General features: G+C 45.5%; 1 protein-coding gene across 2 annotated transcripts; it reads right to left on the reverse strand.

The window, feature by feature from the left end:
* Window positions 1–5,385: 5,385 nt before the first annotated feature.
* On the reverse strand, window positions 5,386–52,621 carry NKAIN1 (sodium/potassium transporting ATPase interacting 1). Of its 2 annotated transcripts, XM_033158010.1 has the most exons (7): window positions 51,824–52,619; window positions 21,622–21,759; window positions 20,575–20,655; window positions 13,145–13,342; window positions 9,686–9,746; window positions 6,791–6,872; window positions 5,386–5,977 (listed from the first exon to the last, which is right to left on the reverse strand). In XM_033158010.1, the coding sequence occupies exons 1-7, from the start codon at window positions 51,875–51,877 to the stop codon at window positions 5,968–5,970; spliced, it is 624 nt and encodes a 207-aa protein (XP_033013901.1). In that variant the 5' UTR covers window positions 51,878–52,619; the 3' UTR covers window positions 5,386–5,967. The 2 variants fall into 2 exon arrangements, 1 of the variants encoding a protein (XP_033013901.1); XR_004427191.1 differs by lacking the exon at window positions 5,386–5,977 and having other exon boundaries at window positions 6,842–6,872; window positions 13,069–13,342; window positions 51,824–52,621.
* Window positions 52,622–72,089: the final 19,468 nt, after the last annotated feature.

The following is a 72,089-nucleotide window of genomic DNA, read 5'->3' on the forward strand; positions in this document are numbered from 1 at the left end:
TAATGTGAAGTCCAGAGAGAGGATATGATGTGTGTGTGGATTTGCAGGGAAATTTTCCTAACTTGAATTGGCTTGCAACAATTTCTATAAGGACTGCAACATTTGCATTAGATTGGGGATGGGGAAACCCATGTCTATTATTATTATTATTATTATTATTATTATTATTATTATTATTATTTGTTGTTGTTGTTGTTATTATCATCATCATCATCCCACCCTTCACCATAAGGTCTCAGAGCAGGTTATAACATTTAAAACACAATGTTAAAAAAAGGTTTAACACAACTTACTATCACAGAAGAAAGGTGGGTTCTAACAGTATACAACTCAGGTGTCAAAAGCCAGGGTGAAGAGATGTGTCTCCAGTAATCACTGTATAATGAGGAGGCCAGATGCACCTCTGTGGGGATGGAGATCCACAACCGAGGGGCTGCTGCAGACCACAAACACACACACACCCCTGAGCTTCTGAGGTTGGTGGAAGCGACACTAGGGCCCCCTTTGTCAAGCCTAACATCCACGAGGAGGCACTCTTTCAGGTATTTGGAGCCTCAAGTCATTTCAGGCTTTAAACACTAATGTGAGCACCTTGAATTGCCTGGAAATGAACCAGCAACTACTTTGTTGTTGGGTTCCTAGCGTGATCAGCCCCGATCTACCTGGGAAGGGGTGAGGAGCAGCTGTTCCCAAGCCATGGTTTAGATTGATTAAAAACTTTTGGACCAACTAAAAAACAAGTAGCCCCGATTAACCTGGCAGTTTTGTTTAAAAGAAGCGTTTATCATTTTTACCTGTTGGTTTCATGCTTGCTTCGTTTATATTACGCTCCCTTTCCTCCAAGGAGCTCAAGGTGATGTGCTCTATGTAGTCTCCTCCCCCCCCAAAAAAATCCCTCCTATTTTATCCTGGCTGCAATACCATGAGGTAGGTTAGGTTGAGAAATAGAGACCGGCCAAAACAACCATGGCCAAATGGGAATTTGAGCCCTGGGCTCCCCAGTCCTAGGTCAACTGCACATTGACTTTTTAATACAAATAGTTCTTGCTGGTGGAAAGAAGAGGCAGTCCCTGTTCCTTTCACCCAGAAAGGAAAATCTCTTCTAATACAACAGCTGCATGGATAAAACATGTTTTTTTTTTTCCCTGCTCCAGAACGACTGTTTTGCCACATATTCCAATTGAATCAATTTATTACTCAATTGACAAAACCTCCTGTTATTAATCAGTGTAGGATGCAAACCTATGCACACTTATTTGGGAGTAAGGCTGCAATCTGAACGAAATAAATGTGCTGCAAGACAGGTGAGAGCTCTAATTTATGTCCGCCTCCCTCCCTCCCTGCCACATCATTCCCAATTGTGAATCCCTTTTGATGTTAAGAGGTTTCTGGAGCGGTGGGTGGAAGAACAAGGTGCACAAGCACTGAAATTTTCAAACTGAAACTTAACATTATTGCATTACAATTCATCAATATGTGCTTTAAAAAAGTAGCCCTCAAAGCTTTAAAAATAAAATTTACAATAAATCGTTCTAAAGTTGCTTCAAAAAGAAAACTACCGAAACGTTGCTAAAAAAATTTGTTATTTTGTGCAAAATTTATGTTGGCTTCAGTCTGCCAAAGAAGACAGGGGCTCCTGCACCTTTAATAGTTGCTTATAGAGGAAGCAATTTCAGCAGGTGTAGTTTGCACGACAAGAAACAACTGCTAACATTGCACGAGCCCTGTTCTCTGTTTGCACCTGACCATCCTAGCTACATGGTGGGGAAACTGCAATAAATTTATCTCGATTTTAAAATTCCTTCTCTTTGAGCTGAAGGGGGAGGGGACAGTATTTCCTTTTTTTCAGTCCTGAGAATGCTCACCTTGAATCTGGTATTAGGAGAAGCTGCTCTGTAACCAAAATTGCTGACAGCCAATAGGACCAGTTCTATTGCCCCTTCCTTATTTCCACGCTTCACAGCGCAATCTTATGCACATTTACTCAGCAGGAAGTCCCAGTGGACTCAGTGGGGTTTGCTCCCTAGGAACACTTGTGATTGCTGCCTTTTTACAAATCAGATCGGTAGAGAGCGAAGGGACATGAATTGCAAATGAAAGGGAAATGGTTAAGCTTGAGATGGGCTTTGGGGGAAACCACCATCTTTCATTAAAAAAGTAAGTCCTACAGCTGCCCCATCCTGCTCCCATGTCAGAAGATTCCCACATTCTTTTGTCCAGTTCAGCAAGACAAAACTCTGAGCAGAGTTTTCAGCCAGTGGGGAATATATTACTAGAAGTGACGCTGAAAGCCTGTTCCAGTCGCTCAGCTTGCCCCAGACTGGCTAAGGCAGGGTGCACTGCCAAGCATCTTATATCAGGTACATTTGGGTAATGGGGAAAAGAAACTGATGGCACATGAACTTTTCTTCCAGAAATACCCTTTGCAGGCAGGCAAAAGGAGCAGACTTCAGAGAGTGTGTGTGTGTGCACATACTTACACACACTTAGGGTTTATAGGTCCCCATTTATTGTCTCTATGTGCCATGCTCATGATATGGGAGATATTCAGCAATGCAAAGAAAGGCTGGCAGTCAGCCATATTATTAGGCCACAGTTATGTTTGGTGCAGAATTAACCAGATGAACTACACACAACAACTTGGTGGCCTCCAATTCCTTTCAGACCCAGCCAGGACTGTCCACAGTTGGGAATGATGGAAATGGCAGTACGACAACTTCTGGAGGGCACCAAAAATTGGGGAAGGCAGGTCTAGAACAGTATCCAGCCTTGCAGTTTCTAACCCAACTGCTTAGAATCTTTTTCAATCTGAGGGCAGGCAACTTTATTGGTGTGGGTGGGTGGGTGTGTTGGCAGTGGTGGGTGGGGCAAGAGGCCAAAAGTGGGTGAGCAACGGATGGAATGCCTACCTTTGTACAGTATGCTATGTTCCAGCTGCAAAAAAGGGGGGGGGGAGTATAGGTTCCTACATACCCAGCTCTCCGTCCTGCATTAATGCATTATGGCAGTTCAGGGCATTCCTGAGCAAGTACTGACTGCATTTCTTCCACCGTGGAATGAATAACTATTGCTCACACCATCACATGTGAGATATGGTGGGGGGGGGGAGGATACCTTCCAGCAATCTTTCTCGACCTGCTGTCCTCCATATGTTGTTGGACTGCGGCTCCCATCATCCCTGACCATTGGTCATACAGCCTGGGGCTAATGTGAGCTGGAGTTCAACCACACCTGGAGGACACCAGCTTCATGAAGGCTGGCTTCAGGAGACAGAGCTTCCAGGAAAGACTAGTGCCACTAGGCATACTCAAGCCCCAGGCTCATCGCTTTCTGGGTCTTAAGCACCTGCCCTATCATTCACAGTGTTTGTTATTTGGCTCCACTGATTTCACTGAGTGGAAACACTTCTCTGAGAGAGAGCAATGGGTTCTATTTTTATTTAACCACAGGAGGTCACATTTTAGCTGTGTACAAATGAAACCTTACTGGAGTGGCTCAGGATGCACACTTGTGTTGGGGTGAGATGGGACAATTTTCATGTGAGTTCAGGGCAGGAGTGAACAGATCAAGTCTGCAGAAGTTGAATGTGCACAGCATGGATTGGCTAGTACTTAAGGTATCACGAATACATCCTTACTCCAATATCCCCAGAACAGCTTTGATATTTTTGTTTTGTTTTTTAAAAACCCACTATATTAAAAAAGGAGGCAATGAAGGAGCATGTGACTGAATACGCAGAAATGGTGATATAAACCAAAAAAGGTAGACAGTTCATTCAAAGGGAAGGGGAAACTGATGACTAAATTGGCAGGGTGTTTGCATGTCTGTCGGTCTTTTGCATAGTGAAGTGGGAAGGAAGTCAGGTGTACGCAGTGGGTATTGAAATGGTATGGGGTGTATCCAATGCTAGTCCTACTCAGAGAAGACCCACTGAAAGTAATGAGCATGTCTAAGTTAGGTCCATTAATTTCAATGGGACTGCTCTGTGTATGCAGCTTTACAAGAAAAAGTATGTGTGAAACAATAACTGAGGCTTCCAACCTCAGGATGAGAATTTTTGTAAACAGGAATACATGACTAAAAATGCAACTTTAATGTTGAAGAGCTAAAGGAGGAGAACTTTTTCCTTGGAAGCTCACACCTGGGAATATATTGGCATTATGAACATGGCTTGGTAGCGATGACTTTAGTTTGGAGTGACAAGGACTGGCAATAGTGGTCAGCATATGGTAGGAGTGGTGCTCACCTGACCTTCCGACACCAGTGTCCCTTCAGCTTATCGGGAAGAAGGGCAAGGCAGTAGCAATGCCTGTGTGGTGCAAACACACTACAAGAGCCAATCTGTTCTTTACTGGTGCATTTGCACTGCACCACCCTCACCGTAGCCTATGCCTGGTAAGCTACAGTGATGCTGGTGATGGGAGGTGAGGCGAGTGCCACCAGCCACTACTGGGAACTGCCTGGTATCAGAATGAGGCAACGGCAACCAATTCTGAACAAGCTTTTGTGTGTTTGGACAGATACGATAGATAGAGGCTTTGAAAACTTACGGCAGCCTTCCTCACCCTACCATGCTCTCCAGGTGTTGTGAGGCCTCCATTTCTACCCGTGGTCCCAGATGATGGGAGTTGTAGGTTGGCAGCATCTAGAGAGCACCAGGTTAGAGAAGGCTGCAGAAATTCTTGACCCTGCAGTGTCCAGCACTGAGATGTTGAGAAAGTAGGACAACTGGAGGGAAGAGGGTCCTGAAACACCCAATTTACAGAAAGAAAATGAGAAAGAGAAACCAGCTGACGAGATTCTGTCCCTTTGGAAGGCATTTATCGTGTTACTGGAAATGGTTCTCGGCACCCTCTTGGAAACACTATGTCTCCCAGTGGTGGCTGGTACCCACTGGGACTGCTAGGGCAAAGGACAAGGGGACTAATGGTGGGCAGAGCCAGCCACAGCAGGCAGAGCCAGAGCCAAAGACAGCCACAGGCAACTAATTCTAGGTTTGGCTTCTGTCCTCCTCCCTGCTGAGTTCTACAAGAGGCAATACTGAGACTAAGGAGGGGCTGGCTGAGGGCAGGTTGAGGTTGATGGGGCACCTCTCCTTTTGGCCTAATGGAATAGCTTCCACTGGATTCTCACATATAAACTTGGAATCATTGGGATGCAATACCAGCTCAGAAATAAACCCACACATTTGTCACAGTACGCATATATTCAGTTCTGTCTCCATGATCAAAGAACTATTTTGCCTTCTCCGGCGGTTACCAGGGTTGGATTTTTAACTGATGCTCATTTAAATAGTAAACAGGATTGGGAAGCCTTGGGTGTACGGGGGCTGGGAGCGGGAAGAACAGATTTCAGACCTAATGAAGTCTCCCCTTTTCAGATGTCATATATCTATCTATCTCTTTATTGCAATGTATGGATTCTCTTGCAGCCTGTGCCACATTGCAAAGCCATTTGCTCAGAAGCAAATGGGACAACAGGAAGTGATCTGGAACAATTTAAAAAAAAATAGAGCAACACTTCAAAATCCGAAAAAGTTCTTCCTTAAAAATAGGGCTTTTCCTTGCCCTCTCTGAAACATAATATTGCCCTTGCTTGATTTTCCTTTTTAAAAAATTTGCTGGAGTTACCAGCACCACTACAAACACTGGCCAGCAGGTGGAGCGTCGAGCTTCTTTTCGGTTCCTCAGTCTTGAGCAGAGAGACCTTGTGCCAGAATCATCTTCCAGGTGCATGAAAACTCTCTGTGGCCACTCAAATGAAGGAGTTAAAGAGAAAGGAGGGGAGGAAATGAACCCGAGGAAGAGTCACTGTGTTGTCTCTGGGAGGGATTTCAGGCCACACCAGATCTCCAGAGGAGGTGACTGCCATTTGGCTTTGGAATCATTTTATCATATTCGGCACCCTGCTTGCCTCACGTTTTTGCAAACGTCCCCAGGGGCCAGCTCACTGTAGTTAAGGAAACAGTTATCCAGAGCTAAAAGAGCAAAACAGAGCAAAGGTATCAGATTTAGTCCAGGGCTGGCAGCAAAGCTTCAGCAAACACCATTAAGGGCAGTGAGTTAATTTCAGAACAAACGAACAAAAAAAAATGAATGAAACAGGGGCCCTTCAATTCTTTTCATGCATTCATTCTTATTTTTATACAATATTTTTATATGCTACAAAGTTCTAAGCGCTTTACATAAAAACTGTTTAAAAGATACACCCAATGGTATTCAATGCAATTTCCTAAAAACGGTACTAAAAAATTAAGTGACGTATCCAATGCTAGTCTTGCTTAGAGCAGACCCACTGAAATTAAAGGAGAGGACTCCGTTAGGCCCATTAATTTCAATAGGTCGACTCTTGAGTAAAACTTAAGTTGAAAGCATCCCTAAGCGTCAGAGCTCAGGACTGTCTGCGTCAATCTATGAGGCGCTTAAAGGCTAACTTGTTTCCAACATCGGATTTTATCAATAATTTGATATCTTATATACACTGCTTTTGATGATCAAGCAGTATATAAATCCGGTTTAAATAAATAGGGTGGTTGTGTTTTCACCCGGCTTAGATTGCACATGGTTCAATATCCCACATAAATTTCATGAACTGACTGGTGTGCATCCCATCCCCATTGAACATTCCACCCTCATATGGACAGCCCATAGTGCCAGGGGCAGGACAGGTGCAGTGTCTAGCGAAGGGGACACATACCACTTCTCTCAACATGGAGGTAAGAGGATGTAGGTAAGGGTATTTTCTAGCAGCCCACATGCATCCCTGATCCCCACGAACGAGAGATACTCACGTATACAAAGGCTGTAGCTGCAAGTGTGACATCTTTTGGGGTGCCTGGTAGCCATATGAATCAAATCCCCCAATGAAATCAACTGCGGGGTGAAAAACAAGGAGTAAACATTCATATCAAACAGCTCAGGTTCAACAGACCAAACAACAAAAGCAGCGACACACAAAACACAGCAGTAGAGGCTGCAGACATGCCATGCATTTAAAGCACATGACCCCCTCCCAAAGAATCCTGGGAACTGTAGTTGGTAAAGGGTGCTGGAAAGTGTAGCTTGGTGAGTGGGGATAAACTACAGTTCCCAGGATTCTTTGGGGGAAAGCGATGTGCTTTAAATGTATGGCGTGCACACAAGGGAAGTTACAGAAGTGTCTCTAGATTTTTGCTTCTTAACCCAACTCCTTGATCATTATCATCATTTTTAGGCCCCTTTTCCATCTGGTGAGGTGCATTTGTCTCCCTCGTTACTGTATTTCAGGAGGAATTTAAAAACATCTGTTTTCTCAGGCATTTGATGGCTGAAAGACACTATTTCTGGCAGCCTTGACATTACAGTGGTACCTTGGTACTCAAGCACTGAAAACCCGGAAGTAAGTGTTCCAGTTTTCGAACACTTTTCAGAAGCCAAACGTCCGATGCCGCTGTTGGCTATTGTTTCCAGGGCGCCTGCACCAATCAGAAGCTGTGCCTTGGTTTTTGAACATTTCGGAAGTCAAGTGGACTTCTGGAATGGATTAAGTTTGGCGCTTTTGTTTTTGCTATTTATTTTGCATTTTTTGTTTTTGAGACACTTTCAGTTAATTTGTTTTTGTGACTGTGTGGAACCCAGTTCAGCTACTGATTGATTGATTGATTGATTGATTGTGTGACTGCGTAAATGGATAAAAGCCCTCCATTCAAACAATGACTATCATCAGTGCAGGTAAGAAAATAATAATAATTTAAATTTTTATCATCTACAATACTGTCTTATTTATTTTATAGTCCAGTACAATGATTATTGCTTTCATTTTATGGATCAATGGTCTCGTTGGATAGTAAAATTCATGTTAAATTGCTGTTTTAGGGGTTGTTTTTAAAAGTCTGGAACGGATTAATTCATTTTGCATTACTTTCTATGGGAAAGCGCGCCTTGGTTTTGGAACGGACTTCCAGAACAGATTAAGTTTGAGAACCAAGGTACCACTGTACTGTTTTTTAGAATGTTTTGCAATATAGATACATAGATAGAGCAATGATGTCCCCCACACTGGAGAGCCAGTGTGGTGTAGTGGTTAAGAGCGGTAGACTCGTAATCTGGGGAACCGGGTTTGTGTCTCCACTCCTCCACATGCAGCTGCTGGGTGACCTTGGGCTAGTCACACTTCTTTGAAGTCTCTCAGCCCCACTCACCCCACAGAGTGTTTGTTGTGGGGGAGGAAGGGAAAGGAGAATGTTAGCCGCTTTGAGACTCCTTCGGGTAGTGATAAAGTGGGATATCAAATCCAAACTCCTCCTCCTCTTCTTCTTCTTCTTCTTCTTCTTCTTCTTCTTCTTCTTCTTCTTCTTCCCAGCCTGGTCTTCTGACTTTCCATTCCATATTGTGTGAGAGGCATTCAGAGATGCTTCTGTTACACTTCTAATATTAATTTTGCCAGAGCTGAGCTCGAGTCTCTTCTTTTTATAATGGACTGTCTGATTAGATTTGGAATTAAATGAATAATGACTGCCAAAGCCTAGAGGTCTCTCTGAAGTTTGTTAGGAAAGGCAAACATGCAGGGAAGGATCAGCTTCCGCCTGTATTCAAAGCTCTGAGTAGGATGATACATATAATTTGCTGCTCCCTAAATGGGTTTTTTAAAATGTGTAAACTTTATTAATAATTTCATTTGTGTCAGATGCTGCCATTTGGAAACTATCAGGAGCAAATAAGCCTCTGCCAGCTTCAAATATATTCCAAGCAACTTATTACAGCGGCTAGGCAGTGTCCTATTTTACACAAAAGGTTTTAATTTTCCACTACATCTATTTAGAATGTTATCTGAATGTGAGCCACAGTCTGGCAGGGTGATTGGCTTGCAGAAACATTTTAGAATTAACTGTGCTACAGGATGCATTCATTGTTCTTTTGCATACAGGGACTCCAGGCTTCCTCCGCAGGCATCGGAGCAGAATTGGTACCCAAAAAACACAGGGAGTCCATCTAGGGTAGCGGTCAGGGGTCAGCAAACTTTTTCAGCAGGGGGCCGATCCACTGTCCCTCAGAAGAAGAAGAAGAGTTTGGATTTGATATCCCGCTTTTCACTACCCGAAGGAGTCTCAAAGCGGCTAACATTCTCCTTTCCCTTCCTCCCCCACAACAAACACTCTGTGAGGTGAGTGGGGCTGAGAGACTTCAGAGAAGTGTGATTAGCCCAAGGTCACCCAGCAGCTGCATGTGGAGGAGCCGAGACGCGAACCCGGTTCCCCAGATTATGAGTCTACCACTCTTAACCACTACACCACACTGGCTCAGACCTTGTGGGGGGCTGGACTATAATTTGGAAAAGGGGGAAAAATGAATGAATTCCTATGCCCCACAAATAACCCAGAGATGCATTTTAAATAAAAGGACACATTCTTCTCATGTAAAAACACACTGATTCCCGGACCGTTCGCGGGTTGGATTGAGAAGGCGATTGGGCCAGTTCCAGCACCCGGGCCTTACGTTTCCCTACCCATGGGTTAATAAGTGTGCTGGATTTAAATTGGGCAGACCTAGGTTGAAAATCTCTGCTAGGCCACCAAGATGGCATTTGAACCATATTTGATTACTGCGTCATATAAACAGTTTGAGCTACATGCCACACTCCCTCTACCCCTAGCTGGAGTACTCCATAGCCAAGTATCTCCAATTATTAGTAGATGAAAGGTACTTACAGCTGTCTTCTTCCTCCATAAACACTTTGCTGACATAGCAGGCGTAAACAAATCCGAAGAGCTTCAAAATATTAAAAAAAAAATTAAAAAAAAGAAAAGAAAGAAAAAAAGAGGGAGAAAAGCGAATTATTTGAAAGCAAGGAAATGGCAGCGGCAGTTCGGTGAGAATCGGAAATGGTCAAGATGAGGCTGAATAGCTTAATCAAATCACACGTGCAAAATCGCAGGCAGCCACAATGGCCCCCAAGATCAAAACAACAGAAGAGCAATACCATAAAAAGGTACATGGTAAAGGACCCCTCACAGTTCAGTTCAGTCGCAGGTGACTCTGGGGTTGCAGTGCTCATCTCGTTTTACAGGCCAAGGGATTTGTCCGTAGACAGTTTTTCCGGGTCATGTGGCCAGCATGACTAAGCCGTTTCTGGCGAACCAGAGTAGTGCATGGAAATACCGTTTACCTTCCCGCCGGAGCGGTACCTATTTATCTACTTGCACTTTTTAGGAGCGTGCTTTCGAACTGCTAGGTTGGCAGGAGATGGGGCCGAGCAACAGGAGCTCGCCCCGTCGCGGGGATTCGAACTGCCGACCTCCTGATCGGCAAGCCCAAGAGGCTCAGTGGTTTAGACCACAGCGCCACCATGATTGGGCACAACTTCAAAGCGAAAGAGAAGTGAGCCAGCTTTGGAGTTCAATAGCACTCTTCCTCAGCTGGCTATCAGAAACAAAAGCCAGGGATTGGGGCAAGAAAATGCTGGTTGAGGTGTATTGTGCTTACTGGGACCACACATGGAAAATAAATCCCATTGAACTCAAGGGGGTTTGCTTCTGACTAGGCATGCATAGGATTGTGCTATTGATCTAGTCCAGGAGAATCTTTTACTTCCACCCCCGACTCCACCCCCACCCCCATTTTTGTTGCCGTTGTTTATTCGGGCTTTTGTTGTTGTTGAACAACCCACACAATGGATGAAGAGCAGTTTTCTCCCGCTTGGACTACAGCAATGTACTCTACGTGGGGCTACCTTTGAAGGTGACCCAAAAACTACAACTAATCCAGAATGCGGCAGCTAAACTGGTGACTGGGAGTGGCCACCAAGACCATATAACACCTGTCCTGAAAGACCTATGTTGGTTCCCAGTACATTTCCAAGCACAATTCAAAGTTTTGGTGCTGACCTTTAAAGCCCTAAATGGCCTCGGCCCAGTATACCTGAAGGAGTGTCTCCACCCCCATCATTCAGCCCGGGCACTGAGGTCCAGCACCGAGGGCCTTCTGGCGTTTCCCTCACTGCAAGAAGTGAAGCCAGAGGGCCTTCTCAGTAGTGGCACCCTCCCTGTGGAACTCCCTCCCATCAGATGTCCAGGAAATAAACAACTATCTGACTTTTAGAAGACATCTGAAGGCAACCCTGTTTAGGGAAGTTTTTAATGTGTAATGTTTTATCGTGTTTTTAATATTCTGTTGGGAGCTGCCCAGAATGGCTGGGGGAACCCAGCCAGATGGCTGGGGTATAGATATATTATTATTATTATTATTATTATTATTATTATTATTATTATTATATCATCATCATCATCATCATCACCACTGTACTGAATTCCAAAGCTTGCTTGCTTCTCTGTGACCTTCCAATCAGTTTTAAGAAAGGAATCGACCTGCAGATTACTATTTTTTGTGTGTGCATTAAGTGTGCTGCTATCCAGGCCCAGCTAAATCCTGTGCATTCCTCCCCCCCCCCACACACACACACCCCAAATCAGGTCTGCAGGCTGAAGGATGCTCCTTGACCTGTTGCTGCTTTTATAAGCTCAGGGGGCGGCAATGTCTGAGGGTGCCTTTTGCCAGCTATGGCCGGTACACCAGTCCATGCCTCCCAGCTGATCGGGGACTCTGGCCTTGGGCCTCAGACAAATTCTGCACAAGCCTGGCGCCAGCTGAGCACCCCTCTGGGCAAGTTAGACCTCACCAAAATTACCTACGTCTTAAAAAGAGGCCTGGCCTGGTTTACTCTCATGTGCTCTAGAGGTATTGCAATAATCCAGCCTAAGGGTTACTAAAAGAACCTGAAAAAGTCAATGTCGGTCACAAAACACTTAAGTTCTTTCAAACTGTTTTAATATCGTGTAATACAGCATTGTTAAAATTAATGTTGTATTTTAATTGTTGTGACCTGCCCTGAGACCTTAGAGTGACAGGCAGGTAATAAATTGTAACAAGAACAAGAACAACAACCTGACTCAAGTCTTAAAATGCTTGAGAAAGATAAATGGAGAAAATAATGGTTCTCTTTAAGCATCCTAGTCCCAAGCCATTTTCACCAGCACCCTTGAACTGAGCTCCAAGGTGCACCAGAAGCCACTGCACACTGGTTAAAAACAGGAGCTGTGCCCTCATAATTTAGAGGAAAATAGTACGAGAGAGAGAGGATCAATCGCTCCCCCAACCCTCCTTCACTGATCAAACAAGGAGCCTCCATAACCGCATTTAGTAAGGGAAACAATATCAATAAAACATCTTCCAGCATAGCTAGCAGTTTGGCCTTAACCTCAAGGTTGAGTTCTGGGTCTGTTGCTTTACGTTCTTGCTTTCCATCCTCTAGGGCATACGATTTGCTCTCTCAATACCAATTATTTTTGCACTATGTTCATTTTCCTGTGTGTGTTTCCCTGTGTCTTTGCCCTCCTTCATTTGTCAGGAAAAAAACCTCCTTCCCTTTGTGCCAATTCTTTTTAAGGATCTCCTTGCTTGTATTTTAAGGGATCTCAGCTCAGAAGGATGTCCCATGGAATACAGCAGTCTTACTCCTAGGTAAGTGTGCAGGGAGAAATGCAACCCAATTGTTTATCCCACAGTCCATTTCTCAACCTTCTGCATCTTTAATTCTAGACAGGATCACGGTTTCCTTATTTTCTCATGCCAGGAATTTAGGAACTGAACTCAATATGGCTAATTTGTCTAGAAATGCACTGTCAAGTGTCTGGTAAAGAAAGTAATTTTTATATTCATGACTTTTTTCAACTGGGGGATGGGTGGATAGGGCTTGAAGCCCCTCAAATTTACCTATACCTCCAAACTCACCTCCCCAGAGGCAGGTTGATGCTGCATTTCCATTTCATACGAACTTGCAGAGAGCAAATTGGAGTATGCTAGTAACACAAAGTGCCAGAGATCTGAAAAGGAATGCTTGGTTTCTTGGCAGGTTTTTTTTAAAAGCCGAAAGTAAGTAAGTAAATACATAAATAAATACATTTTAATATGCTCTTCCTATCCAGAAGACATCTCTGGCTCCCCGGACATAAAAAAAGGAATCAGAAGTAAACCCGTTCTATAAATCTAGTGTTTATGGGTGTGAAATTTGTTACACACGAGTGGGCAGAATCACCTTCAGTGTCTCAGTTGTTTTTTAGGGATCAGTGTGGTGGAAGAGTCAGCTGGAGACGGATGCTGGTACCACCTACCGCAAGGAATATCTGCATTGCACTGCTCACCACCTCAATATACTGATAATCAAGCAAGCACCCAGTGACTGTGATGACGTGATGGTCTTCGAGGGCCAGATTGGAGTTCATCACCGGGGTCACCAGGCAACCAGGCCCGTTCTCCATCCACCACGAGCGATGTAGCGATGTGTTAAAGGTCATGATGAAGTCTCGGTCCTAAGGAAGCAGAACACAGGAAAGCAAGCTAATAATAGTAGTAGTAGTAATAATAATAATAGCGATAGAAGATTAAAAACTTCCCTAAACAGGACTGCCTTCACATGCCTTCTAAAAGTCAGATAGCTGTTTATTTCCTTGATATCTGGTGGGAGTGTGTTCCACAGAGAGGGTGCCACTACTGAGAAGGCCCTCTGCCTGGTTCCCTGTAACCTCATTTCTCGCAGTGAGGGAACTGCCAGAAGGCCCTCAGAACTGGACCTCAGTATCTGGGCGGAACGATGGGAGTAAAGACTCTCCTTCAGATACACTGGGCCGAGGCCGTTTGGGGCTTTAAAGGTCAGCACCAACACTTTGAATTGTGCTTGGAAATGTACTGGGAGCCAATGTAGGTCTTTCAGGAACCGTGTTATGTGGTCTTGCTGGCCACTCCCAGCCACCAGTCTAGCTGCCGCATTCTAGATTAGTTGTAATTTTCAAGTCACCTTCAAAGGTAGCCCCACGTAGAGTGCATTGCTGTAGTCCAAGCGGGGGTTAACTAGAGCATGCAGCACTCTGGTGAGACAGTCTGCGAACAGGTAGGGTCTCATCCTGCATACCAGATGGAGCTGGTAGACAGCTGCCCTGGATACAGAATGGACCTGCGCCTCCATGGACAGCTGAGAGTCCAAAATGACTCCCAGGCTGCACACCTGCTCCTTCAGGTACCTCTCAGTACTCAGTCTTCAAAGCAAGGATCTATGCCACTGCCACCTAGAAACCTGAAATTCTATGTATGTGTAGGAAATGTTCTCCCGAGTTGGCGAGGCTCATTCGACAATATAAATAGAATCATAGAATAGAATCATAGAATCATAGAGTTGGAAGAGACCACAAGGGCCATCCAGTCCAACCCCCTGCCAAGCAGGAAACACTATCAAAGCATTCCTGACAGATGGCTGTCAAGCCTCTGCATAAAGACCTCCAAAGAAGGAGACTCCACCACACTCCTTGGCAGCAAATTCCACTGTTGAACAGCTCTTACTGTCAGGAAGTTCTTCCTAATGTTTAGGTGGAATCTTCTTTCTTGTAGTTTGAATCCATTGCCCCGTGTCCGCTTCTCTGGAGCAGCAGAAAACAACCTTTCTCCCTCCTCTATATGACATCCTTTTATATATTTGAACATGGCTATCATATCACCCCTTAACCTTCTCTTCTCCAGGCTAAACATACCCAGCTCCCTAAGCCGTTCCTCATAAGGCATCGTTTCCAGGCCTTTGACCATTTTGGTTGCCCTCCTCTGGACACGTTCCAGCTTGTCTGTATCCTTCTTGAACTGTGGTGCCCAGAACTGGACACAGTATTCCAGGTGAGGTCTGACCAGAGCGGAATACAGTGGTACTATTACTTCCCTTGATCTAAATGCTATACTCCTATTGATGCAGCCCAGAATTGCATTGGCTTTTTTAGCTGCTGCATCACACTGTTGACTCATGTCAAGTTTATGGTCTACCAAGACTCCTAGATCCTTTTCACATGTACTGCTCTCCAGCCAGGTGTCACCCACCCTGTATTTGTGCCTTTCATTTTTTTTTTTTTTGCCCAAGTGTAGTTCTTTACTTTTATCCCTGTTAAAATTCAACTTTGTTTGTTTGGCCCAGTTCTCTAATCTGTTAAGGTCATTTTGAAGTGTGATCCTGTCCTCTGGGGTATTAGCCACCCCTCCCAATTTGGTGTCATCTGCAAACTTGATCAGGATGCCCTCAAGCCCATCATCCAAGTCATTGATAAAGATGTTGAATAAGACTGAGCCCAAGACAGAACCCTGTGGCACCCCACTAGTTACTTCTCTCCAGGATGAAGAGGAGCCGTTAATGATTACCCTTTGGGTTCAGTCAGACAGCCAGTTACAAATCCACTGAATGGTAGCATTGTGGAATAATAGTAATAGTAATAATAATAATAATAATAATAAACCCTTGTCAGAGCTTCTGTCCCACCATCCCCAGCAGAACACAATATTGACTGCAGGGCTCTAGTGGCAGAAGGGGGTTCTGCCTTGCTTTGTTTAGCTGCCAGGACCTTCAATAACCAAGTTACAGGTGGGTAGCCGTGTTGGTCTGCCATAGTCAAAACAAAATCGAAAATTCTTTCTAGTAGCACCTTAGAGACCAACTGAGTTTGTTCCTGGTATGAGCTTTCGTGTGCATGCACACTTCTTCAGATACACTGAAACAGAAGTCACCAGATCCTTAAAATAGTGGGGGAGTGGGGAGGGGTATTACTCAGAAGGGTGGTGGGAATGGGTGATAGGCTGATAAGTGTGGAAAACCTGTTGACGACTCTAAACGGCTGCAATTAGTCTTGCAGGGGAAGGCAAGGGGTGAGATGGCTAAAGATGGCTTTGTTATGTATAATGAGATAAGAATCCAATGTCTTTGTTCAAACCAGGTTTCTCCATGGTTTTAAGTTTGGTGATTAGTTGCAAGTTTGGTGATTAGTTGCAACTAATCACCAAACTTAAAACCATGGAGAAACCTGGTTTGAACAAAGACATTGGATTCTTATCTCATTATACATAACAAAGCCATCTTTAGCCATCTCACCCCTTGCCTTCCCCTGCAAGACTAATTGCAGCCGTTTAGAGTCGTCAACAGGTTTTCCACACTTATCAGCCTATCACCCATTCCCACCACCCTTCTGAGTAATACCCCTCCCCACTCCCCCACTATTTTAAGGATCTGGTGACTTCTGTTTCAGTGTATCTGAAGAAGTGTGCATGCACACGAAAGCTCATACCAGGAACAAACTCAGTTGGTCTCTAAGGTGCTACTAGAAAGAATTTTCGATTTTGTTTCTTCAATAACCAAGTCAGCCCAGCTTCACAACCAGCCAGCAGAACATATTACGAGACAGCTGCCCCTGTATGGCTGCCTCCTGGCGCTGGCCTTTTGGAGGGAGCGTTCAGGGCGAGATGCATTCCATCCATCTGCCGCGATTTTCCCAGAGCATTTAACAAAGGCAAGAGAGGTTCGCATGACAAGCTGTGATTCCCAACTACAGGCTCCAGAAACTCAGATCAAATTGGCATGGCTGAGATCATTCTGACTCTCTGGAGCCACAAGGGAAGGTAGCTGGTGGCGGAAGTCATGGAGCGCTGGCAGAAGCATATGGAACAGTTTCCAAGTGCCCACGTACAACACCCAATGCATCACTGCATTCAGCAGTGTTATTTTCTATGGATGCTTTGAGCCTGCCAGAAAAAGAAAAAAAGCTGAATGTTGCATCAAAATTCTAGATGCATGAATGGATGTGCAAGAGAGTATGAATGAAGAGACTATTATTCTCCTTGGGCATATTCTTCTTCTACTACTACTATTAGTATTACTACTGTAATTAGGAATAGGAATAGGAATAATTTATTATTGGCCAAGTACATTTTCCAACATACTTGGAATTTGTTTCGGCTACATTGCAATGCAAACATACAGACACTGTTCCTCTCACAATACCATTACCATTACCATTACTATTACTATTAGTACCCCACCCAGTCAGATGGGGCAGGGAACCCACTGAGTTCTTCTTGAGTTGCAAATATATCCAGTGAATGCTATAATGAACTACTGGCATTTTGAAAGTGGGAACTGCCACAAAACACTGTCGTGTGGAGTGCTCCTACTTAGGGTTCCAACCACCCCTGCCCTGTTTCAAAACACTCCATTCCATCCTCACCACCTGCAACATTCAGTCTGTATATTGTGGGCACTGGCTGGCTTGTGGGACGGTCTTTTCCCATTAGGATTCCCCCCCCCAGCTCTTTTTGTACTTCTGCAAGCCCTGACGACCCCCCAAGCCTGTTGATGAATCACTCCTGGCTGTGAATGGTGCTCTTTTTGGGATACGTATATATGGCAGTGGTTTCCAACCAGTGCGCCGTGGTACCCTGGGGTGCCTTGAATGGTGGTCAGGGGTGCTGCAGGCAACAATGGCCTTTGTCCCTCTTTCTTTCCCTCTCTCCTCTGATGTCCCCTTGTCCTCTCTGCCTCTTTGTTGCAGCAGCCCTAGCTACAAGCTCCCCAGGCGAATGGTGCCTCTGGGGCTGGCCAGGGGGTGCTTCCCAGGCCCATGTAGGGCAGTGTGAGGAGGCATCTCTCTTTGGGGCAAGGGGGGCAGCTCAGACACCAGGGGCGGCAACTGCGGCTGCCCAGAGGACTCCCAAGGGGAGGGGAGGGGAGGCGAGGCTGAGGGAACACTCCACAAGGGAGGGTGTTCAAGAAAGGGTGAGAGGCTGCCAGCTTTGCAGGCAAGGGGCTCCTGAGCCCCACATCGGTGCCGCAGAAAGCATGTAGTTGGACTCAAAAAGTTTGAAAACCTCTGATATATGGGATCTGCTTAACATGCCCACTTCCTTGCATTTCCAGTTAGGACTGGAAGTATCCTCCATGGAAAACCCTGAAGAGCTGGTTCAGTCCTGAGCTAGATGGATGAACAGGCCACAGCTTTCTATTCTCCTTTTAATGCTTCCTTTAGAATGAGATGGGCCACAGATTGGATAAGCAAACACACACACACAAAAAAACCTCTTTATTGCCTCCAGCAAAGCCTGGGGCAACTGTGGCTCCCCTGATGGAACCAGGACACAGCCTAAATATTACACACACACACAGCATGTGGGAAAGGCTCGTTCTGAAATATGATAGAGACAGTAGTGGCAGTTTTGGGCTTCCTTCCAGGAATGGCTGGCTCTAATCAATATGTCTGGCCTATTTGGCAAAACAGAACAGAAAAAAGAAGAAGATTCGACAAAGGGCTTTCATTTCACTTTCAAGAGCTGCTTTCACCACAGATACAGCTCCAGCACAAGCTCCATGCTTGAAATCTCTTCACAAAGGTGATTGTCCAAAAAGATACAGTGCTTCTAAAGAGCATATGACACAAGCCACCAGTGCCCTCCCAATCCAGAGGTGCATTCATGATTATTTGTGCTCATCAGGCTAGCCACTAGTTTCTACGTGGTCCTGCTTTCCAAATTGTTGGTGCCTGCAAAGGTTTGGAGGCAGACACCCTGCTTGAATTGAAATCAGTGCATGTAGCTTCCTGCTGAAGCCCTGCAACATTTTATTTCACATTTGTTTCAATGGCGGTGGTGAGTTGCCCCACTTTTCTTGCACTATAGCGCAAAAAGTGCCCCCTGCAGATGGCAGCAATGCAGTAACACTAGGGAAGCACCAAAGCACAACCCTTTCTGGATGGTCCAGTATAAATCCATCGCTAATGCACTATTATTATGTCAATGGCGTGTTGCAGAATACACTGGTCTGGAGGGGTCCAGGGACTCTCACGAGTAAGATGCTCCTGGATACATGATAATCAAAAGTGTTCCAGTGTAGCCTCCCAAGTGCATCAGGTCACTGCTGCCTCCAGCTCTTGAGGCAGAGCTCAGCCAACATGGCTAGCAGCCATCAATAGCCCTCTCCTCCATGAATCTGTCCTATCTTCTTATAAAGCCATTCAATTTGGTGGCCATCACTACCTCCTGTGGCAGGGAGTTCCATAGTTTAACTATGCGTTGCATGAATAAGTATTTTCTTTTATCTGTTCTGAAACTTCTCACATTCAGCTTCATTGGATGTCCACAAGTTCTGGTCTTCTGAAAGAGGGATAAGTTTTTTCTCCCTGTGCCATGCCAAATTTTATTAGCTTCCATCATGTCACCTTTTCTCTAAACCAGGCATGTCCAAAGTCCGTTTTGGGGTTTTTACTCAGTTTTACATTGAAATGAATAAACATGACTATGTTAGGAACATTAACTTCATAATTTACTTGCGTCTACTCTGAAGAAAGGATGCGGGTGGCACTGTGGGTTAAACCACAGAGCCTAGGGCTTGCCGATCAGAAGGTTGGCGGTTCAAATCCCCACGATGGGGTGAGCTCACGTTGCTCAGTCCCTGCTCCTTCCAACCTAGCAGTTCGAAAGCATGCAGTGCAAATAGATAAATAGGTACCGCTCCAGTGGGAAGAAGAAGAAGAAGAGTTTGGATTTGATATCCCGCTTTTCACTACCCCAAAGGAGTCTCAAAGCGGCTAACATTGGCATTTACGTGTGCTGCTCTGGTTCGCCAGAAGCGGCTAAGTCATGCTGACCACATGACCCGGAAGCTGTACGCCGGCTCCCTCAGCCAATAAAACGAGATGAGTGCTGCAACCCCAGAGTCATCCATGACTGGACCTAATGGTCAGGGGTCCCTTAACCTTTACCTTTCCTCTGAAGAAAACTTAGTTGAATAGATAGGTATTGATCCAGCACTAAGGTCCAGCCACATTTTTTTCTCCCTTCCACCCACTAGCTTTCTCATTCCCTTGCAAACTTTCTCAGCTTTCCCCTAGACATGGAGTAATTTGCTAAACAAAAGTGGAAAGTCAGCCATTCAGTCACTTTCTGCCTTCCTAGTAGAACAGCATGAGTAGACAAGCACAATAGAGATTTAAAAAAAAGACTGGGAACTATTTATGTTGTATTTACGGAACCAATGTAAAGAAATGGACTCACTAGCAGGGTTTGAGTAAACACTTACAACTAACAAAATAAATAAATATAGAAGCTATAAAGATGAGGTTAAAATGAGAAGAATATAACAATATTTAATTTAAAGAAGATAATATTGAAGCACAGTATTGCAAGCAGGACAAGTTTATATGGGGGTGAAAAAAACAGAAGGGGAAGTTGAGGGAAGTCATTGGGGGAGGGGGAAAGTGGGGAATTTAATTTGTTATTACTTGTTATGATACGATTGTTATAAAAATGTAAAAACAAATAAAAAGTATATTTTTAAAAAAGAGCAGCATGAGTATTTTAGACTGGGGATTTCACCATTCATTCCTTGCAGCATGTTCACATCCCACTAAAAATAAAGTCTTGCTCCTTGGAGAGGAAGGTGCACACGTTCCAAAAATATAAGAAAGAAACTGCCAAACCCCTCAATTTATACTGCATGGCATCGGTTCGGATTTTCCCCGTCGGCCTGACGAGTCGATTCTGCTCGGCAACATCAACACCAGCGAGAGGAGGAAGGAGTTTCCCCCAAATGGCCGTGGCGCCTTCCCGACATGCAAGCCACCTCCTGAACTCCCATCTCTATTTGACTGAGCAATCGCAGCGCAAAAATGATGGATGGAAAAGCCTTGGGTTGTCAGGCGGATCAGTGGTTCGAGAAGGGCGTGCACTCGGTATGATTACAGAGGGTAATTACCTGTGAAAGGTGTCCTACTTCCAGGTAAAAGCAGATGATGAATGCATTCCATCCAACCCAAAGCACGAGCCACACTGCATACTGGAGAGAAGGAGAGAAAGGGGCAGAGTGACAGTTAACAAAATACTGTGGAGTGAGCTGCTCTAAAGACATGCTCTGGCTCTCTGTCAGTCTGGTGTTTTTTGTGTGTTTTTTTCAGGGGGAGCCACCGTGGTGTAGTGGTTAGAGCAGGGGTCAGCAAACTTTTTCAGCAGGGGGCCGGTCCACTGTCCCTCAGACCTTGTGGGGAGCCGGGCCGGATTTAGAAGGCGATTGGGCTGGATCTGGCCCCCGGGCCTTAGTTTGCCTACCCATGGATTAGAGTGTTGAACTGAGTCCTGGGAGACTGGGGTTCTAATCCCCACTCAGCTATGAAGCTCAGTGGGTGATCCTCGAACATTCACTTCCTCTCACCCTAGCCTACCTCACAGGGTTGTAGCAACCCAAGATTGTGAACCTGGATAAACTCGAGAGAGCCAGACTTCATCCATTAATGAACATCTGCTCTTGTGTCGTAAGATCCAATGACCTTTCCCCCCTTCAAATCCCCACACAGATTATGTTTCTCATGAAGCGGCTATGGGCAAGTTTAAATACCGGTATTTACCCTATTCCTTCCCTCAGGATACATTGGTATTTGGAACCAGAACTCAGTGAGACTTTCTCTGGAGAGGAGAAACACATTTGGCTGGCTGTCCTCATCACAGAGATTATGGGGAGACAGCACCCCCTAAGAACAAATCTGCAAGGATTTACTTCATCTTGAATAGTCAAAACTGCAACTCCAACTTTTGATTCCTCAACTTTCTGGTCTGGTGGGAGCTGGTGTCCAAACCACTCTGAGGTTGTTGCTTTTTTTCTTTACATTCAGGAGATTATATATTTATTTCATAAAATGTATGCAACACCTGGAGGGCCACGTATTCCCCATCTGCTGGGGCTGTTGGAAGTCCCAACAACATGGGGGGGGCACCACAATGGCTATTCCTGGCTATCCACTTCACTTACCAGTATGAGGTATCTGGATCTGTACTGAATGGTGCCAAAGACTCCCAGGATGACAGCCATGATGTGTAAAAAATTAGCCAGGATGGGCACCCACTGGTAACCCAGAAAGTCGAATATTTGCCTCTCCAGGGCTGCGATCTGTAAGAGAGGGAGAGGGGAAGGGTGAGGACAGAGCAGAGACTTACTCATTCTGCGGCATCTCTCAGAACATGCCCCTACCACATACACACACCAAAAAAAGTAGCAAAGTTACAGGCACATAATTAATGAGAAATCCCACAGACTATTAGTTACAGACAGAGATGTTGGAGTGATTCATTGGCCAGTGTCGAGCAAATACATCACAGTGCAAGAGGATTCATTAGGAATAATCACGGTCTGAAGGGAGGTGTGAGCACAGGAAAGATATAAAAGGGTAAGCAAGATCAAAAGATGAGGGAAGCACTCCAATTACATGGGGAGGAAGGGAAGGAAACAGGAGGCTGATGCTTTGTATCTCTTGTGAAACCCCCCCCACCCCCTTAGCAAATGGTTTCAGAAATCAACAGGGGATGTGGCCAAATGAATTTCAGTCATGACAAATGTAAGGTTCTGCACTTTGGCAGGAAGAAGCAGCTGCAAAAATATAAGATGAGGGACACCTGTCTTGCCAGTAGTACCGGTACATGTGAAAAGAATCCCGGGGTCTTAGTAGACCACAGGCTTAACATGAGTCAACAGTGTGATATAGCAATGATGCGTACTGAAGGGGTGTGGTCAGGACCAAATGTAACACAACAAAATACTCACTTCTTCCAAAGACGGTATGGCAAGTTAGCTCAAAGCAGATGATAGCACAGTTTCAATATTTATCTAGTTAACTTGCTCCACTGAACATTTTCACAAATTATCTGTCTTACTGAATAAGATAGAACAGGTTGCATCTGCACTGGATTTGAAATTATTTTTTTACTTCTGGAAGTGTTTTCACTTATGGAATTGTTTTCACTTATGAAATTGCTTTTAGTTGTATATGATATCGTCTTTATACATGAAATTATGCTATTGTTTTTATTGCTTATCCTTTTATTGTGATATCATCGCCTCTACAACCTACCCTGCTTCTCAGTTGCATGGATTTCCGAGCCAGCTAACAATATGATAAAACCATCAATATAAAACGAGCAAGCAAATCAAGAACAAAAACTCAATTCTAGTTCAGTAAAGGTAAAGGTAAAGGGACCCCGACCATTAGGTCCAGTCGTGGACGACTCTGGGGTTGCAGCGCTCATCTTGCTTTATTGGCCGAGGGAGCCAGCGTACAGCTTCCAGGTCATGTGGCCAGCATGACTAAGCTGCTTCTGGCGAACCACAGCAGCACATGGAAACGCTGTTTACCACTGGAGCGGTACCTATTTATCTACTTGCACTTTTATGTGCTTTTGAACTGCTAGGTTGGCAGGAGCAGAGATGGAGCAATGGGAGCTCACCCCATCGTGGGGATTCGAACCGCCGACCTTCCGATCGGCAAGCCTTAGGCTCAGTGGTTTAGACCACAGCACCACCGGCCAAACCCCATTTAAAAGCCAGAATCCCTAATTCAGCCAGGTAGCTCCCTGGATGGCCTGGGACCAGTCAATGTCCCTCAGCCTAACCCACCTCACAGGGTTCTTGTGAGGATAAAAGGTGGAGGGGGAGAAATACGTAAGGCCACCTTGAGCTACAAGGAGGGAAGATGGGACACAGCAACAGAGAAGAAACCTGACAGGTGGACAAAAGGGAGGGTTTTCAAATACAAGATGCCAGGACTGAAAAGTTGCCACCTGCTTCAGTTGAGAAGGTGGGGCGACCACAAGCAAGGCCTCCAACACAAGCAAGATGTTTTTGAGGTCCCCCTGGGAAGAGATGCTTCAGGCAAAATAAGTCACCAGAGCCACCCGAGGTCTCGGGTTTGGGTCCTGAAATCTCAGGGTCTCGGATGCTCCTGACCCAGCAACCCTAGGTACAGTAATATATTTTAATTTAATAAAAACAACTGTGATCTAGTCAATGCACCAACTCTATACTATTTTATGATGGCAGAGGCAAAACTGTCTATTTCCTAAGCTGGGAACCGTTGCAGGTCTGTAGGTTATATCTGCTCCCATCATACAGGGAAAAGCAAGTTGAAAATTACATTAAAGAGTTTTATTCCTAAAGCTCCGAATGGCGTGGAGGTCTGTGTTCAATAGGGCCATTAAGAACCTAATTAGCCTAATCTGGAAGGTGAGGCCGCCTGCTCCAGTGATTTATGGCCACTTGTCAAGCTGCTCTCCAGAGGATGGTTGGGTTAGAGGGGAGGGAGGGAGGGTACATGGAAGATTCTTGTTGTCAAAGTGGCTTATTGCAGCGGGCTGTGATGAACAGATGACAGGGACCCAAGGATCCCCTTTCTATTTATGAGCAATAATAATAAGATTCAGAAGAACTAGTAATATACAGAAAATTAAGAGTTGCATCTACTGCAGTGCCAACTGGGTTATGCTGGCACAACGGGACTTCCATTTCCTCTCCCCCTTTGCAACCCCCAAAACTGCTCCAGAGGGCCCCAAACCCTCCAGACATGTTTTTGATGGTGTAATGGGGGGGGCGGGTCTGGAGGAGATAGGATAGGAAGCTCAATTGAGCCCACAGAAGTCCCTTGCACCATTGCTGGATATGGCCAAGCGCTACGTTTGTCTGATAATAGCAGCCAGGTCACTTATCCTTCCTAAAGTCTAGGCTGCCACTAGAGAGCAGTGTATCTGCTGTCTGCCTTCCAGATTTAACATTGCCTGCCTGTGTCAGGGCTGAGCCCAGAGTCAGGAATGAAGAGCTAAGTCAGCACCAAAGGGGAAAATGGCAAGGTAAGGTCAAGGAGCAAGCTGGACAAGGCCAGCACTAGACTTCAGGAGGCCCTCGCCATGGTGTTTGCTCTGCCCGCTTCCCAACCAGGTCAGGTATAGTCCTACCTGGACAATGGAACTATAAAATCAATACATTTCAAAGTTCTTTGGGCCAGGGCATTAGACTTTGAATAACTTAAGATGGTGGCCAGTCACCAAGGATGGGAGCTGAACTTGGCTCCCCTTAAAAAATGGCACTGTTGCCCACTGCTGAAAAGCATCCATGACCCTGGCCGAGAGGGCAGTAGATTGGGCTTGGTGTGGAGCCATTAAGTCAGAACCAAGGACACTGGAACACACCAGAAAGCAGGAAGGCCTTGTTGCTCAGGTGAGGCTAAATTAAAACAGGAAGCCCTCTTAATGCTCCTTCCTGTCCAGAAGGACCCAGGAGGTCTGGTAGGTCCATGACCTGACGCCACTTCACTGAGAAGCTGTCTCCTGCAGTTCAAAGGTTCGTCAAACAGTTCAACTGTCCACAGATTCTAGCAGCTCCTGACTGCAGACTTCCTTTGATATACAGCTTTTCGCTTGTATTAGGACTCACTGCTGATAATCCAAGGTGTTGCCTTGTGTCACCATCATCCTGTTACAAACTTTTGTTTACCGATGGTCTGATAACTAGATACAAATAAACAAATCTGGCCTACTCGGTTACATTGTTTGTTTTTAGAAGAATCATTGCTCAGTTAAGCCACAATCACACCATGCATTTTAAAGCACTCTGATACCACTTTGAACAGTTGCAGCTTCCCCCAAAGAATCATGGGAACTGTAGTTCGTTAAGGGTGCTAAAACCTGTTAGGAGACCCATATTCCCTTCACAGAGCTACAATTCCCAGAGTTCCCTGGGAACAGGGATTGATTGCTAAACCACCCTGGGAATTGTAACTCTGGAACTTGTTCAGCGCTCTGAACAAACTACAGCTTCCAGAATTCTTTTGGGGAAGTAATGATTTTTTAAAAAGTGGTATCATAGTGCTTTAAATGTATGATGTGACTGTGACCTTAGTCTATCAATGATTACATTTATATCTTGCCTTTTTCCCATAGTAGATGTCTGTGGAGTTCCCATTGAGGTGTTGATCAAACCTACTTAGCTTCAGCAAGATGGCTGCATCATTGTCCTTTAGACCACACACTGGGACAAGCTTAATGCACCCTTTAGGACAGGAAAGAGTAGAAAGTGGATGAGAATGTCCTGGTACAGCTCTGTGAAGTTTGAAGTAAATAGTCAAGAGCTTCTGACCCTCAGTTGTTTAACAGCAGCAATGATAAAAAGCTTCCACCCTCTTTCCTAAATTTAGCCAGCTTGAAAAAACATGGAGGGGGGAAACAGGAGTGGATTTCTGTAAAAGAGAACTATAAGCTTGGTTATGGGACTGAAAACTAACTCCTGTGTTGAACATGAGCTCTCATAGACGCCATTCTGTAATTCTCTTATCCTCCTCTCTTTCTCTCTCATCCCTCAAGCAACTATTGTGCAGCTGGCTTTGGTTGACAGAACTTGAAATTATAGGGTGGGGGGGGGGAGCAAAACCTGCAAGGCCTGAAGTCTGCCTCTCATTGTTTAAGGATGTTGAAATAGACCTGGAGCTTACAACTTTGTAATTCACAATTTCATAAACTAGCAGTTAGCTTGTTTCTGTGCTTTGAAGGCATTTCAGGTCCCTGCAAGTTGACAGCTGATTGCTAAATGTTCCAGAGAGCAGCAACTTAGCAATTCTGCTTGGTATAAATAAAACATCGGTACCAGTATGAAGACGGGAAGGTCAAGACAGATCTGAGTGAGTGCACAATACAGTGGCTTCTATACCTGTCTAATGGGTTGCCCAGGCAGGCAGAAACTCAGCTCAAACCACAGATTGAAAGAATGCAATAAGCTCTGAAGTTAAGGGGTGTGTGTGTGTGTGTGTGTGTGTGTGTGTACATTAAGTGTTCTGCTAGATCAAAGCCATCACTGCAACAAACCAGCTTCAGTTTCTGCTTACGACAGTACAAAATGGCCATATAAACAATAATTAGCAGAGTCCTGAGATAACATAGTATTGGCAGTGGGAACGGGGGAGAGTTGTAAACTACAGAAACAGAAACCAAGGGGATTTTAAAACAGTTGTTCATTGCTTGGATGCTTCGCCAATGCATTTCCATAATTTGATTGCCCATCACACCAGTTCTCAATGTTTGAAGACTGGAAGCAAAATACATGAATGAAGCCCACTGAAAAAAAAATGTTAAAGGCAACACTAGAAAGTATGGTGATCCAGTGACTTTCTACATTATGGGCTGGACACAAAGATTCCCTTCTCCTAACTGAAAAAGGCTTTCTGTCAGATGAAGGGAACCTTCGGGTCCAACCTCAAATTGCAGGACTCTGTTCTCGTATATATGAGAGTACTCCAAGAACAATGCTACTACAGATGAGCAGTGGAGAAAGAAGATGTGGACATCTCTACTGTAGGTTTAAGGAACCTGGTGTTGCCCTCCGGATGTTGCTGGACTTCAACTCCCATCAGCCCAGCCAGCATGGCCAATGATTAGGAATTATGGGAGCTGGAGTCCAACAGCATGTTGACTCCCCGGTGCTGCTCCACAGTTTACCTAACCTGTGTGATTCTCAAGTCATATGCCTACCTTTGCATAACAGGCATACGTAGGCCTTTGATGGAAGAGCAGCAGCTCATTGGTACAGTGCATGTTTTGCATACTAAACTGTACAAGGCCCAGTCCCTGGCACGCCCAGGGGCAGCTGAAAAAGACCCCTATCTGAAACCCTAAGCTTCTGCCAGTCAATGCCCTTGATGCTGCAAAACAGTCAACCAGCCACTTTGTCTAAAACTGCAAGTCCATTTGTTATTCCATGTCCATGCTATTGCTACTGCTCAGCACCAGAGCAACCTTGAGATTAATTGCACCCCAATGGACTATTATCCTTGAGCTGTGCTATTTCATTTGCCATATGCCTTGGGCTCGGTGGGGGATTTCATTTAATTAAACTGCACTGGATCTGACATTTCCAAAGCAACAAACCTTCTGGAGCCACCAAAGAGATGCCATGTGCAGTCTCAGCCTCTAAAAACTCTGCTCAACAGGGGTGGCATTAACCCTCAAACTGCCTCGCTGGAGCCCCAGCAATCTTAACAGGAAGGAAGTTCACTAATAAGAGCTGGAACATGATGATATGCAAGCCCATCATAGTACAGGCCATCTGGAGGTCTACAGGTTGGTAAGATGATGAAAGCTGAACCCGAAACAAAGATCAGATCTTATGACAGGAGGCTGGGACTGATATTCATTAATTGACTCGGTTTGGCTTCTTTGAGTTTATCCAACTTCACGATCTGGGGTTGCTACTAGGGATGAGCAAATCAGTTTTATAATTCTACTTTCACACTGACGTGAATTCTCTCAGCTTTACCACATTTCATTAATGTTTTGTGAACACATTTATTACATCTGCATATGATCACTTCATTCAGTACGCTGGATGCCACTGTTGAGCAGTCTGTGAAACTCTGAATGTACATCACAATATTCAGGTGCCCCTTAGCTTATTTTTAATACATTGTGACCCACGCTGAGAACTGTTTTAACTGAGCACTTGGAAATAAACAAAAAGTAACAGTTTGATGTTCTAATCTGGCTGATATAGGCTTCCCTTTGTCAGCCTTTATAGAGGAGGTGATGTTCAGGAACCTCCAGCAAGAATTGAGGGGGTGAAACTGACCAGAATTCTGTTTTTGGCCAAACCTCTCTGTGACACCCCCAAGAAAATTGGGCAAAACATGCTTACCCTTCACCACTCTTTGGAGTCCCTGTTAGTCAATGCCCCAGCTAAATATATTATGCTGATGCAAAAATACTTTGGATATTGCTATTATTATGACACAAGTAAAAGGCTGGGGACTTCATTGTCACCCAAGCAAAGGGAGAGTCCACACTTGTACACATGCTGCAAACCAGTTTTCTCAAAGCAGGAAATTAGGTTTGTCTGGCATGATTTGTTCTTAATAAATCTATGCTGGCTATGGATAATAATCCCTGTTTCCGCATGATGCAGTCAAGAGCCAGGGGAGGAGCAAAGCTCTCGTGCTTGCTTAAAGCATAGTTTATATTAAAAGATCATTTAACACAATGTACGAACCAGCTGTATGACACCCTGTTGCAAAAATGATAGTGCAAATAATAAAACAATTAACTGGCAACCACCCTGCGGTGGAGTAGGAGGGAATTCCTGCTTGGGAAGTTGTCCAGTGTCACCACCCCTTCACTGTGCCTGACGATACTGACCTGTGGTACCAGCAAGCATGTGTACACACATATGCACTTGACATCGATGTGCAGACAAAAGCCCTTTGTGTGCTCGAAGAAGTGGGCCTGCAGCCTACACACTCCAAGCATAATGATCAAACGGCTCCCGGCTCCCCATGCCCCAGCCCCGTCTGCAGAGGATTCGTGCCCTCTTTGCTGCCTTTTGTTCGCCTCTTTGAATTAAATATAATTAGCTGCTGCAGCCTGCAGAAAGATATTCGGTTTGTATTTGCACAGGGAGATTCTTACTGATCCAGCCCTCCCTCCCTCCCTCCCTCCCTCCCTGCCTCCAAAGTGAGATGGTGTTATTAAAAACAAACAAACAAGGAAAACGATACTAGCCACCCCCCTTCTATTCAACTGAGTATTCAGCCTGCTTTTCTTCCGCAAAACTTCGGTGAGGTCCGTCCATATCTGTCCTTAAGAATATAGGAAGATGCCTGGCATTGAGTCAGACCATTCGTGCATGCAGCTTAGTGTTGTCTATGCCAGTGGTTTCCAACTGGTCCATTCTCAAGATGCACCTCTGACTCATAATCTACAAAGTAGGACTCCCCTATCACATTGTTCATTTCAGTTTATACTTAATAATGCTCATAAGGTAAAGGTAAAGGTACCCCTGACCATTAGGTTCAGTCGTGGACGACTCCGGGGTTGCGGTGCTCATCTCACTTTAATGGCCAAGGGAGCCGGCGTACAGCTTCCGGGTCATGTGGCCAACATGACTAAGCCAGTTCTGGTGAACCAGAGCAGTGCACGGAAACGCTGTTTACCTTCCCACCAGAGCAGTACCTATTTATCTACTTGCACTTTGACGTGCTTTTGAACTGCTAGCAGGGACCGAGCAACGGGAGCTCACCCCGTCACGGGGATTTGAACTGCCGACCTTCTGATCAGCAAGCCCAAGAGGCTCAGTGGTTTAGACCACAGCGCCACCCGCATCCATAATAAGGCACATTGTTAATCCTAAAAATGGCAATTCACACGAGCAGTGTACATTAGCGTTACTACTAAACCAAAAGGAGCGGTTTTACACTTAGCAGACAGGGTGAAAAGCTACTGGAAACCAGTGATTTTGCATTCTGGGAGAAGTCTTTAAAGCCATAGAAATAGACTAGAAAGTGAACAGAGCTATGCCTTTAGTGAGGCATCGATACAGGAATGTGGGGCATGTGGTTGGCCAGATATATTGCAGCACTCAAGGAAAACGATAAAATTAGTGTTTCACCAGAACACATCCTAACCCAGACATCACATGTAGTTATTCTCCTTTGGTCTAATCAGCCTTAGCTGGAATCCAAGATGGCGGTAAAAACTGTGCTGCAACCCACCTGTAGCTTTGCTACCCATTTGTGGGTCCCAAGCAACTGGTTGAAGTCTTATGGTCTATACCAATTGGCAGTGGCTCTACAGCATTTCAGACAATATTTTCTCCCAGCTCCACCTGGAGATGCCTGGTATTGAACTTGGGAACTTCAGCACGCAAAGCAGGTGCTCTGCCACAGAGCTGCAGATGTTCTTTAGGGAGCATTTGTTCTAATTTCCCATTAGTTATCCCACCTGTTTCAAAGCATTTCCCGGTCACTTACCTAACTGCAGAAAGTCTGTCTGCTTTTAAAGTGGACTTTTTTTAAAAAGCACTTTGATCCACCTTAACTGCACAAATCCAAATTGCCTGGTATGCACTTGAATCCCTCCCACAAAATACTGACACATCTAGAGACACCCGATACCATTAGGACCCATCGGAGCATCTCTGAGTAAGCAGAGCCCCGTGACATGCCTTCCCACCTCACAAGCCTTAGGAAGATGAAAAGCTTTGCTGTTTGGCCCGTCACACTGAAGATCAGCTTTTGCACGGCTCACTGGACAATGCTGGAGGCAATTGCTGGCTAAAGGGATGTGTTTATCTCAGCTCACAACTATCTAAAGCTTGTTTTAGAAGCTGGTTGTGGGGGGAGAGAGAGAGAAAAGAGAAAGCTGTTACTTCCAAGTTAAATGTGGACAATATTTGCCCTTCTCTGGATAGACATACACACACTGGTAAGCTTCTGATGTGTTTGTTGCTGTTCAGGTGAGGTTATCAAGATGAGTGTTGGGGGTAGGGAGAGAAATCTGCAGAAGAAATTTCACTCTCAATGCTTCTTTTCTTCCCCCTGAGCTCCATGCAGTGGATTCCCACAGAAAATCCACCTGTCTATTTGGGCCTCCTCTGGTTTTCGTTTGCCCTTCAATTTTGGCAATTGCTCACAAGACCCTGAATGCCTCCGTGCGCTGCTTTTCTTTTCTCAGGCACAGAGTTCTTGCTGTCCAGGAAGGACGCAATCATTGGCATAAATGGGTTGCATGGCTATATCCCTCCCTCCCAAGTGAATAATGACACAGGACACATTGAACCGAATTAAATGGGCGAAAAGGCCACAACTTTATTGGTTACGGATGTTGAGCGGTATTGGCTTAGGCATTGGATCCTAACCACTATATCTGACCTCCAACCCGAGTGTTGGAGGTCCGTGCAGGGTTAACCACCAAGGACAGCACCCCTGATGTTGATCAAGGGGAACTGCCCCCGTGATCACTGTTGGGGCGTGGCTTAGGCCCTGACCTCCCTAGGCTTCGGACGGGACCACGCCCCCGGAAACCTTTAAAGGAATACCCTTCCAATGAGGGGCAGGTGATGGCGCTACCTCCCCTTTTAACCTCTATTGATGTTATCCAATGCCTAACTGCCAAAACCAAAGTTGTGACGAATTGCTACAAGGTAGGTGAAAAAAACCCGATTTGGCTAGCCCAATGGGAAAAAGTCCTACCCGGCCCCCCAGCCAAGCGAGGCGACCAACCGAAATCCATAGCAAAGTCAATACCTAACCTAAAGGGTGGGTGGGCGGGAGAACCGATGCGGCTGGGGGCAGCGAAAAGAGAGGGGGGAAAGATTCCCACCGTCTCTAGTTAAAGGTCTGCTGGCCCCTCCCCTCGGCCGACCGGAATGGTCGGCTGCTGGGGAGAAGCCCCCGGGAATCCTCCAATTGTGCAGGGGCTGTGTATCAGCCCCTGCACGCGTGCTCGGGTCATGATGCCTGCAATGCCACCTCCTGCCGATAGGCGGAAGTGGCTTTCTCATAGCATTGGTAGTTATTTGTCAGCAGTAGCAGTACCTCTTACTTGCCCTTCAGCCCAAGATCCAAGAGTGAATAACATCATATAAAGGACACAACTAAAATAGTAAAAATTCCCACCCCACCCATAATGCCAAAATCAACAATCCATACAACACAATACAGGGAGGAAACCAGGATCAATTTTCAAAGGCCAACGTAAACAAGTGTGTCCTCAGCAACTGACAGCAATTAATCGAAATTTGATTCCATTAATTATTATTATTATTACAGTGACACCTTGGGAGCCGAATGCCTTGGCTCCCGAACAAATCGACTCCCGAACGATCGAAACCCGGAAGTGAGTGCTCTGGTTTTCAAACGATTTTCAGAAGCTGAACACCGGAAGCCGTGCTTTGGTTTTTAAATGGTTCCAGGAGTCGGATGGACTCCCGGAACGCATTCTGTTCGAGATCCAAGGTACGACTGTACTAATTTATGAATTGGTTCCTACGAATTGGTTCCTCAGATTTCACAATACAGCAAAACATATATGAAACAATGTCCTATATAAAAGCGCCATCAAATCTTAGTACAGGAAGGGTGGGTAAACTCCAGCTCTCAGGCGACATTTGGTCCTCACCCTTTGGCCCGAGAGGTTGTTTCAGGCAAATCACGCCCACCTGCCTTACACCTGACATCAGGACTTTCAGAAGGACTTTTACTGAGTGGCAAGCCACTGCTCTGCATGCAGAGGATCCTATGTTCAGTCCTCAGCATATCCATGTAGGCCTGAGAGAAACCACTGCCTAAAACCACTGCTTTTTTGAAACAAAGAGGCAGGGCCGGCCCAAGACATTTGGACCCAAGGTAGATCTGAAAATGGCATCCCGCTCACAGGGAAGAAGAGGTGAGGGAAGATCTACACCAGGAATCAGGGGGCAAGGGGAGAAACATTGACATTGGGGTCTGCTGCCCCGGTGGATCCTGCCGCCTGAGGCAGTTGCCTCAACTTGCCTCAATGGTGGGTGGGCCAGCCATGCAAAGAGGAACATCAAATGCCATTTCTTCACCCATTATGGGTATTTGCTGCTAAATGACATTAAGTTTTAAATCCTACTGGGCATGTCCAAATCCTTTTAGGGGAGCCCAGAAGTAGCTCTTTGGATCCTGGCTCACAAAACACTCCAGATGCTGTTCCGGAGTGGAGGTTTGCTGAAATTATAAGTGAGAGTGGATGAGAGTGGCTCTTTCCTTGATGTCAATTTAATCCAGGATGTTCATATTTCAGTGATGCAGATACTTACTAAATGCCTGTCAGAGGTTAATGGGGAGGGAGGGAGGGAGGGAGGGAGGGAGGGAGGGAGGGAGAGAGAGAGAGAGAGAGAGATTTGCTCAATTGACCAGTCAAATGTTTTTTTTTGTTTGTTTATTGCATTTATTTATTTCCTCCCAAGGAGCTCAAGGAGGTATACATGCATCACCCAAGTTTATCCACACAACAACCATACAGCAACAGTGTTTGGTGTTGTGTAGGCTCCTATGATGTAAGTAAATGGGCCCTGCCTGCTAGCCTGCTCCCTAAAATATCACTGGTTCGCAAATTTCTATATATAGGGTGCCTACAATTCTGCATGTGCAAATGGCTTTAGATACCTATTAGGTCCATAAATTACCATATAACATATATTCAACACAAAAAACAGTGACAATTTGTTGTTGACAAAGGACAGCTGGACATATAAAGGGCCCCATTACCTTCAGTAGCTTAGGGCCTCATCAAACCTAAATCCAGCCCTGAGTGGTATAGAAATGGAATGTACAACAACAACAAATCCAATGTTGGGGGGAGGCACAGCTCCTAGATATTCCATTGTGGCAACTGCAGCCTAGGTTTGGTGTTTAGAATATATATCTGAGTTTCTAGCACTTACTAGGTTCTACGCATACTCAAACAGTCCTCTCCAATCCTCCGTTCAGACAAGCAAGAAGCATGGTTGGAGTTCAAGGACACATTCCAGCCAGGCAAAAATATTTGGGGGTATGAAGCAGATCCAGTAAGGGGCATGGCTTGTGTATAGAGTTCTGAGCTCTGCAAGGCCACATTTGGCTCCTAGACCTGAGGTTCCCCACACCAGAAGTAGGCGGTCCAATGACCAGTCTGCTGAGATTGCATGACTAGTCCAAGAATTGGCATGCCAACCCTATGTGAGGGATCAGATACAAGATTGCTTTGACTACAGATGGGGTGGGGGAGATAGTGAGAGCAAGGAAGACTGGAATAAATTATCATTGTTTGAAGGAAAAAGGGATCATTAATTTAAATTGCTCTGAGAAATAGTATAGACAGTTGCAGCTGGTAAGGTAGAAATGAGATGATCTTAATGTGCATGCAATAGAGCAGAACTTTGCAAAACAGCTATTCTTGGAAATAAGGCAGATAAATTACGGGGATGTCAAAGAGAAAGGGGGGGGGAGAAATTAAATGCTATACCTAAAGTGAAAAGACTGGGATGATAATTATCTGTACAAAATGATGCACTTTATAATACAAATTTTACACGTAACCTTGTGCATCAGAAAAATCCATCTCCAGAAAATATTGCTGGTTTGTTATTTATTTATTAAAAAAGAAAAAAAAGCTCTCTGATGTGATAAGAGTTGTTAATACAACCAAGCTGAAGATAATTCAGCTATCTTATTACTTTTGCATGCCCGAAAGGCCTTTAATCTGGTGGAACAGAACTTTTAACAGAGTTGTCATTGATACATTTGCACAGCAACGGTTCCCATTGATTTATTGCTCCCCTAAGGTGCGAGTTATCATCAACAATAACTCCTGCTATTAGCAAAGTGAGGTGCTGATATTAGCTATGCAGCCAGAATGGAGCCGCTCAGAAATGAGGGCATACTTAGAGGTTCCTCTTCTGCCCCCCCAAAAAAGAGAGCAGCTGAATGAATATTGAGCATGCTGAATGACCACAAAATGCTGAGTTTCCTTTGGTGTGTGGGCTGGGCGGGGGGGGGGGTTGTACCTGGATGGGGGTATGGCATCAGCTATCACAGAAGTAGTATTGTGTTACTGGAACTACTGGTGGGTGAATCTGTCAATATAGGATTCCTCTCCCCCTTCTTGCTGTTATACACACACACACACACACACACACACAGTTGTACCTTGGAAGCAGAACAGAATCCTTTCCTGTTTGACTTCGAAAACGTTCAGAAACCAAGGTGTGGCTTCCGATTGGCTGCAGGAAACTCCTGCAGCCAATCAGAAATTGCGGAAGCCGTGCCAGACATTCGGGTTCCAAAGAACATTCGCAAACCGGAACACTCACTTCCAGATTCGCGGTGTTTCAGGAGCCAAACACTCGATTCATAAGTCGTTCGTCAACCAAGGTACAACAACTCTGTGTGTGTGGGGTGTGGGGTGTGTCACTTACTAGATCTAAGCAGTCTGGCCGGAAACATTTGCACATCACTTTTAAAAATGAAGTCCTCATGAAATATAATTAATGTTTTAGTCTGAACTTCTCCCAGTAAGCACGTATGTATTCCTTTGTATGAACACTTTACCCTACTATATACATTTTGGAACACATTACTTGGCTGGAGAACTGCACTGTAAACTTCAGAGAAGTGTGACTTTTAAAGAACAGCTAATGGATAGTCCTTAAAGTCCTCATGAAAATTCTTCAGCATTTTAGTTCAAATTTCTTCTAATATACACATTTTTGCATACAATTTTGCAAAAGATGCTCACTTTTGCAAAGCAAGTTCTCCAAAGATAACACATTTCTGCATGTTACCTTCACTAATATATGCATTTATATGCAAGCTTTATAACTTAGCATATCCTTCTTCTTTTTTTACACATTATTCGGCCGGAGAACAGTGTCACAAAATTCAAGTAAGCGCAAATGTTCGGTTCATTTCCTAGGTTGCCTCTAATTAAGAACTGAAGCAAATTTCTGTCCCATCCCTAGGTGTGGGGCCTATGTTTTTTAATAGAGAAATGTTATCAAGTGAATTAAGATTCACTTGTTTCCTGCTTGGCAGGGGGTTGGACTGGATGGCCCTTCTATGATTCTAAGATATTGGAAAATGAATCTACACTATAAAATGAACGCTCAATTGAGTTGAGCAGATTTTGGGTTATCAGAAAGATGCAATCTAACCAGAATTTCTACATGGCTCCAGTAACACTTTCTTATAGAGAAACACGAGATAAAAATAAGCAGAAAGTTTTTGGGTTCTAGAAATCAAGCATTTTTATTGCAACTGGGAATGCTTTCGGATATTACAAGGGATGTTACTAAATTTGAAAGATCAAAGGTTCGATCTTCTCTTAGTGAAAGGAAGCCTATTGGTGGTGATGTTAAAGTAACAGCAATATTAAGGGGTGTGGCTTGCTAGCTAACCACGCAGGATAATCTGGAAGAATTACTGGGGTTGCTGCAGGACAGCAATCACAGGAAGACACCAAATATTTTTATGTACTCATTTAATTTATATTCCCCCACCTTCCTCCACAGGGCACTCCCATTAATCAAGTTTATCCCAACAAGGTAATTTGATCTGTACTGAGTGAGGTTGCACTGTTTGTAGTTTGGAAGTGCCATTTTAATTAATAATAATAATAATAATAATAATAATAATAATAATAATAATAGTAGTAGTAGTAGTAGTAGTTACAGGTAGGTAGCCATGTTGGTCTGCCGTAGTTGAAACAAAAATAAAATAAAATAAAATAAATCCTTCCAGTAGCACCTTAGAGACCAACTAAGTTTGTTATTGGTATGAGCTTTTGAAGTGTGCATGCACACGAAAGTTCACACCAATAACAAACTTAGTTGCTCTCTAAGGTGCTACTGGAAGGAATTTTTAAAGTTTTTTATTTTGTTTCAACTATGGCAGACCAACACGGCTACCTACCTGTAACTATTTTTAAACAAACAAACAAACATTTATACCCTAACAGAAAATTAAAAGCACAATAAAACATCAAACATTAAAAACTTCCCTAAGCAGGGCTACCTTCAGATATATTCTAAAAGTCAGATATTTATTTCCTTGACATCTGATGGGAGGGCGTTCCACAGGGCGAGCGCCACTACTGAGAAGGCCCTCTGCCACTTGCGGCTTCCCCAAAAAATTCCTGGGGAGTGTAGTTTGCCAAGGGTGTTGAAAGGTGTTTGGAGACTCCCAAAGTGGTTTAACAATAAATCCCACTTCTCAGGGAACTCTGGGAACTAACAATCCTGCAGAAGTCAAAGATCTAAGCTCCCCGCTGCAGATCTTCTTTGATTCCCCCCTCTCCCCAACAACACACTTGCAAATCAGCTGTTGTGCAAACCCATGTCCCAATCAGCAGAGAATGCAATGGGGAAATCACACATGCAGCACGCTGTGCAAAAATAATGTCAACGTCACGATTCCCAGCAAGGGATCCTTGTGGATTTTCATGGCATACCCTTCCCAAAGACTCCATCGAAACACAGGCTACTACATCCTTCTCCGTGGGCGTTTCACAAAAATGGCGCCCTCCCTGCGGAACACCCTTCCTTCAGATGTCAAGGAGATAAAGAGCTATACAACTGTTAGAATACATCTGAAGGCAGCCCTGTTTCAGGAAGTTTTCAATGTTTGATGTTTTATTATGTTTTTATATGTGCTGTAAGCCACCCAGGGTGGCTGGGGAAACCCAGCCAGATGGGAGGGGTATAAATAATTAAAAAATCATCCTCCTTTCTCGCACAATGAATGCTTCCTGAGATAGCCACCAGAAAAAATGTCTAAACAAAATTTTGAACCCAATCAGTTTGACTGGTATTGCACAATGTTATGAAAACAAGGCATTTTTATAAATGATCTCTGTGAAAAAAAAATATAGTTGTGGGAAATTCCCCAATCATCAGCAGAAAGCAAGTGCAACAGGAAGACTCTCCTCGAAAGCTGCAAAACGAAATCCTGAAGACTATTCAGAACAAGAGAAATAGCATCCGGTCACCAGCCGGCCTCATTTCTGTGAGGCCCACAGGGAGCCATTTTTCTTCTTCATTTGAGCATCTCGAGACAACACAGTAAATCTTTGGGTTGACATCTCTGGCAAACTCTCAGCCCATATTCAGTGAAAGGAACGGAGAGACAATGAAGCAAGATAGCCGGTTGCTCAGAACAGGGCTCTGACTAAATCAACCAGCATGGCCACAGGAACAGGCATTATTAGCAACAGATTGCAAAGGAAGGACTGCAGGGGTGCCAAACACTGATCCAAATCAGCCAACTCACTTCTCATACCAAGATGCGGAGAGATCCACCAAGCATACACCACCAGAAGCTAAAAGCACTTTGGTTCACTCAGGCATCTACTGAAACTTAATTTCTTTTTAAGTTAGGCTCAGAGGTTCCCATGTATGCTGCTTTATTGCGTTTTAAAATGAATTTTAAAACAGCTGATCTTATGTAGTACACTGCCTTAATTCATGTGTGCAGTGCAAGGGATATATACTTTAAAAAAATAAAACAAAGACAAAGGCACCTTAATTTTATTGTTTCTTTTTTATTTATTTATCAAATTTGTATTCTGCCCATCATCCAAACATCACAGGGCAGTTCACAACATATAAATACAAAATGAGAACAAACAAACAAAACAGTCTTCTGTTGGACAGCCTAGATAAAGTTTTAACAGCTTATCTGGTGTTTCGTTCCCAAGGACATGCACCAAAGACAAGATCCCAGATGCAGATTCCGCTTTGATGATCTGGAAAGTGGGTTTTAAAAAATTATTATTATTTTAATTGAATTCATATACCACCCTATAACCGGAGGTCTCAGGGCAGTTCACAGGGTTAATTTGGTGCAGGACACCCACTTTGAGTCAGGTCCAAAGTGATTAAGAACTTCACTTAGGAAAATCCAAGGCCCACATATGGTAGTAGAGCAATTGCTTTGCAGGCAAAAGGGGAGATCTGTGATAGCTCACTCAGTAGAGCACGAGACTCTTAATCCCAGAGTCATGGGTTTGAGTCCCACATTGGGCAAAATGTTCCTGCATTGCAACGGATTGGACTAGATGACCCTTGGGGTCCCATCCAATTCTATGACCTCAGGTTGGGAGAGAACAGAGTCTGCAATTCTGGACAGGCACTGCCAGTTAAGCTTAGACCAGGGGTAGGCAACCTAAGGCCCGAGGGCCGGATGCGGCCTAATCCCCTTCTCAATCCGGCCCACAGATGGTCCGGGAATCAGCATGTTTTTAAATGAATAGAATGTGTCCATTTATTTAAAATGCATCTCTGAGTTATTTGTGGGGCATAGGAATTTGTTCACCCCCCCTAAAATATAGTCCAACTCCACCACATGGTCTGAGGGATGGTGGACCAGCCCACGGCTGAAAAAGGTTCCTGACCCCTGGTTTAGAAAATACTGAACTAGGTATATCAATGGTCAGTATAAGAAAGCTTCCTAAGTTGAGGCTGTTGATTTGCACAAGGAAATGAGAAACTGGCTACATCTTATTAATTAATTAATTGATGATGATAATAATAATTCCTTAACAGAATTAGATTCAATTTCCCCACAATTTATGTCACCTTCCGAGGGGATAGAAACCCACCAAATCTCAGAAAAAGGATAGCAACTTTCCTTGCATTTTCCTGTACAAGGAAAGTCTTTACGCAGAAAGAGTTGCTCCCCCTCCTAGTGTTTTGGAAGAATATGCATGAAAATGGCATACATCATACAGACATCCCCAGGTAAACAACTTGCAACATTTTGGATACACAGGTGCAGAACTTAGGGAATCGTGATGTACAAAAAACAGCCTGCATATTTGTTTTGGTTTGCTGCTCAGTTGACAGCAACGGATACGTTCCTCCAGCATCCCTCCAAACACAGAGCACTGTGATCAGAAGTGAAAAGAAAACACTGTCAAAGTTATTCCCTGGTTGGAAGCTAGAGCTATCAGTCAAAACCAACACTTCCCTGTTCTCCCTTATGTGGGATAACAGACATTTCCCCAGGAGAGCCTGGAGGAAAAGGCATCAATTTTTGCAGGCACACTACTGACTGTCACTCAGAATTGGGGCGCTTCCTCAGCCACTATTTTTGGGCAGGATTCAGGCACATACAAGCATATTCAGGTTGCACAATTACAGTTGACTGGGAAGTCTCACGCAACAAACCTCCTTCTCCAAAAGACTGGTTGCAGGTAGGGTCTCCTGGAGAGCAGGGGACTTAAGACGGCTATAGCGAGGTGAGGACTTTCAGTCTCGGCAAATGATTCACGGGGTAAGACCTAACACGGGTGAGCTGCTGCGCTCATTCCACCTCACACACTGCCAAGTCTGTGTAGATCGTGTCTTTGCTAACAAAGAGTTAACTCCAACTTTGAACGGTGTGATTTACTGCTGACAGAAAGTGATGAGAGAATGCAGTGGAACGGATAAGACAGCACTTGCAACGATGCAACATTGTTTAACTTATCTGAAAACGAATAGAAATGGCTGGTGGTCATTGACAGGGGTTAGACGGCAGAAGAACCAACCCCCATGGCAGGTTGCCAGGAACGGATAAGACAAGGAAAATTCCTTACCATCTGCTTTTTATTCACTATTTACAGAGAGAGGATTGGGAATGCAGCCTCTTAGAATAATGGCATTGTCCTGAGTGAGTCTCCACCCTCTCCGTCTCTCCCACTTCCTCATGCTTCATTGCTACGGGTGCTGAAAAGTCCCCTCTGCCTTTGAGCTCTTTGCTCTCCTACTTTCAAGGCTCACCGGGTTCTGGGAGAGGACGGAGGTCTGGAATGCTTTCTAAAGACACTGTGTCCATCAGCTGTCACCCCCTGGTGCTTCCTCTTCTTTCTCCTCCTCTCCCATAATTTCCCAGCTTTTCTCCTCATCTGCCTCTGAGCTGTGATCTCCCTCAACTCCCTGTTGTAATTCTAAACCATCTTCTTCTTCTCTGGAAGGGTCAGGCTGGGGAGGCGGCCTCCACCATTCCTCCTCTGCCCAATCCCTGACAACAGGTTGCATGGAAGCACCTTTGTCCACAAAGCTTGGGAAAGAACCCCAGGTTGGCAACTTTGGAGGATGTCCGTGTTGCTTCAGAGTATTCCAAAGCAACACACTTCAAGTCTGGGGTTCATCCAAACACTTTCCCATCTCTCTGTGGATTTCATTGTCATTTACAGCTAACATCTTTAGACATTTGTACCCCACATGGGAAATACAGGTGTTCCTGATGAATCCTCTTATAGCAGGGGTGGCCAACTTCCAAGAGACTGCGATCTACTCACAGAGTTAAAAACTGGCAGTGGTCTACCCCCTTTTGGGGGGTTCAGGTTGAGGTTGTTGAGCTTTTTTTAGGAAGGAAAGCCATCCATGTTTTGGGGGGTTCGGGTCAAAGTTGAGCTTTGTTTAGGAAGGAAAGCCCTGTTTTGGGGGCTTCGGGGCAAAGATGTAGAGCTTTTTTTAGGGGAGCCAAAGTTGCTGAGTTTCTTTGGGGGGAGCCAGTGATCTACCAGTGATCTACCACAGACATCCAGTGATCTACCAGTAGATCACGAACTACCTGTTGGACATGCCTGTCTTATAGGATCTAAAACACCCACCCTGAACAGTAGCTTCCTAAATGTCTACTAGCCCTGATGGTTTTGCTTTTTTTATAAGTGGAGATGCCAGGCACCGACACCTGGGATTTTCTGCATGCAAGGAATGCTTCAAACACAACGCAAAGTTAAACCACGGAACTCGCTCCCACAAGAGGCAGCGATGGACACCAACTTGGACGGCTTACAAAGAGGACGAATTCGCGGAGGATATAAATGGATACTAACCTCGACGATCAAAGGCAGTGCACTTACAAAGACCCCGTGCTATGGAATCACAAGTGGGGAGAGGGCTGTGGTGCTCAGGTCTTGGTTTGCAAGCTTGCCACACAGACAGCTACCGGAAGAACAGGATGCTTGACTTCGTGAGCCACTGGCCCAATTCAGGGAGGCTCCTCTGACGTTCTTACGACACCGCAGTTGCCACAGAAGACCCCTCAGCCAACCTTCTCCCTCCAGCAGCTGCAGCTTCCCCCCTACCCAAAGAAATATCATGGCCTTCCATCCCGAGTGCGGTTTGTCAGCTCCAAACATGATTTCCATGGCAACCATGCAAATGTGGAAGCATTCCATAATCATTAGGGAGAGGGGCTGAGCAGTATAAACAGTGACTGCAGTAGATTACATGCCTATTATGAACAGTCGCGGCTCCTGAGCACTGGTAATTATACCTAATTGTGCATTTAATTGTGTAATTGAAAACTCACATATAGAAGAATCTAGGCTCCTTTCTCTCTCTCTCTCTCCCCCCCCCCCCGTCCCAATCCCCAATCTATGGAGAAAGGCAACTTGATCCAATCTCTTGGCCTACCGCCCTGTTGTCCTGTGGCGGCTGCCACAAATTGATACAGATATTGCAAGAGGTTGTCTTCTGCCTGCCTAGCTATTCAGCAATTGCTATAAATAAGGATAGAGTTTCCAGGTCAGGAGCACTGAGATCACTGAGGTCCTTGACCAGGTCACTGGGATCAATGGACAGACTCTATTCAGAGTATGACAAAGTTTCCTAGAGGGAACTAGCCACCTTGGCTGTGCTTTGCCTCCACAGCTGGAGGCGATGATGCTTCTGAATTCCAGTTGCTGGAAGCCGCAGGAGGAGAGAGGGATCTTGTGTTTGGGTCCTCCCTGCAGGTTTCCCACAGGCATTGTGAGAACAGGATGCCATTGGCCTGATCCTGCAGGCTCTTCTTAAATTCTTAGAAAAAAAAATGTTATTGGAAAGAAGAAGCCATATCAGAATGAAAATTTTCTTCTTGAATAGTACAAGCGATATATTTTGAAAAGGTCACCTCAAATGTGCCAAGTAACAAACTGCAACATTATTATTATTGCCATTGTCACTAAAATCTCTGGGTACCACGTCTACCCATACATCAGCACTGAGGAACCTCTGGTCTCCAGGCCTAAGCCGAGACCACCCCCATCGCTCTGCCCGGACACTGAGGTCCAGCTCCGAGGGCCTTCTGGTGGCTCCCTCCCTGCGAGAAGTAAAAGTTACATAGAACCAAGCAGAGGGCCTTATCGGTAGTGGCGCCCACCCTGTGGTACGCCCTCCCATCAGATGTCAAAGAAATAAACAACTATCTGGCAGCCCTGTTTAGGGAGGGTTTTTAATGTTTGATGTTTTATTGTCTGTTTAATATTCTGTTGGGAGCTGCCCAGAGTGGCTGGGGAAGCCCAACCAGATGAGCGGGGTAGAAATAAATTTTATTATTATTATTATTATTATTATTATTATTATTATTATTATTATTATTATTTTGAGGTCAAATCATGCCTACCTGCCCTACACCTGACTAGTAAAGGCGTAGCTTCCCCTGCCAAAAGTTGGATTTGCATGCACCATCTTTGCAAGTGCCAAGAGCCGGCAACCCAGGTGGCTGGCACTGCTTGCAAAGCCCTATACCTGTGCCTGCATGGTTTGAAATCAAATCCCGGGGCAAAGAAAAACAATGCTTCACCCAAAATCATGGAGACTGACAGATGGATGGGTTCAGCTGATTGACAAAATGGGCTGCAGGGATTGGGGGACCAGAAACATCTAGCCCATTGGCTAGAAATATAAAATGTGAATAATAATAAAGTGGGGTATTTCTTGTTGAGTTGTCATGTCTTAAAATATTTACCAGTATCTTTAAAAAGCCATTTCCAAGCACAGCATTGGTTTGGTATATAACTGAAACCACACTCAGTGGAGTAGCATCAGAGAACAGGTCTATCATTTCTGGAAGATGGGGTGAGATGTAGGTAGACTGCACTTGTGTTCCAGGTTTCCCACTATCCATTCTTTCTCAGTGAAAAGACCTGCTGTAAGTTTGGTGAGATGGTGCTCGGGGAATGTTTACAATTTTATTCAGATTTTGGACACACTGCAAATGATTAACACACCAGATTTAGCATGCCTGATGAGCTGTGCACATAAAAAACATTTGCTTCCCAGGGTATAGCCAACTGCAGAAAGTTAATTACAACTTTGACTTTAGATTTGACTGGCATTACATCCAATTTCAATTGCTCAATTTCATTTGTACAGCATCGATCCATTATGCTAGCAGTTTAATTTTATGAGACAATGCATTTCTAAAAATGGCAGATTTGCTGCGAAAAAATATAGAGCAGGGAGGATGTGTCTATGCCACATTATGGTTCAGAAGCCTGCACAATAGACTGTAATTTCAAGGCGCAACTGACAACAGATTTAAAAGGAACACAGAAGCTGTAGTGAAAATTTATCCCACTTTTCCTCCAAGGAGTTAAGGGCACCATCAAGTGTGCATTGTTCCCCACCAACCACCATCATGCTCTCAGTGACACTGTGCATGGCTGAGATTCACGCAGAAAGCTTCATGGACACATGGGAATTGAACCCATGTCTCCCCAGTCCAACTTACTAACCATGACCATAGTGGCACTCCTTAAAGGCAGGATTTAACATCCTGCACTTCATCTGACACGTAGGGAGTTCAATCCTGCTTTGTGCATTATTTCCCCCCATACTGGTGGGCCAACTTTGATGGGCGGGTGGAACCAACCACCTGCCAATCACCCGGTGCCAATATGACATCAGATTGAGGACAGGTGGGTGAACCCCAGAGCCAGAAGAACATCAGTGTTCAAAATTAGCATTTTGCACTTGGCTGTTGACCACTTGCAACCAAGTGAAGATGCCTGGGCGCCAGGGATGGCGCCTGACATCACCATCTTGGGATCACAGGATCTTGACTGCTTCCACACACACTAATACCACACCCTGTAGAATTCTATCAGTTATATTTTATCTGTGCAATTGGAATGAATTTCTGGAACCAAATGGCTTTTTCTGTGTGCAGCCTGAGCAGGAGCTGTCACCATTAAGGCAAAAAGGTCGGAATAGGCCACTATATATGTGGACTGCCCCTTGATCCAAGTGGCTTTTCTTCTTTAAGTTCTCAAAGCTCTTAACCTAGCTCAAGGTTGTCATCTAGCCAAATGTTTAACTGAGAATCAATCACAGACAGTTCATCGTTTGAAAAATAAGACTTACCCCAAAATGGCAACTAGACATTCCGTTTTGGTGACTGCAACCTTGGTTTAAGGGGCCATTTGGTGCCTGCCTTATATATCTGAGTTTCTAACACAACTTCCCATGTGACTAGGATAATATTCCAAGGGTCCCAAAATGGAGCATTTATTCAGCAAAGAGCATCCAAATCATTCCGCACCACCTATTTGAGGTGCATTAACGTTTAAATCACACAATCTACTCTCACCCCCTGCAAACAAACAAACAAACACCAGAACACCAGGTCCCGAGAGGTAAAACACAGTGGTGTCAAGTGGTGTGGTGTGGTATAGAAGAATAAGGAATGAGGATGGAGTGAATCAGCTGATGAGTCACAGAGCACATTTAAGACACGACATAAGATGCGGATCCAATTATCAAGCACAGCCAACATCAAGGCAAAGAGGCTGCTGAACTGACAACAGCCAGCCACAAAGGAAGCTTCTGAAAGATTTTAAGAGCCTGAATCACATGGTGTTTGGGAGATAAGGGTCTTCGGCATACGAAGGGCAGATGTAAAAAAAAAATGATCACGCCAAGTGCATTTGCCACAGCAGTCCATCACTAGAGCACCTAGGCACAACCACTGTGTGCACCCTCTAGGTTCAGGAGTGTGACTCTGAATACCAGGAGCAGAGTAGGGGGTTGGGTGATGAGCAACCTCCTTTATGCCCTGCTGGCGGGCTTTGCCAAAAGCATCTGGTGGGCCACTGGGAGAAACAGAGAGCTAGACTAGGGGGACCTTTGGTTGGATCCAGCAGAACTACTCTTACAGGACATGAAAGTCAAGGGAAAGGTTCCAGTATTGAGGTGTGTGCCAAGACTCTCTCCTCCTGCTCTGGGATGCTTTTTAGAGTTAGATCTCTATCAATTCACATGTGAACCGACCTCCTGAATGAAAATGCGGATCAGAATGTAATTTATTATCCTTCTGAATCTGACCTTCTCCAATTTTTGCAATATGGACCACAGATTTTTTTTAAAAAAAACATAGTAAATGTGTGGGGGAAAGCAACCCGAGTATTTTAGGACAAAATATGTTTAGAAATGCACCCACTGAGACAAAACAGCATTGTCTAAATACATATTTTGTGATGAAATGCTGATTTAAATATGAACATTCAGTCAGCACCTGGGATAATTCAGTTGGCAGAACATGAGACTCTTGATCTCAGAGTCATGGGTTTGAGCCCCATATTGGGCAAAGGATTCCTGCACTGCAGGGGGTTGGACTAGACTATCCTTGGGTCCCTTCCAACTATGATTTGTTTAGCTTGGACAGAATGGGCACATAGGTAAATTGCCTCAAACTGGAAATAGAGGGATCCCTTTACCCCTACTCCAACCAAACCTTCCTTTCGCCAATGCTCCAGTGGTAACTTCAAGACCTGTAAAATGGTGACCTGCCTTCTGAGGCAATGACAACAACTTAAAAACAGTAATTGAAAACTTCACTCAGTGCAGAAAAACAGCAAGACCCCAATATTTAAAAACAGGGCCAGGATACTGTGGTATCATGTATCTCGGGGACCGAGGTAGGCTTGACCAGAGGTGGAAAAGTCGGAGAAGGAAAAACAGCTTACACCCGGTGCCCACTCCCCACATCCCCTTGGGTGTTAATCTGCTGTCCCCAATAACATGGTGGTGCTTTGGTTTTGTTTTATTAACATACAACATACAAACAAAACCGGGGGGGGGGGGGCGGACCCAAAACAACATGGGGCCTTAAGTACCACCTGATTCCTTATGTTCCATCATGATTACCCAGGATCCTCTGGTGATTTCTCAGCACTAGAGACTGAGCCTTGAGTGTGGCAGCGCCTCCCCCATGGAACTCCCTACCAGCAGAGGCTCAGCAGGAACCATTCCTCCCTCCCTCCTTTTGAAACCTTTGCAATGTGAATTTTGTCACAGTTCAAGGACAGCATTCCAGCCAGGCAAACACACTTGAGGACAGCCCAGTGTAGTGCTGGTGAGGGAGGGATGTAGCCTGGGGAGAGGGGTGCAAATGGGGGAGAGTCCTGAGGGCCTGACAGAGAGGCTTGGAAGGACCATGTTTGGCCCCAGGGCTCAAAGTTCCCCTTTTCTGACCAACACTATGAGAGCGGAACTTGGAGTCGCTCCAAATATTGCTGGACTCCAAGTTCCATCCTCCTAGACCAATGACAATGCTGGCAGGGGCTGATGGGAGTTGGAGTCCAGCAAGATCTGGACAGTCACAAGTTCCCCACTCTTACCGTGAAGCCACAACCCTTCTCCAGTTTTAAATAGGAAAAGCTACCCCATTTTCATCTCTGTGCATTAAGCTGTTCATGTGGATGCATTTGAATGCTCTCTGTATACACGAGCAGGGAAGGTAGAATCTGTGCAACAAGTGGGCAGGGCTCTGTGTGCTCACTCCCCCCTCCATGCATTCGGCTAGAATCGAGAGAGATGTTTCATTTGATCAAGTCCAAGCAAGGGGAAAATCAATGATGTACCCAGCAGCAGTAATTTTCTCTGTACCCAGAGCAAGTTGTGCAACTCAACTCTGACCATATTTACTAATGCACCAGCTTAAAGTGGAATTGCTTCCAAGCAAATTTACTTAGGGCTGCAGTTTTAATCTTCCTGCAAAGTGTTGAAACATACTCTACAAGCAAATTGCAGCACAAAGAGCCGTTGACAATTTCTCCTTCATACGCTTACTAATGATGGGGGAAGGTGCTGACAGTCTCCTACCTGCCTGCCTCAGTCCTGCCATACAGTTGCATTAATGGGCTGCACAAGCTTAAACATGCCTCACAGTATCATAGAAATGTAAAGTTGGAAGGGACCACAAGGGCCATCTAGTCCAACCCCCTGCAATGCAGGAAACTTTTGCCCAGTGCGGGACTCAAACCCACGACCCTGAGATTAAGAGTCTCACATTCTACTGACTGAGCTATCCTGTTATGCTATGGAACATAAGGAATCTGTTCACTAATGCAGATTTCACTCTGTAATAAAGTTCCCCTGGGTGCATACATTGAAAGGCAGCAGATAAAGATCCACTCCAGCCCCAAACAGCTATAAAACCTTTCACGGGCTCTCTTTTTCAGAAGCCAGGATGGTGCAATGGCTACAGAACTGCACTGCAACCAGGGGAAACTGGCTGTAAGACTCCACTTGGCCATGAAGAGCTGTAGGTAACCTTTAGCCTATCATTCACATGTGAACACTATATGAGGGGTGGGAAACTTCAGGCCTGGGGGGGGGGTCAAATGTGGCCTTCCAAGCCTCTTGGGACTCTGATAGGCCACACTCTGTTCCACAGACCACACCCTTGAGTGCTTCTGGTCTAGCCAGAATGTGTCATTGAACTGTGATAATGCCTCTTGCCTGCAAGCAGGACGGGGTAGGGGTGGGGGGTCCTGGGAATCTCTGACTTAGAAACACAGAATTGTAGAGTTGGAAGGGACCCGACTTCTGCATGCTTGGAATGTAACCTGTTGCGCAAAGCTAAAACTTGCATCCGTTGTCCTGTTTACGTTTGCACCTGGCCCCATTGTGTGGCCCTCAGGAGGTTTCCCACAAGGGAATGTGGCCCTCGAAAAGGGTGTAACCATGAGCTTAGCATGGAGAGGAGGGGGAACCTGTGGCTCAAGAACTGCATGCGGCCTGCAACATATGGGGGGGAGGGGCCCAAAGGGAGAGAAAGGGGGCAGGTGTCGCAGGAAGAGGAAGCAGACAGAAAATCCAAAATGGGTGGAACAATGGAAGCAGAAGAGCCCTCTGCAAGCCATTACAGTGGTACCTTGGGTTAAGAACTTAATTCGTTCCGGAGGTCCGTTCTTAACCTGGAACTGTTCTTAACCTAAAGCACCACTTTAGCTAATGGGGCATCCCGCTGCCACTGTGCAGCCAGAGCACAATTTCTGTTCTTATCCTGAAGCAAAGTTCTTAGCCTGAAGCGTTATTTCTGGGTTAGCGGAGTATGTAACCTGAAGCGTATGTAACCTGAGGTACCACTGTAGTTCAGACCTCTGGCAAGAGTGATCTTTCCTTCCCCTGTAGTCAGCTGAGCAGGGAGGAAGATCAAGAGTAGCAGGAGAGAGAAGGTGAGAGAAGGAGAGAGAAAAAGAAAGAGTGAGAGATGTAAGTTGCTCCATCCACATTGGGTTTTGGCCTCACCCATCACCATCTTGTGGCCCATGAAATAATAATAATAATAATAATAATAATAATAATAATAATAATAATGGGTTCTACACTCCTGAATTAGCAACATGTGCAGACAAGCCTTGGACTCATCTGTTTCTCTCTCTTCTTCGGGCACAGCCACAAGGAGATCATTGGCTTTCACTTTTGTTTTTGGCTAACTGTGGAGACTCATGCTCACACCCAGATAAACTGTGGCCACAGTGCGCACTATGACCCAAGACAACTTCAAACCACAGTGAACGATTCCTGACACGTTTCACTAAACCACAGTTAACACCAAGCACAGATCAGACATGAACAGTAACCACGGCTAGCTGGAAACAGGAGCAAATGCTTGCATTCTGTGTCTTGTGGCTGTGCTGGAAGAGAAGAGGGAGCACTCTCTCATGTCCGTCAACGCAGACTAAGCTGTAGCATTACGTACAAACCAGGTGACTCTCTCTCAGCCTAACCAATCTTGCAGGGCCATTATGAAGATAAAATCATAGAGGAGATAACATATATGCTGCCCTGAGCTGGAAAAGTCTGATAAATACAATTGGCAACTGGCAATACAGATATGTGCCAAGTGTTATGTATTCCCTTACAATTTTTTGAAGCAAACTGCCTCATGTAAGCCTAAGCACTGATCAAGACAGGCCAGGAAGCTAATGTATTTTGCATGAGAAAGAACTAAAGAACTTTCATGCAAAACTGAACTACAAATAGCAATACACCTTTTGTTGGATCTCTTGTTGCTGCTTTGCTTTTTAAGTTTACATCTGGCTTCCAGGCAATATCAACCTTACACAATATCGACATTACCAAAGTCTCACTGATATTCCCCATAATAGAAGCATGAAATCACAGCATTCCACTTTTGCAGAGGCATTAACCCCTGTAATTCCTGTATAAATAGGAAGATCAGCCTTTCTAGAGTCATAATCAACCCAAGCATTCCTTTTGTTCGTTTGCTTGTAGGCTGTGTGGCTGTTTTAACATTGCCCTGGGAATGTTTTTAATAAAATAATTTAAAGGGGCTTGTATTTTAAAGGCCATCTATTTGCATTGCTTGGCAATTATCGTTGGGATATTTCCTGGTTTCTTGCACTAACCAAGACTCTCTTAAGTCTGAATTTCATGGGGAACCTTTTCTCCCTCTGTTAACTTTATTATCCATTACTTAGATTGCACACCTATCTGCCTGTACTTTGTAAAATTCTGTGCTATCTAAAATTAAAACACAGGCAAGACAACAGGGGAAGGGGAAGGGGATGCAGGTGTGGGTAAATGTATGAATACAAGTTTGTGTCCACAACACATAACCGTGCTTATTTGTTTATTTTTCTCAGAAACCCATCTCCATTTCTGTTATGCATCCTGATTCCTGAAGCATCAATTATTTCCAGTCCCACTTCTTTCCTCTGGTCCCAAGATCCAGGATGGAAATTTGGCCAACCACAACATGAGGGGGGGGGAGCAGGGTGGTCATATGCAAAGGAGGACAGGGCTTAATAATTACAGAAAAGAGGGAATGGCAACAACTAAAGTTGCAGGAGTCCTGTCATCTGCATCTGGCAAGGGGCTTCTCATAAGCATCCAGCAGAACAGGTCTGGAGATAGTGCTGAACTAGATAGATTTAGCAAAACAACATAAAGGTGGAAGGGGGAAAGAGAGGAGTTATGTCATTCTACTGAGCAGAGTTTTCTCTATCCAAGATCCAAAACTTTAGCTGTTCTTTTCCTGCCCACCATCACTGTGAAGACCTGCCACCAGCAATCCTAAAACACACTTAGTAGGGGAAAGGTCACAGCTTACTAGTAGAGCATCTGCTTTGCATACAGAAGGTCCCAGGTTGGATCTCCAGGAAGGATTGAGAAAGGCTGCTGCCAGAAATCTTGGGGCAGCCGCTGCCAATGGGGGCAGACAATAGTGAGCTAGATGGACTAATGTGCCTTAGTGCAAGACATCTTCCCCTGTAAGGAGCAAAGCCCCATGAAGCACACCGCCGGAATCGACTTTTTAAATGACTGCTTCTGTGTGTGATGCTTGCAGTTCCTCATCCACTCCAAAGCTAGTTAAAGTTTGAGCTTTCTCTTTTGCTTTTTGCCTCCACTTTTTTTCTTTTTTCGTTCGTAAACCCGATGGCAAAGCCTCCCTCTTTTGGATTGATGCGAGCAGCTTTGGAGGACAAGAGTTGTCTGAGAAGGCGGACAAAATTGCAGGAAACCCACAAGTTCACTGAAACAAGGAACCCCAACGCCCCACCCACATCACCATCCTTGGCAAGCAGACGACCCCTTCGCCCCACTCTTGAACCACCAGCAGCGCCCTCTCCAGCCCACACCTCTCCAAAACAGGGCATAGGGGTTGGGCTGGAGGGAAGGCTTTCCGCCCTGGCCAGCCCCCCGTCAACCCCCCCCCCACCGCCGGCCCGGGAGGGGGGGCTTGGCAGCAAGGTCACCCACCCAAAGAGGAAGCAGCGATCACACACAAACACCGAGAAGGTATCACAATAGAGGAGCGAGAGTGGGGAGGTTCAAAGGAAAAGGGGCCGCCCTCGCTCCGCCTTACCAGTTGCAGGCAGCAGAAGCCCACCAACGTACAGCGCCCGTTGCATTTGCCCATGGCCGCGCTGGCGCGGAAGCCGCCCTCCTCCGGTTGCAGCAGAAGCGGCGGCAGCAGCAGCAACAGCCCTCGGCCTCCCGTTGCCAGTGACAACCTCACTCAGAGGGCGCCCGAAAGCAGCAGCCGGCAGCCATCCTCGGCCATTGCGCTTCAAAACCAAAACGGCCGAGCCTTGTCCTTCCCTGCGCCTTGGCGAGCCTCCCCGACGCCGACGCCTTTTGTCTGGGGCCTGCCTTCGAGTTTCCAAAACAGCAGCCCCCCAAAAAAGATAAGGCGATCCAAAGGGGCGTTTTACCTTCGCCCAGAGCAGCACTTCCGAGGCTGCTGGAAGCTGGAAGCCCCTCGCTCCATTGTAATGCACGCGGCTAGGCGTGCGCGCCTTTGCTCCCTCTTGGATCAGAGCTCGCCCTCCATCTCCCGAGAGGGGAGGGGGTGGGGAGGAGGGGGCGGCTCGGGGTGGGCAACACGAGCCGTCCGGACTTTGCCCAATTTTGTATGGGGAGGGGGTGGGAGTGCAGAAGCGAGGAGATCCTCTCCCGGCGCGCTCTCAACGAGCCCTCCTCGCCATTGTTTGCCCTCCTCGCCTCAAGACACACCCACGATCCGCGCCCCCTTGCAAAACAGTAACACTGAAAAGCGGCGTTTTAAAAAAAGAGGAAACAGGAAAAAGAAGGGAGAATCCGCGCCGTCGGGAAAAGACAATCGAAAGCGGCAGGAATAATACAAGCCGCCGCCACCACCCCCGCACCCCCACAACCACGTGGCTCTCTGGCTGAGCTGTGGGCGTGGAGAGCCGAGAGATTCTAGCCCCACCACCTGAAGGGCCGCCCCACCTCCTCCCTCCCGCCGTCCAATAAAGAATAGGGATGTCCTTTATTACCCAATCAAGCCCCCGCCTCCTCTTACAAGCTTTGTAGCTGCGGCTCTAAGAGGAAACACTGGGTGGTGGGAAGCGTGTGCGTAAAGTTGTGGTGTTTATGTGTGATCCATCTCTCCATTTCTCTTTCCAAGGAATAGCCCTCAAATAGTAACTAACTGGGGTCTAACTTATACATTTATTTATTTATTTATCTGTCTGCCCATGTACAATAACTAGCAAGTGCAGAGTTAATATTGTCTGTCTGTTTATAATAATAATAATAATAATTTATTATTTATACCCTGCCCATCTGGCTGGGTTTCCCCAGCTACTCTGGGCGGCTTCCAACAGAATGTTAAAATACAATAACAAGTAACCTTCCTTGATTGTAAATAAGAATGGAGAGTCTTGGGAAATGGGAGGATATAAATGTAACCAATGAATGCAATTCAAAAAGTCACCTTTGGACAATACAATGTAGTTGACCAACCAAACTGTCAGAACATCAGGTGCAACATTTTGAGTTCTCCAGAACACGTCAAGATAAGTAGGGAGGGAAAGCAATGCAAGGGAGCAAAGTGATGATGATATAAAAGTTGTTTAGCATTTTCTAACAGGCGCCCTGTGAGATAAACTGAAATGAATAGATAAAACAGCTTCTGGTGACATGGGTCAACAACAGTTCATGTCATAGATTTGTTGGTTTTTAAAGTATCGCAAGCCTCTGCTTGCAGGCTTCCCATGGATTAGATAGAGACCTTTGGCATGATAACATTATTGTGCTCTTGCTTTCACTGCTACAGACCAGCACAGCTACCCCTTCCAAATCTATCTTCAGGAATGAAGAACAAGCGGCCCATCAGATGATGTTGTCCTACAACTCCCATCACTGCTGAGCACTGGCCATGCTGGGCCAACAGAAGCCATCAAGGCTAGAACTAGGGAAATGGATCTCTGGGCAGAGCTGTCCCATGTTGCAAGTCAGACCACTGTCCCATCTAGCTTTGGATGGTATGGTGCAGATGTTGACAGCACTGGAGAAAAAAACATTTTTCTTATAGCTGTTACAGCCATAACAAGAGGCTATTGGACACGCTGTTCACCTGGGTCTGGGTTGGCTGGAGTCTTCTGCCTCTTCCATCCTTACGGTCTTCAACACGAAACACAGGAAGGGTTGTAAGGTCATCAAGAGAATTCTGGAAACTAAGAGCATCCATGAGTCTCTGAGGAGGGATCATTCTGACATCTTTGCCAGGCCCTCCCTGCGTAGGTCATGTGAGACCAGTCATTCTCCTGCCTGACAGCATGATGGGAAGAGCATGGAAAGAACCCTGGAATTGGTCCACTGGCCCTGCTATGGTTGTGGGGACAATGATTTACTTGAGAGATCACACAATTGATAAAGAGGAATAAAATAATAATAATAATAATAATAATAATAATAATAATAATAATAATAATAATTTATACCCCGACCATCTGGCTGGGTTTCCCCAGCCACTCTGGGCAGCTTCCAACAGAATGTTAAAATACAATAATCTATTAAACATTAAAAGCATCGCTAAACAGGGCTGCCTTCAGATGTCTTCTAAAAGTCTGGTAGTTGTCTTTGACATCTGGTGGGAGGACGTTCCACAGGGCAGGTGCCATTACCAAGAAGGCTCTCTGCCTGATTCCCTGTAACTTGGCTTCTCGCAGCGAGGGAACCACCGGAAGGCCCTCGGCACTGGACCTTAGTATCCAGGCAGAACGATGGAGGTGGAGACGCTCCTTCAGGTATACTGGACTTTAGGGCTTTAAAGGTCAGCACCAACACTTTGAATTGTGCTCGGAAACTTGAAGAGCATTAAGGAAAATGGTTGAAGCATGACTAGGCATCTGTCTGTTAAAAAGGTATACCCCATTTCTCTGTCCCACAAACAGGACCCACCTTGGCATCTGGGAGACAAGAATTTTTAAAAAGGAGCAAAAGTGAGATGTTCAGAACATTGTGTTTCTTTAAAAATAGAACAGCAGAGCTTCTCATCACCATATCATATAGCCAAGGAATAGGAATTCAGCCATCAGACATGCTAAAACGATATGGCTTTTTACCTGGCCTCTGAAGGAGAGAGGCCAACTAAGGCTGCCATAAAAAATGCAAGAAGAGCCTGCTGATCTATCTAGTCCGGCAGCCTGTTCTCACAGTGCTCAGTCAGAGAACTGTGGGAAGCCCACAGGCAGGACCTGAGCGCAACAACACTTGCCTCTCCTGAAGTTTTCAGCAACTGGTATTCAGAAGCATACTGCCTTCTGCTGCTGAGGTTAGAACACAGCCATCGGGGTTAGTAGCCAGAGAGTCCTGAGGCATATGGTTCCGTAGTCCGGTGATCCAAAAGGGACCATTTAATCTCACTGTCACAAGACATCTCTGCCAGAGGTGGAAGAAAGTATCATCTCCATCAAAGGTCTGAATAGCAACCTCCCCCTGCTCCCAACACTTGCATTTTTTAAATTTTGGTGTATTGTTGCTGTTGGGGTTTTAAAATATCCATTCTCTGTTGCTATTTCAGGAAGGAGTTTTTCCTGATATTGGAATGCTCTCTCTTGTGTGCTGTTATGGGGATTCTCCTGTTCCTCCAGAGTGGATTGGAGGGAGGCACTGAGAGTGGGTAGGGAAGGAGGAAAGCCCTATTGTGCGAGCGGGAGTCCTTGTGATGGGTTCTGCTAGCACACCAGGTTATTTCAGTTTGGGCCACTTCTATTGTTTTATTTATTAATTTGCATTTATTATTGCTATTAGCTACTGCGGGCATGATTCATGGGGAGATGGGGTATAAATCTTTCTGCTACATAAAGTATTTGCACTTTGACTCAAGTCTAGCAAACCAGTCAGGACTTGGGAGAGAATAAGGCAATATGTTTGTGGCCAATGTGTGGAAACTGATCTACCGTGCAACTGGAGGAAAGAGAAGAGAAGGAATTTTATTATCTTCCAATGCATGCAAAAACAATTATACCGCTTAGCGGTAATGATGGCTGTGGAAGTGAATAATGACAGGCTGAAATGAAAGTAAGTGTGTGAGAGACACAGAACACAAATGTGCCCGCAGCTGCCTTTTCAGTGCCATCGCCATCTCATCAGCACAGGCAAGTGTGTGTGTGTGTGTGTGTGTGTGTGGTGTTGATGCTGCCTCTCCCAACCTGCTTCAGATTTCGCACATGCAAAGTCAGTCCTGGCACTGACAGCCATTTGGTGGGGAGGGGAGGATCAGTTCTTGGATCCCTTCTAGGCACTGATCCTGTATCCAGTAAGGATTAGAATCCATTTGCATGCCAGATGGATGCCTTTGTTCAGATAATAGCTTCCACTGGGCAGTTAAGTGCTCTCATCAGCACCTCAAAGAGGTGTAGCAATTGCTACAACTATCTGACATTGCCCCCCCCTTGTCTAGCTGGTTGGCAGAAAAAAAAATGGAGATGGATCCAAGCTCTGTGCTGGACCCAGATCCATGACTAATGGAGAAGCACGATCTTTTGGGATGTAAATTGTCCTGAGCCCCTGGCCTACCTGGCAGCAAGTCAGTATGTCAAGTCCAAAGTTCAAAGTCTGGGGGGTCAATCCACACAAGCAAAGTCAAAAGGTCAGGAAACACAGTCCAGGTAAGCCAAGTCTGAAGCCCAGCAGTCAGGATACAGTCCGGAGTCAAACCCATAGAAGTCCAGGAGCAGCCAAGGTCCATCAACATGGGCAGTTGAGCAGACACAGCATCTTAGCTCTGGTTCCCTTTAAAACTTTGCATGCTGATTGCAGCATCTGGGCTTGATGAGGTAGGTGACCCTCACCTGTTCTGAGCAGTCCCAAACAGAGGGGGGGGGGGTGTCATATGGGCCACTTGGCCTGGGCCTCCAATTCCAAAGGGGGCCTCGGTCAGCATATTCACAATTGCTCACCATTATTTAAATGTAAATACTTAAAATAATCATTTTCCCTATGTATTTTTAAAAAGCACTATTGTATATCTATATTTTCCATTTTGTCTTTATATGCAGATACGGTTGAAATCCCCAGGGTAAAAAAGGGGGGGGCCACATTATTTACCTGGCCCGGGCCTCTGCCTGGCTCTGCAAGGGCCTGGTTCTGAGCTAGCTCCATCTGAGGAATCACACCCCTCCTCCCAGAGCTAACAAGCCCCACTTGGCCAACTAGGGAGCTGGGTTGTGGGCCCTTGGCTGCCTCAGCCTCCTAGAGCGCCCCTTGGGTGTTTGTGGAGATAGAGGCCCCTCTGTTTCTGGTGATGGGTCCTAGTTCTCTGGTTCCTGTGCACTGACTTCCATCCCCCTATCTTCCGTCACCCTGTGAGTACTTCCTTCCCCATCCCTTGCTTGCCCCAGTGTCTCGGTCCTGGCTACACACCTTGCTGGGATTCTCTTCCTCCTCTTTCTCCTCCCTGTCATCCTGCTAGTACATGACATTAATGCTGTGTGCCTCTCCATCATATGCTTAGGTTGTTTATGTGGGTAAATAAAACCATATATCCTGATGACACCACAGTCTCTGGTGACCTTGATTCCCAGAAAACCAAGCCCTGGGTAAGTGCTTAGTCTCTCGCCACTTGGAGACTGAGGTAGCACATAAGAAGAAAAATAAAATGCCACTTACAGAGCTTGCTTACACTGTATAAGAAGACTTAGACCCACCAGACCTGAGATACTGCAATATTGAAAACTGATCTCCCAGTCAGCTGCCATTTTGAACCAAGGGACCCTTTGTTTATGCTACGTTTTGTGTCTGTGTCGCAAAGTGGTGTAGGGAAGCTGCCTTCAAATATCCAAAGAGCTGTCATGCAGAAGATGGAGGAGACTTGTTGCTACAGAGAGCAGGATTAGACTCAGTGGGGTGAAAATGGCAAAAGAGCAGAAACTTCCAAATGGCAAGATCAGTTTTGCAGTGTGTGTGTGGGGGGGGGAAGCTTCAGGAGCATAACATTGCAACGGAACATGGCAAGATGCCATAGAATGAGCCAGATCATTTGCCCATCTAGCTCAGTCTCATCTGCAGGGGGCATTCTCAGCCCCACCTGGAGATGCTAGGGATTGAACCTAGGGCCTTCGTGTGCAGAGCTGATGCTTAACCATTGAGATATATGCCTTCCCTTGGAGGTTGTAGGGAATCCTTGGCTGGAGGCTAAATGGTCATCTGCTAGAGATGCTGTAGCTGCATCCTGCATTGTATCCTTTGCCATTGAGCAAGGGCTTGGGAGATATTCCTTCCACAATCCCTTTTGTTAAAATTCTATGCCGAAATCGGCCTCTTAGTGTAACTTGGCCATTGCTCTGTAATGGTAACCCTAGTCTTCAGGCATTCTTTTCTGTTCCACTCTTATTGTTTCTGTTCTGCTCTTATTGTTTATTCTTTACTTCCTTATAGTTTTTGGACTGCCCCATTAGTTTTGCTCTCCCAGGTTACAAAGCAGAAAGACCTCGCCCCTGTTGCTTTCTTCCCAAGGCTGTTCTTTACAAAACCTGCCAGTCACTGCCCTAGTTTCCATCTTGAAAGCAAAGGCATCTCTTGGGGACGGCTTCTGCTGGATAAACCACAGGTGGAACCTGAACCCCCATAGCAGACAAAGAGAAATGAATAAACCTGTAGGTGGAGGCAAGGAGGAGGTGAATCTGAAGAACAGCATCTGTATATCACATCTTCTAATAAAACAGCTAACCCTTTCTTCAAGCTGAGGGTTACGTTGTCCCATGGGCGAATCTACAGGAGCTGCATGTCAAAGTGTTTGTGTGTCTGACGTTTCAAAGTGTGTGTAGTCGATGTCTAGAATCTGAATGTTGCCTTGTTCTGATTATCGTGCACTCAGCTGCCAGCTGGCCACTTACTTTAGACCATCAGTAATGGAGGTCAAGTAAAAGCTACATTATGCTGAATGCTACTGCATCATTATGCAATGTAGAAAAGTTTTAATGGCCGGGTCATTGATGGAAATAATGGGTGCAATAATGGAGATAATGGGCAGGTCAGCGGAATGGCAGTCATACCCACCTGCCTAAAACCAAAACTGTTCATCCTGAGCCTGACATTTGTTTTGTTTTATTGATTTATAAGAAGATATACATAACCGCAATAATGATAGACCACCATCACGTTGCAGATACAGTGACCATCTACGTACACAAATCATAAAAGATAAGGTAATACAAGGCTTCCAGATGCCCCAGCAGCAGCATAGCTAGCCGCTCGGGTGCCTAGTGTGGGGGTGTGTCCTGCAGCCAGGGCCAGGGCGATCCACCCATGGGGGTGGGACGAGCCTCTCTGACACTTGGAGCCACCTCCCCCTCAGCTGCAGGGTGTCTGAGGGAGAGGCAGTAGGCAGAGGTAAGTCCCATGCTGCTGTTTCAGGCAGCACAGAACCTGCAGGTACCTAAGCCCCCACATCACTCCTAAAAAGTTTCGTGAGCCCAATTTTTTATTTTTAAACTCATTTTGTCACCCCCCCCCCTCAGTAATGACACCCGGGGCAGACCGCACCTTCCCCCCCCGCACCCCTTCCTCCGCCACTGTGCCCCATGCAAAATTGATGCCTCTTCGAAACATATTTGAATGTAATAAATTTCTCCAAGCATTGTTTAATACCTCTTAAAAAAAAAAAAAAGCTCCAATAGTTTGGCCACCTCATGAGAAGAGAAGACTCCCTGGAAAAGACCCTGATGCTGGGAAAGATGGAGGGCACAAGGAGAAGGGGACGACAAAGGACGAGATGGTTGGACAGTGTTCTCGAAGCTACCAACATGAGTCTGACCAAACTGCGGGAGGCAGTGAAAGACAGGCGTGCCTGGCATGCTCTGGTCCATGGGGTCACGAAGAGTCAGACACAACTGAACGACAACAACAAAAAAGTGCATGGTGTATAATAAAACTCTTGGAACATCACACAATTATAAAATCATAAAATGAAGAATTCATTACCAACAAATGAATTCTCTAAAAAATGATGGGCAGAGAAAAACATTTTCAATAAGAGATGAGAGGTCAGAATTGTAGGTGTTGGTTTGAGTTCAGTAGGAATAGTGTTTCAAATGGCAGCTGTGGCTACACTAAAAGCCTTAGCTCATGTACAAACTAAAGAAATATAATCTAAATGTGGGATGGTCAGGCGGGCTTCTTCCGATGACCACAGTGATCTGTTTGGCATACAAAGGACAAGATATTCAGGTTACCTGGTCCTAAGCCAAGGGTGAGGTGCTTTTCTTTCTTCTTCTTTTTGGCTCCATGGACCAGATCCTTGTCAGGATCAGGCTTGTTAACAGGTGGGCAGGATCTCTTTGGCACAGTTGAATCAAGCAGGATCACTTTCCCCTTGCATCAGCTATTGGGGGAGACGAACTCCTGTACAGCGTTGAGCTCGGGTGTGTGAAAGAGCTCTCTGGCATGCCTAGACCAAGGAGGATCAGCATTGGCTAACGTGAAGGAGGAGCAATCCTGCTTAGTGCTGGGTCCCTGCTTTGTGCAGTGCTCCAAAGGTTCCCAACAACCAGCTGGTTGTCAGGTTTTTGGCAAGCCCTGTCCTTATCTGTATGATATCGGTTGTGGGGCAGGTGGATGTGAATGGGCCTGGAGGGCCAAGCTTGGCATGTTGGCTTCCCACCCCTGTTCTGAGCCATCTATGGCTTTACACACTAGCAGTTCAAGGCACAATAGAGAGTCAGAGAGTTGTATCTGGTCTAGTTTGCATTATGTGCATTTGATGCAAGTGTAGTGTTTCTGTTCGTTGGCTTCTGCAGCCCCGTGAGGCTTGCTCAGCCTGAGATTCTCCTAAAGACACCATAAATCTCTAGTATTCTCTTAGTGTGTTTTCTTAAGTGCCTCCAGGACAGCTCCTTATTGCTCAGTTCAAAACAGTGAGTGGAATTCAGTGTAGTGCTAAGGAGATCACTTGGTTAGCGCATGCATTGATGCTTGCCCAACGGAACCACCTTCCCTCTTCTCCCGCAGCATGCTGTTCCATCCCTCCAGAGTGGATTTGGGGGATACTTGTGGGGGGGACACAACCCCTTTGTACTAGTGAGAGCCCTTCCTCTGCCTTCTGCTAGCAGAACAAGGTAAGTTAATCTGGCTCCATATGTTATCACCAGAAAAAAGAGCAATAGGGTTTGCAGGGAAACAAGACCAATGTAAAGTCTTCCTGCATTCATGCTTCATTCTTCTCTGTTAATTGTTCAGCCTACTTAGACCCTGTGTACTCTGCATCTAGCATTACTGACCTCCAATGACTGAAGAGAACACATGTACCCACTGGCTGAGGCTCAGTTTTGCTTAATCAGCATATTCCCTCCTTCAAATGTCCTAAAATGCCTCAAGACAAAGAGGCAACAGAGTCTTGTGGCAAAACTCCAAAGCAGTTGACGTGGAAATGGCAAAACGATAAGCTAGGACAAAAGGGAGTAGAATATTTTCTAAAACTACATACAGTATACCTTATATCCAGTTCTGTGGGAGATTGAGGCAGTAGGCAGTGAACAGGCAGGGTCTGGTCAAGAGGAGAGCATTCAGGACCTTGGACAGCTCCAAGGAGCCCTACTGAGGCAAAAGAAGTTGTCTCTGCAAAGAGCTACAACCAACTTATATAGGCTGACCAGACCTAGCGTGTGGGAGACTCCAACCCTCTGGAGGAGCTGGCTGACTGATTAAAAGGACTTCACTTTATGCCACTGCTGCTGCTGCTGCTGCTGCTGCTGATTAAATTTGTATGTCACCCTTCATTTGTAGATCTCAGGGCAGTTCACAACATAAAAATGCAATATAAAAAACCCAAAATACACAATAAAAACAAAAAATAAACCAATGATGTCCCCACCTCAAGTTGAATCTTACTTATGAGACAGCATCTGAGAGCAACCAGCTTCCTTAGGGAAAAGCTATAACCCTGTCCTCACTGCCACTATGTACCCACAGCATTCCTCACCAGAGAGGACTTCTTAAAGGTGGGGCTGACCTACATCTCGGGGAAATGGAGTTTCAGAGGTGAGGTGCAGTATGTTCAAAAACATTCGAAAACTAAGGCATGGCTTCTAATTGGCTACAGGAGCTTCCTGCACTCAGTCGGAAGGTGTGGAAACCATATCAGACATTCGGCTTCCAAAGAACGTTCGCAAAACGGAACACTTACTTATGGGTTTGTGGCATTTGGGAGCCAAAACATCCGAGTTCCAGGACGTTTGAAAACCAAGGTATGGCTGTATATAAAATTTCCTTGAGGAATCAAGAATACCTGATTCCTCACAGATGTGTGCTGATTTTGTTTTTATTTTTAATAGATCAACTTGCTTTGAACACCTGGCCTTTATTGACAATTTTAATGTATATTTTATATAAAGTGCATATCAGCTTTTTACCATTAAGCAGGGCACACATTTAGTTACATAAATAAAAATGAAATAAACAGTGATGGCAGTAAGGCTGAACCAAACCTTGTTCTCAGCGGTACTGTACACACTTAACCACATGTCAGAGTCAGAGAACATGCCAGACTCATGTCAGAAGGATGGTCAGGATCATGACTCAGCTAATGTTCCATGTACTAGTCTAGTGTGACCTTCTCCAAGCAGGTGTCCTCCAGATGTTTTGATCTACAACTCCCATCATTCCTGACCACAGCCCATACTGGCTAGAGCTGTTGAAAGATGTATCCAAAATATCTGGAGGACACCAGGTTAGGGAAATCTACACTCCTGGATACAACTGGGAAACACTGGCCTGTGAACACTCCAATTGGAGAACAGCCTTTACCAAAAGTGTCATGGGCTTTGAAGACGCTTGAACTCACAACGAAAGGGAGAAACGTGCTAAGAGGAAGGCATGCTTGGCAAACCCTCACCATGATCAACTCCCACCCGGAAACTTATGTCCCCACTGTGGAAGTACGTGTGGATCCAGAATTGGCCTCCACAGTCACTTATGGACTCACTTGTTAAAACCGTGTTTATGGAAGACAATCTTACTCGGCTACGAGTGATTGCCAAAGAAGAAGACTCTTGGACCTGGTGGGCTGTGTACGGTACTTCATCCCTCAGTTGCTGCCTGGAAGTTCATGGTGGAACCACCTCCACAGACACAGTCTCAGGCTTAAAATCTTCTGTACAGCTACTCTCCTGCTCAGTCTTAGGCCCTCTGACTGTTAATACAGCTGGACAGCTCCCCTGCTTGGTTGAGAAGGCCAACATGGGACAACTGGAAAGCTTTAATCATTTATTGATCTAAGGACTTTATAAAAAAAAAAAAAAACTTACAGCCTGCTAAGAACCAAATGATTACATGTATTTTAAACTTGGGAGAGGCATTGCTTTAAGAGCTTACTCTGTGAAAGTCAGAGTTAAATGATCTGCGTGAGAAGAGAGTGATTCTTCAGAGGATTTAATCAACTGGGATATCCCAACAACTAATCCATCGATTCAAGACAGTGTCAATTGTGCGTTCTATTTCAGGGTGTACTAAGGCCACAATGCATTTGGCTCCACTCATTGATTATCCTATGGAGCCTTGGGAGGAAAAGCCCTGGATTTCGTAGGCAGCCGTTCCAGACGATGAGCAAAATGGATGGATTACGTTACGCTTTCCGATGAGCTCTGCAGAGAAGCAAGCAGCCTACAGGTGTTGTGTATGCACTTATTTATTTAAGAGTGGGTGTGTGTGTTTTTTTTATAACCCACCCTTCCTTGCCAATCCATCTGAGGGCAGGGCACAATAAGAACCAAGCTAAAAGCATGAGTAGAGTTCCATCAAAATAAAATAGCAGGGCTGGTTGTCATGAACCCGGGGGAGCTGTCACAGTTGGGCTTGGGTTGGCCTGCTCTGACAGAGGAAGAAACAGAAGGGGGAGGAATAGTAAGCTCCCAGCTGTGAAGGTGGCACCTGATTCTAGGCAAAAAGGCTGCATCCTCCTGCCTGGGCTCCTATTCAGCCTCTGCTGCCTTCTTTTCAGCCTCTCCACTTAGCTTCCCTGGCCTCCACCAAGGCTTCCCACTCTGCAGGAAGGTCGGAGTTGGTTAGCTGGCATCTCTACTCCCCCTTCCCACCTCCTCCAACCCAGATAATGCATTTCTATCCCACCTTTCCTCCAAGGAACTCAGGCTGGTGCACAAGGTTCTCTTCCTCCTCATTTTCATCCTTATGACAATGCTACAAGGTACGGTAGGTTAAGCTGGCCCAAGGTCACCCAGGGAGCTTCATTCATGGCTGAGTGGGGATTTGAACCCTGGTCTCCCAGGTCCTGGTCCAACACTCTAACCACTATGCCACACTGACTCTCAAGCCCTCCCTGTTTCTTCCTTCTGTGTTAGAGCTGGTCAACCCAGTCCCAGTCCCGGCAGAACTGCAGGGCACATGTCAGCCTTATAAGCCACCACAAATACATTCAATTGGTCAATACCGGCTGCCAATGAAACTCCTTCAGGGCTGGCATTGTATGGTACTGATAAGCTGGTCCACTCAAGAAGGGAGTAGCTGCATTTTGCACAAGCTGCAGCTTCAAGATGTTTTAATGTATGGTGTTCTGTTCTGTTGTTGTTGTTGTTGTTGTTGTTGCCGCTGTTGTTGCTGTTGTGTTTTTGTATATTATGTTGAAAGCCACCCAGAGTGGCTGGGGCAACCCAGTCAGATGAGCAGGATACGAAGAAGAAGAAGAAGAAGAAGAAGAAGAAGAAGAAGAAGAAGAAGAAGAAGAAGATCTTCAAGGGCAGCCCTATATAAAGTGCATTACAGTAGTCTATCTGGCAGGTTACCAGTAAATGGACCACTATGGCAAGGCTATCCATGTCCTAGTCCCTGCCTCGACTATTTACATCTTATTTCAAGAGGATTGCAGCCTCATCTATAACAGGACTTCTGCCTAATTCCCAAACACACCCAGGATTTAGTCTCAATTTATCGGTCTGTATCCAGCTAACAAAGCACTGGTCCATCAGTAGTCAGGAACTGCTAGCTTCACTAATTCAGTTCCGGCATTATTACACGGTCTTTCCGAAGATGAAACGATCATCTTGGTTTATTGTGTTGAGGAACAGAGACCTGAGATGGGGAGCCAGCCATTTGGGTTACCATGGCTGCAGAGAGATATTTATTTTGGTCTGTGTCACAAGCCCGGCATGGAGTAAACATATGCAAATGAGCCTGCCACTTCAATGTGAGCTGGAGATGAAAGCAATTAAAAGGAACTGGGAAATTCCATAATCCCTTTGATACCTGGCAAATCTTAGGGGAGCATGAAAGGCCCCTATCCATTATCTTAGCGACACTGCCGCAGCTGTTGAGAATAATGTGCAGCCATGCTCTATCAAGCTGGGTAAGCAATGAATGGGGTTAGGGGGAGCCACAGGGGATAGGGAAGAGGAGCTTCTGCCTTCTAAGCAGCACCCATTTGCCTCCAGTAAAAGCAGCTAGGAGATGAGGCACTTGGCAATATTGACACAAGGAAAGGGGTGGGGATCATGATCACAAACACACCGTCTTGAGTACTTTTAGTGAGTCCCATAATTTTCAATGGGTCGTAAGTGCAACTAACACCACCTGGATCCAACCCATTGAGCAATATCCATTGTTAATCATGACTCAGAGTAAACCCCTTGAAGTCAATGGACATTCTGAGTATGATGTAGTTTCATGGAGGAGAGGGCAGTCAATAGCTATTAGCCATGATGGCTGTGCTCTGCTTCCACAACCGGAGGCAGTGATGCTTCTGAATACCAGTTGCTGGAAGCCACAGGATCATACAATCATAGAATTGTAGAGCTGGAAGGAACCCCAGGGGTCAACTAGTCCAACCCCCTGCAATGCAGGAATCTCAGCTAAAGCATCCATTACAGATGACCATTCAACCTCTGCTTAAAAACCTCCAAGGAAGGAGAGTCCACAACTTCCTGAGGGAGGCCGTTCCACAGTCAAACAGAAAGCTTTCCCTGATATTTAGTCAGAATCTTCTTTCTTGTAACTTGAAGCCATTGGTTCGAGTCCTACGCCCCAGAGCAGGAGAAAACAAGCTTGTTCCCTTGTCCATGTGACAGCCCTCAAGATATCTGAAGATGGCTGTCATATCTGCTCTCAGTCTCCTCCAGTGTGGTGTAGTGGTTAAGAGCAGTAGACTCGTAATCTGGTGAACCGGGTTCGTGTCTCTGCTCCTCCACATGCAGCTGCTGGGTGACCTTGGGCTAGTCACACTTCTCTGAAGTCTCTCAGCCCCACTCACCTCACAGAGTGTTTGTTGTGGGGGAGGAAGGGAAAGGAGAATGTTAGCTGCTTTGAGACTCCTTCGGGTAGTGATAAAGCGGGATATCAAATCCAAACTCCTCCTCCTCCTCCTCCTCCTCCTCCTCCTCTTTTCCAGGCTAAACATACCCAGCTCCTTCAACCATTCCTCATAAGGCTTGGTTTCCAGGCTCTTGACCATCTTGGTTGCTGGACTAGATGGGCCATTGGCCTGATGCATCACAATCTTCTTATGTTCAGTTCACTATCACCCGTTGTGCCTTTGGGACCAAACTCTTCTTCACATTAAGCTGCCTCGTGAATCTAGATGGACAGGCAGGCGGGGGATTAAATACTGTAAAGAGACAAACAAACAAATACTGGCCACCCATTGTTAATTTCTAAACTAGCTGCAGACTAGGTCCGGGATTTGATTTCCTATGCTTTGGTTATTGTTTAGGAGTGGGCGGGTGTGAGTGTGAGGCTTGCATGCAAGTCGTCTTGCATCTTTCATAAGCTGCCAACCTGATTTCACGGGGACTTAGAGGCATGCTCTCCCAGGAGTTGTCCCCAGAACATCTTGATGCTTGGGATGTGCTAATGTTTGCTTTGTATTTATCCATTATCAGATCTCTGGGCAATGACATCTGCACAGCCTTCCATCTGTCAAATATCTTCAGCATGAAGGTGCTCTTTCCCTTAGCAGTGGGGTGGAATATCTTTTCCCATTTGACAGGTGTTTAATTTCAAGGAACTGCCAGACAAAAAAATAAAACCCAGCTTGTCTCATACCCATAACCTGTGGTAGATCTTCTGGGACTAACGCTGATGGACTGTCCACTCCCCCCCCCGCCCCCCCAAGCCCAGCTCCTTGGAGCATTCAGTGTAGATTTGAAGACTCGGTTGCTGTTTTACAACAGCAGCTAAATAAACCACTCTTGTTTGGGTCACAGATTCATTTCTGTGTTGCTCAAGTGGGTTGTCATCACTAGTTTGAAACGAGCAAGATTTAGGTGGGATGATTTCAAGGGGGTAGTCGAAAGGGGGACATGGCCATCTGTCACCCCCCACCCACCCACCCTCTTTAGCTCAGTCTCTGCACTAGACAACAGGCATTTATTTATTTTTTAAATGTGAATTTGTATTCCTTGTGGGCCGCTGAGGTGCTGCAAACAACTCATATGAGCCAAACTAGGGATGGGGAAGGAATCTGACTCCATTCACACTGAAAGGAGAATTCATCTCATTTGCGCTTTAAGGCAATGACGAGTGAATCAAAAGGCAGCCACCCCAAGAAAGTTGCATGTCTCCGAATTTTGCAGTGCTGTTCTCCAGCCAAGGAAGCCAAGCAATGTGTATGCTTGCAGAAATGCATGTATTGGTGAAAATACCGTACAAAAATGGTATGCCGTTGCATACCCGAATGTGTGCATTAAGAGAAATTCACACTAAAATGCTGGTGAATTTTCATCAAAAGCCTGGGGAAATGTCTGCAAACAGCATCCTGAACCCATAGCGGCCAACCAGTTGTGGATGAGAAGCCGGAAAGCTGGACATGAGCCCAACAGCACTCAATGAATCAATGCTCTGAGTCTCTATAATACAGCTTCCAATGTTCCTTTGTACATGAGCTACCTAAATTTTTACCACACTCTGTTAGCTCAGCATAACTTGGCATGGTGTGTCATTGCAGTTCCTGTGGCTTTTTAGGAGAATTGAGGAATGGCACTGTAACAGTATAGGACAGGAGCGGCCAATGAGGTTCTCTCCAGATCTTGCTGGGCTCTCAGTTCTCATCATTCTGGACCATTGTCTGTTCAGGCTGAGGCTGAAGGGAATTGTATCCCAGCCACATGGGGAGGGCATCGTGCCAAGACTCCCAGGAACAGGAGGATCTGCCATCATCACTGTGGAGCTCAGAGGATGTGGACTTCGCCATACTGTGGCCCTGCAGTTTGCACAGTTGCTCTGCATGTTCTTGAGTTAAGAGCCACCCACTTACAGGTCAATGGCACAGAGTCTTCAGAGCTAACCAGAGTGACGTACTTCAGATGATTCAAAACAGGCGCAGAGTTAACGAGCGACCATGTGTAATTATTGTTAGGTGGCGAGGCCTCTCGGCTAGGGAGACAAGGATGCTGATTGAGCTGAATGGCCAGACAAGCTCCAAAGGGCAGGGCGTATCGATTGGTCTGAGTTTTCCTGATGGATGGGGCATCTCTGCTGGGAGCGCTTTCTCCATAATGATTAAATGCATCCAGGCCAGACAAACAAGACGGTTCAGCTGTTCTTCGCAAGGGGAGTGGGCAGGAGGGCGACACGTTTATGGTGCAAAATCATCTTAACTGCAACACAGCAAGTTTCGGTGGAAGCTAGAGTCATACCTCAGTGAAAGCCTTCTTAAACAGATCCATTTTAAAAGCCTCCAGTAGATTCTTAAATATGATGCTGCTTCGTGCCTGTGTCATTTCTGAAGAAGTGTGCATGCACATGAAAGCTCATACCAAGAACAAACTTAGTTGGTCTCTAAGGTGCTACTGGAAAGAATTTTTTATTTTATTTTGTTTCAGATGGTCATTGCTTCCAGAGGGCTGCAGCTGCAACACTAAGGCTGTGTACACAACAAGTGTTTGTGTTGCCTCTGGTGTGCTCTCCCCTTCAGTTAGTGAAGCTGTGCACTGGGATGCAGGAAGGGGGGCAGTGGGGGCGGTCCGCCCCGGGTGCCCACACTGAGGGGGGTGACATTCGGTGTGCCGCCCACCCGCTATTCCCAAGCCTACCCTGAGCCACCGGGGTAAGGTGGGAGCTGCACCGCTTTACCGACGACATTCCCCCCTTCCCCCTTTGTTTTGACAGCTTGGGGGAGGCTTGGAAGTAGTGGGCGGGCAGTGCGCCGAATGTCCACCATGGGCAGCTCACTCTGCCCCTGTGAGTGGATTACTCTGCCCCATGGGTGGCTTGCTCTGCCCCCAGCTGCAGGGCACACATGCTGCTCCAGGCACCCAAGTAGCTGTCCCGTGCCTGGGAGGGCACCCTCCGCACCACACACCCCTCGGGAGCATGCCCGTCCTGGGCAGCGCGGGCATATGCTCTGCCACTGGCTGTGTACATGACATTAACCAGAATCCACATCTACCTTGCAGTTTCTAGAGGAAATACTGCATTTTGATGTTCCCCCGCCCCCTACAACCACCTTCGATTCGATTTGAAAACATAAGCCGTACGCAGACTTTCACGTCCTTGTTCCACTCACTGGTATGGACAGAAAGCAGGCGACTTGGAAAGGCAGCATCTCACCATGCCGATACGTACAATGATATGCAAAGGCAATTTGAAACATGGCAAAAGAAAAGGACCTTGCTGCCTGCACGGATGTTATTAGCCCAGAGATGGAAAGAAGATAGTCCCTACCAGAGAAGAGTGGCAGGTTAAGTTCCCGGATTATGCCGAAATGGCAAAAATGACTGGAAGAATCAGAAATCAGGAAAACCAAAATCTCAATAAGGAATGGCGGGAAATTTATAATTTATCTTAAAAAACCATTGTAAACAGTTAAAACCGTTAGTAGGATTGGAATAACAGTTGTAGTTTAATGGTGAATTTTGGATATAACGGAGATGCAAAAGATTTGGGTTATTATAGAAGATGCAGGAGGAAATGATTAACTATAGGACCCACAAGTTTGTTTAGATATTGTGGATGATTTTAATTTTAGAGATGAGAAGTTATTAAAGTAAAATTAGAATTGGAACCAAAGGAGAGAAAACGGGGGAAGTCACCCGGTAAGATTCAAACAAGAATTTTTTTTTCTAAGTAAGGAAAAGAAATATTGGTGTTTTAGTGGTGGTTTATATTTGTTTTTCTATTTTGTTTTGATTGTTATATGTGTTGTATTATTTGCTTTGTTGTATTGTTGTTTTGTTTGTTATTATGTGGAAAACCAATAAAATTCTTGTAAAAAACAACAACAACAACTATAGGACCCACAAAGGGGAGGAGGGGAGTCCAGGAGATCCTTTGGAATCTTATTCTTATGTTGTATGTTGGATATGTGTTTGAAAAACTTTAATTTGAAAAACCCAATTAAAAATTATATATAAAAATAATAGCAATAAAGTGTTAAGGGGACCAGAAAAAAGAGGGGGGGAGGAGGAGGAGAAAAAAGACCTCACTGCATTTTAATTCAGCTTGAAACTCCATTCCTCCTGTTGAAACTAAGCACAGGTCTGGGGCATGCAGTGCTTTCAGAAGTGCCCCATCTGAGGAGTGCATTCATCAGGCAGAGATGGTGCAAGGTGGCCATGCAGGGCACATGGGCGCCCGAGTCCAGCTGGCCTTGTGGAGGTGCATCACGGGAGGCCAAATTGACATGAAGTTAGCAGGCCGACATCCTTTTCAAGCAGCAAGCAGATGAGCCCAGGCTGCCTCTTCAAGAGGCATCTTTATGCGACACAGACGGTTTTTATGTAGATCCCTGGACAGATTTAATTTATAGCGGAAAATCTCTTAAGCAAATGCCTCCTTTCAAAGAATAAAGCTGTTTAAGAAAACAATTTTCTTTGCTCCAGGATTACGCACCGAACAGTTTGCTGCTGTAATGCCTTGGAGATTTCCTGGGCTGCTGTTTAGGATGACAGCCAAAGCATATCTCTGCTCCCAGCCTGCTGCCTCTTAGATTCCACCCCCCTCCCTCCACTCCAAGCCTGAGAAAGAAGAAGCTGCATTTAAAAACAGAGAAACTAGAAGATGGGGAAGAAGGGGGCCCATTATGCTGAGGAACCGGTGGTCCCCTGGAGGGTTTGATAAGTGGGAAAAAGGAACACTGTTTAGAAATCCTTCAAGAACTGAAATGATAAGCAAATAGTCTAATCCTCCTTTTATCAGCTCTGCACTCCATCTCCCACAATTGCCCCAGCGCTAAACTAATGCATGGCATTCACACGTTATTCAGGGAAGTCATGTCAAAATGGTTGCCCATACTGGAAGCTGAAATTTTGCCATTACTTTTTAAAGTGCTTCATACATTCACTACATAAATAACAGTGACTCGTGTGTGTGTGTGTGTGTGTGTGTGTGTGTGTGTGAGAGAGAGAGAGAGAGAGAGAGAGAGAGAGAGAGAGAGAGAGATGCACAGTCTATAACCATCAGAACCAATTCAGACCCTCCAAGTGTCCCCTATTTTCCAGGGACAGTGGCAGATTTACAGAAGCCATCCCAGTTTCTGATCTGATCCTGGCATGCCCCAGTTTTTCCTTAGGATGTCCCTATTTTCACTGGAGAAATGTTGGAGGGTATGGAGTTATGCAACCCCCAAGCCAAGGAGATAAGGTAACTATACAATTTTTAGAAGACACCTGAAGGCAAACCTGTACATTTGTTTTAATGTTTACTGTATTATATCATTATGTTTTTATACATTTTGGAAGCTGCCCAGAGTGTCTGGGGCAACCCAGTCAGGTGGGTAGGTTGTTGTTGTTGTTGTTGTTGTTGTTGTTGTTCATTAGAGAAATGTTGTTGTTGTTGTTCATTAGAGAAATGTTGGAGGGTATGCCAATAAGGGTTTAGACATTGGGTCCAAAGGTCCTTTCCCTTCTGTCCTAAAGCCTCTGAGCCTCCCTGCCCCCTGCCCTGCCCTCTTGGTCTTGAGTTGGGGAGGGTGCTTATGTTTCTGTCTCTCAAAAAGTACATAAAGTTGGAGGAGGAAGTTGGAAAAAGTAACACCTTTCCCATTTCCTTTTTCAGCTCTGTGTGCTTTTCAAAGCTCATATTAATGCAACCTCTCCTCATAGGGGAACAGCTCCAGCTCCTTGTTCGTTTTGATTCCCCTTTTTTGTACTTTTTCCAGCTCTACAATATCAACAGTAAGATGCTAGCAAGGCGTGCATGCGCGCGCACAGAGAGAGAGAGAGAGGGAGGAGAAGGAGAAGAAGAAGAAGAAGAAGAAGAAGAAGAAGAAGAAGAAGAAGAAGAAGAAGAAGAAGAAGAGTCATAGCTCAGTGCTAGAGCATCTACTCTGCAAGCAGGTTCAAATCCCAGCATATCCAAGGTGAAAAATACTGAGCAAGATAGTCCAATGGTCTGACTCTGTATAGGACAGCTTCCTATGTTCCTAATAAGGACAGTTATCA

The sequence above is a fragment of the Lacerta agilis genome, chromosome 8 (assembly GCF_009819535.1).
Source record: "Lacerta agilis isolate rLacAgi1 chromosome 8, rLacAgi1.pri, whole genome shotgun sequence".
NCBI lineage: Eukaryota > Metazoa > Chordata > Lepidosauria > Squamata > Lacertidae > Lacerta > Lacerta agilis.

Coding starts and splice junctions, on each gene's coding strand:
- NKAIN1 (XM_033158010.1), bottom strand. CDS start 51,877: ATGGGCAAATGCAACGGGCGCTGTACGTTGGTGGGCTTCTGCTGCCTG. Junction 20,656..21,621: donor GATCCAGATACCTCATACTG/GTAAGTGAAGTG, acceptor CCTTCTCTCCAG/TATGCAGTGTGGCTCGTGCT. Junction 9,747..13,144: donor CAATGCAGATATTCCTTGCG/GTAGGTGGTACC, acceptor AATATTTTGAAG/CTCTTCGGATTTGTTTACGC.